Below are 72,089 nucleotides of genomic sequence, written 5' to 3' on the forward strand. Positions count from 1 at the left end.
TATCTTTAACCTTCGATGGACCCATATTCCGTTCACGCCATTGATACATGTTGTATTTATACAGTGTTTCCCAACTGATCCTTGTTACATTTAGAAGAAGTATCCTATGTAGTGACACTGACTTTCCATCTAGTCAAAGTGTTGAAATAACCATCGGCTTTCTATCTCTCATTATCTAGTCCAAGTGTTGAAATAACCATCGGCTTTCTATCTCTCATTATCTAGTACAAGTGTTGAAATAACCATCGACTTTCCATCTCTCATTATCTAGTCCAAGTGTTGAAATAACCATCGGCTTTCCATCTCTCATTATTATCCAGTCCAAGTGTTGAAATAACCATCGGCTTTCCATCTCTCATTATTATCCAGTCCAAGTGTTGAAATAACAGTCGGCTTTCCATCTCTCATTATTATCTAGTCCAAGTATTGAAATAACCATCGGCTTTCCATATCTCATTATCTAGTCCAAGTGTTGAAATAACCATCGGCTTTCTATCTCTCATTATCTAGTCCAAGTGTTGAAATAACCATCGACTTTCCATCTCTCATTATCTGGTCCAAGTGTTGAAATAACCATCGGCTTTCCATCTCTCATTATCTAGTACAAGTGTTGAAATAACCATCGGCTTTCTATCTCTCATTATCTAGTCCAAGTGTTGAAATAACAGTCAGCTTTCTATCTCTCATTATCTAGTCCAAGTGTTGAAATAATCATCGGCTTTCCATCTCATTATCTAGTCCAAGTGTAGAAATAACCATCGGCTTTCCATCTCATTATCTAGTTCAAGTGTGGAAATAACCATCGGCTTTTCATCTCTCATTATCTAGTCCAAGTGTGGAAATAACCATCGACTTTCCATCTCTCATTATCTAGTCCAAGTGTTGAAATAACCATCGGCTTTCCATCTCATTATCTAGTCCAAGTGTTGAAATAACCATCGGCTTTCCATCTCATTATCTAGTCCAAGTGCTGAAATAACCATCGGCTTTCCAAGTCATTATCTAGTCCAAGTGTTGAAATATCCATCGGCTTTCCATATATCATTATCTAGTCCAAGTGTTCAAATAACCATCGGCTTTCAATCTCTCATTATCTAGTCCAAGTGTTGAAATAACCATCGGCTTTCCATCTCCCATTATCTAGTCAAAATGTTGAAATAACCATCGCCATTCCATCTCTTATTATATATTCTGAGTGTTCAAATCACATATGTTACAAACCAAATAGCTGTTGTTTAAAATGTGCTGAGCTGTTGTTGGGTGAACATTCCTTGCCATTCCTATCCCTCAATATCTGTTTTTACTTTTGTTTTATTTTTGTACTATCTGTTAATGAGAACGTACCGGATGTATTCCAGTATAATGGTCGGCCACCTACCCCTATAATCGATTGAGCTGATAAAGCTCTTCCTGGTAAATTACTATGGAACAAGACTTTGATGTTAAATTAGTTCGCTGTGTTAAAAAATGCCCATTAAACGGTTAACGTAAAAGAAAAAAAATGTCCCAGTTACCATTAGAATATAATAAAATCGGCGTCGTGGTTAGCCATCGGTCTACAGGCTGGTAGGTACTGGGTTCGGATCCCAGTCGAGGCATGGGGTTTTTAATCCAGATACCGACTCCAAACCCTAAGTGAGTGCTCCGCAAGGCTCAATGGGTAGGTGTAAACCACTTGCACCGACCAGTGATCCATAACTGTTTCAACAAAGGCCATGGTTTGTGCTATCCTGTCTGTGGGAAGCGCAAATAAAAGATCCCTTGCTGCCTGTCGTAAAAGAGTAGCCTATGTGGCGACAGCGGGTTTCCTCTCAAAATCTGTGTGGTCCTTAACCATATGTCTGACGCCATATAACCGTAAATAAAATGTGTTGAGTGCGTCGTTAAATAAAACATTTCTTTCTTTCTTTCTAGAATATAATAATTGGACCAATTAAAGGTATAATTGTGTACTTAAATATATGATCCTGTCTCGTTGTGCAGCAGTTAGATTATAAGCATTAAGCCTGAGAGGCACAGGGTTAGAAGTTCGAAGCCCAGTACCGTCTATATCCTGGAGCAGGGTGGGTATAACGGGACAATGAGGTTATTACCTTTGAGGCTTGACAGCGCGATTGTGAAAATAAAATTAAAATATCATCAACACCACCACCACCACCACCACCACCTCCACCACCGTCATCATCATATTCATAATCATCATAACCATCACAACCACCATTATCATCACCACCATTATCATCATCATCATCATCATCATTACCATCACCGCCACCATTATCATCATCATCAAAATAATCATCATTACCATCACCACCACCATTATCATCATCATAATCATCATCATCATAATCATCATTACCATCACCACCACCATTATCATCATCATCATCATAATCATCATAATCATCATTACCATCACCGCCACCATTATCATCATCATCAAAATAATCATCATTACCATCACCACCACCATTATTATCATCATAATCATCATCATCATAATCATCATTACCATCACCACCACCATTATCATCATCATCATCATAATCATCGTTACCATCAACACCACCATTATCATCACCATCATCATAATCATCATTACCATCAACACCACCGTTATCATCACCACCATCATCATCATCATCATCATAATCATCGTTACCATCACCACCACCATTATCATCACCACCATCATCATCATCATCATCATCATTACCATCACCGCCACCATTATCATCATCATCATCATCATCATAATCATCATTACCATCACCACCACCATTATCATCATCATCATCATCATCATAATCATCATTACCATCACCACCACCATTATCATCATCATCATCATCATCATAATCATCATTACCATCACCACCACCATTATCATCATCATAATCATCATCACCACCACCATTATCATCATCATCATCATCACCACCATCATAATCATCATTACCATCACCACCACCATTATCATCATCATCATCATAATCATCGTTACCATCACCACCACCATGATCATCATCATCATCATAATCATCGTTACCATCACCACCACCATGATCATCATCATCATCATAATCATCATTACCATCACCACCACCATGATCATCACCACCATCATCATCATCATTATCATCATAATCATCATTACCATCACCACCACCATTATCATCATCATCATCATCATCATCATAATCATCATTACCATCACCACCACCATGATCATCACCACCACCATTATCATCATCATCATCATAATCACCATTACCATCACCACCACCATTATCATCATCATCATCATAATCACCATTACCATCATCATCATCACCATCACCATCATCATCATCATCATCATCATCACCATCATCCTCATCATCATAATCATTCAAATCATCAGCATCACCATTGCCACTATCACCTCAACCATTAGTATGATTGTCGTCACCACAGCTACAACCACGACTATCATCGTTATTCTCATCACATAAAAATAATAATAATAATAATAATAATAATAATAATAATTAATAATAATAAATAATAATAACATGATCATCATGAAGAACTAAAGAAAATTATTGTGTATGAAATATTTTGCAGTGTATAATTCGTTTAAGGTTTATTCGAACACGCTAATATTGACTTACTAATTTCTGCTTCCTACTAACTACCTCAGATAGGTGTAGGCAGAGACAAAATAAAAAGGTTATTTAAAAGTTAAAATTTTGTCTTGTTTAGCGAAACCACTAGGGCACATTGAGTTATTAATAACCAACTATTGGATGTTAAACAGTTGATAACAGGGATTTTAGAAAAACATATGTAATCCACTAGCCATGGGATCAGTGATTTAGAAAATTTACTAGCCACGATTAAAAATTCACTAGCCCTACTTTAATTTAAGTGAATACAATTTTACTAAATAATAGTAATAATCAGATATGTCACCTAAAGAGGGAGATACAGCTTAAAAACACTAACATTAGTGGTTGGGGCGGGATCAGAATTTTCATATTTACAAAACAGACGACTGCAACATTTGACCAAAACAATTTCACTAGCCGTCGGGCATGGCAATAATAGTTATTTACGAGCCCAACATTGAATATCACTAGCTATGGGAGTGGGACTACTATGATCTAGAAGCCCTAGTTGTAATCCCATCACACAGTTTTCAAACCCGCTACATTGTTTTTCATTTGCAGTAAGGGGTCTTTTATATGCAGTTTCAGACAAACAGGATATCACATACTAGTACCACGACATTTGATACACCACTCGTGGGAAACTGGTTTGAACGTGTAAAAACCAATCAGAGAATGTGTCTACCTAGATGGTTCGATCATATGATCTAAGCACCCCCAGGCGATCACTCTACCACCTGACCTAAATCAGCAAACCCGCCCCCCGCAGGGTTATTTAGATATCCATTTATTAATATGCTAGAACTACGTAACACGTGTGAGTCGTATTGGTAACATGTGTTATATCACACGTCAACACGTCCATTCTTCACCTGAATGCAAATATTCATTATTTTCCCAAGCGTCAACGTAAACATAATATAATGGATTTGTTGGTAGGGTTAACACTTGATACTATTAACTTAGCGCTGTTTTTATTTAATTTACTCAGTCTAGGGCCGTAACTTGCGGGTGGGGGTAGGGCAGTATGTTGACCTATTTCGGATATAATCACTCAGTGGAGGCGATTTACTTATTATATATAATTATTTTGTGTGTGTGTGTGTGAGAGTTAGCAAGAGAGAGAGAGAGAGAGAGAGAGAGAGAGAGAGAGAGAGAGAGAGAGAGAGAGAGAGAGAGAGAGAGAGAGAGAAAGAGAGAGTCGGGAGGGTGTATGTGTGAGTCGAGTGTGGGTGTGTGTGTGGGTGTGTGTGTGTTTGTGTGTGTGTGTGTGTGTGTGTGTGTGAGAGAGAGAGAGAGAGAGAGAGAGAGAGAGAGAGAGAGAGAGAGAGAGAGAGAGAGTAAGAGTCGGGTGTCTGTGTGAGTCGTGTGTGTGTGTGTGTGTGGTGTTTATGTTTGTGTGTGTGTGTGTATGCGCGCGCGCGTGCGTGTGTGTATGTGTTAGACAAGCTAGTACAAAATTATATCCATGTTCTCTTACGTGTACCATGCAACACTTTTATCGACTTAACACTACACACTACACATTTTTTTCCACGAACAGTGTAGATCGAACACCACGTGCAAGCCTTTAATAATTCAATCTGTTGTAGGGCTAGGGTTGAGTTGATAAACGAATGACATTAACGTCAATTTATGTCAGTGGTACACGGCGTAATGAGGTACTCAGCTGGTCAGCAGTGTTCAGTCTGTTAAGTAGGCTTGGATTTTGTTAAAGTAGTTACACTGTTTCTTATAAAATTGGCTTCAATCGCATTTACTCTACAGCAGTTTAGAGATACAGACAATTTCTCTTGGGCACTATATAGATCATTACGATGAATTGCCGTAAACCGAATTTTAGAGAGTGTAATCAGGACGTAGCCCAGTGGTAAAGCGTTCGCTTGATGCGCGGTCGGTCTAGGATGGATCTTCATCGTTGGGCCCATTGCACCACGGCTGGTATATCAAAGGCCGTGGTATGTGCTATCCTGTCTGTGGGATGGTGCATATATAAAAGAGCCCTTGTTGGAAAAATTTAGCGGGTTTCCTCTGATGACTACGAGTCAAAATTACCAAATGTTGGACATCCAATAGCCCATAATTAATAAATCGATGTCCTCTAGTGGTGTCTTTAAACAAAACAAAACGTTCTCTGCATTATATTAACGGGCTGCATCAGAATGGGAGACTGTGCAGGTAATCGGTGGGTAGATACAGTTGTTTTGCAATCCATACAGCAATTATAGTTTGTTTTTGTTTTTTTAATAATTAAAGGGACATTCCCGAGTTTGCACCATTGTAAGCTGTTTCCGACTAATACAATATTTCTACGATTAAACTTACATATTAAATATATTTTCTTGTTTAGAATATCAATGTCTGTATATTCAATGTGTTTCGGATCGTCTTAATATTTGTAAGAAGCCCAAACTGGATTTTGTCTTCAAATAATTTCGTACGTACGAAAACATATATAACCTAGTACAAATATTAGAACGATCGGAAACATGTTTAATATACAGCCACTAATATATTATGCAGAAAAATATATTTGATATGTAATTACAATCGTTAAAAAGTTTCTGTTAGTCGATAACATCTTAAATACTGCAGCAAACTCAGGAATGTCCCTTTAATTTGACTTTAATAGACAAAATATATATTTTCAGACAATACTTTCTTGGAACATTTAGTAGAGAGAAATGGTACGTAGATACAATATTTTACACTTCGTACAACCTACATAATAAACAGCTTTATAAATGTAATTTAAATTATATGGGCTAAATTTACGAAGTCTGTTTTAGACTTAACATCTGCGTTGAAGAAAAACAGACTTCGTAAATTTAGCCCATATAATTTGTAAATTCGACCTTATATTTTCGGTCTATATTTTATTGGAACATTTAGCAGAAAGAATGGATGGGCCGATGCAGTTAATTGTATACAACCTATAAACTATTTTATTAATTTGACTTAAATATTGAAGGTACGTATTTACATATTTTCAAGTTATATTTTGTTGGGTCACTTGGTAGATCAACTGTTGCACTTGCTACTGCTTTGTGTGTGTGTGTGTGTGTGTGTGTGTGTGTGTGTGTGTGTGTGTGTGTGTGTATTAAAGCTGTAATCTCGAGTATATTTCTATTATTTAATGTTTAATATTTATATAATACACATGCAGATATAAATATTTATTTAATTTTATTCATTGGATTTCTCGTCCCAGATATAAATATTTATTTAATTTTATTGATTGGATTTCTCGTCCCAGGCAGTGCACCATGACTGGTGTATCAAAGGCCGTGGTATTTATTATCCTATCTGTGAGATGGTGCATATACAAGAAGGAAGGAAATGGTTTATTTAACGACGCACTCAACACATTTTATTTACGGTTATATGGCGTCGTACATATGGTTAAGGACCACACAGATATTGAGACTACTTCATGGGCTACTGTTTTCGATTAGCAGCAAGGGATATTTTATATGTACCATCCCACAGACAGGATCGTACATACCACGGCCTTTGGTACACGATTTGTGGAGCACTGGCTGGAAAGAGAAATAGCCCAATGGGCCCACCGACTGGAATCGATCCTAGATCGATCGCACATCAGGTGAGCGCTGTACAAGTGAGCTATGCCACGCCTCCGCTACCAATGAAAAAAATGCGGGTTTCCTCACTAAGACTCTCTTTCAAAATTACCAAATGTTTGACATCCCATAGCTAATGGTTAATAAATCAATGTGCCCTAGTGGTGTCGTTTTTTTGTTTTGTTTTTTATTGGAAGCATACCATCACAGATTGTCCAAACGTCCTTAGTATTCTGTCTTCTGCAGTTACAACTTTAAATGCGCTAATGTTTGTGTCGTTCAGATCTGCTTTTGATGGATGTAGCTGGAAAACCATCTCGGTCTTGACAGGCTTGGCAAGAACGTAATTGCAATCCTAGAGACTCGTGTGACAACGGTGTTCATTCAACACGTGTTCGCTGTTTGTCGTTCCTCTTGTTAAACATTGATTTTAAAAACCATTAGCGAAGGGAACATTGATTGAGAGAGCGAGAGACTATGAAATCACAAAGAAATATTCGGTTTGTTTCTGAGATTGAGAATCTTTTTATAGAACATGTCCATCACATGACTGAATATAAACTGTTGAAATATCTTAATTGTCTCACTCTCGCCTTTTTTCGTCTCTACCTGTGCGTCTCTTTGCGCGTGCGTTTTGATCTCTCTCTCTCTCTCTCTCTCTCTCTCTCTCTCTCTCTCTCTCTCTCTCTCTCTCTCTCTCTCTCTCTCTCTCTCTCTCTCTCTCTCTCTCTCTCTCTCTCTCTCTCTCACACACACAAAATAATTATATATAATAAGTAAATCGCCTCCCCTGAGTGATTATAGGCCAACATACTTCATAGTAAAAATAGCAAGCTCAAACCAACTCTACTATTTCCTTGCCCCACCCTCTTCTCTTCTCCTAGGCCCTACCCACACACGTAAGTTACGGCCTTAGAGTAAATTAAATAAAAACAGCGTTAAGTTAATAGTATCAAGTGTTAACCCTACCAACAAATCCATTACATTATGTTTCCGTTGACGCTTGGGAAAATAATGAATATTTGCATTCAGGTGAAGAATGGACGTGTTGACATGTGATATAACACGTTACCAATACGACTCATGTGTGTTGAGGCCCATTTTGTAATAAACGACCCATTTTGTAATATGTACCCATTTTGTAATAAAAAACGACCCATTTTGTAATATGTACCCATTTTGTAATAAAAAACGACCCATTCTGTAATAAACGTAGGTACCCATTTTGTAATAAAATCGGACCCATTTTGTAATAATAAATAGGTGCCCATTTTGTAATAAAAAAATTCCCATTCTGTAATAAAGGCTTAAAACGTCAGATTACAACATAGGTATAGGCCTTTGTTTAATATATACAAAGTGAAATAATATTAAACTTTGTGTTTAGATTTATTTCGATGGTCGATGGTTCGCCTGGGATACGAAATTTCTAACGCTAACCCCCTAAATATACATTGTTTTCTTGTTCCAACCAGTGCTATTCGGTTGGGGTATGAAGAACCAAGTATGTTCTACAGCTGTGTATCAAAAATAGTAGCTTGTGTGGGTAGTCTGTATCATAATTATCGGAACAGCAACAGCTGATTAAAATACTTTGTGATGTTAAAGAAGCTTACATTAAAGATTTAATTAATATTGATAAGTATATTAGTTTGGCATAAAAATTATAAGTTAAGGCACTCTCTTGTCTAAAAGCATACTAGTTGTCACTTTTCTTTTATACTGTTTGTGAATGTAATACCTTTATGCATGTAGGTAACATTTAGTTTATATATTTCATTGTATTATTACCTAACATGAAAACCAAAAGCGTGTAATTGATGAATATAATAATTGAATTCTCTTGTGCGTTTATACATACTGTGTATATATGCTGTGCTGATAATAAAATAATTGAATTGAAACACATATACATTTAAAACAGGAGATGATTATTTTGTCGTGCATTGATTATACTCTCCGTATGGATGAAAATTTGGATCCTAGCTAAAATAATACAAAGGTGAATGAATACATATACACAATCCAATGAATGCATATGTAAGCTGCACATTTTTCTACCCCAGCCCTTGAATTCTCCTTAATTTGCATCAGTTTACTTTTAACTAAATGTTGTTTATTCGTACTATAGATTACACATCAATTTTCTTTTTTCAGATCCTTTGATAAAGTAGCCGCTAAAGCGGCAAGTTGAAAACATAATATTTTATTCAAAATTCTGTAATATTATTACACTGTATATATTTAAAATGTTCATATTTATGGGATTATTAGCAAATGTACATAGAAGTTTAGAAATATATATATATATATATATATATATATATATATATATATATATATATATATACAGGGCACAATATTTCACGCGAACCGCCGTTCTGTTCGCGTGTCGGTTACGCAAAATTAAATTTACGCGAACCGCAAATCGGTTACGTCGTGACCTGTAGACATTCAGAAATTAAAACTTGCAGACTTCACGATTACAGGTGTATTCGTGCAGACATACTACTAGTATTCTGACAAATGTTTTACACCGATTTTTAGATACTTGATGTGCGGAAAACTAGTAGACAACGGTATATTACCACGGTTGTGACTTGCGACGAAGGCTCAGAATAGAGACCAGCCAAACGTTTTAAAGACATGTGCACGGACCGCTAAGGCGCTTAAATTATCTGCTGCTATTCTATATCTAAAGGAATATATGTAGACATAATATTGGATTGCCTATAATTTTACATTACAAAGGTTAAAAACGGTTTTAACGTAAACAAAAATGCAAAAATGTCACAAAATCTGAAAAATACTAACATCGCATAATGAGCTTTAAATAACAAACATTTGGAACGTCACTGTAGTATAGAAGTACCATCCATAAAGTGAAAGTAGTATAGCCACCGCAAAATATCAATGTCAAATTGTGGTCTTTATTATAAGATTTATTTTTATTAATTTAATCATGCACCAATGAGTAGCCTGTTTTATAGGTCAGAGGAACTGGACATTTCTTGCTTGGGTTTTTGGTGGGGGTTTTTAAATCTGCTGTATACTAAATTTTACATATTATCAGTGACAAATGGTGGCCTTTATTTGTTATTTATATATAACAAATTATTAGTCTAATCATGCACCAGTGAGTGACTGAGCGTTTTGCATTATTCTTCAGAGGATCCAGGGAATGGGCATTTTCCCTCCAAATGTATCTATTTTGTTTCAGTACTGAGCTAATAGTGTTAACTTCAGCAAGCTGCACAGAGGTTCTAGAATACGGTGGCCCGATGCCCGAGGACAGTGTTTTTTAGATTCGGGCAACTAAAGATTACTTTTTGCGATCCCGATGGCAAGTAGTGAATAATAATAATAATAATAATAATAATAATAATAACAATAATAATAATAATCTACAACGCTACGATCGTACGAAAACAAAAGAAACATCTACAAGTCACTTCTTTCGATTTGCAAGCATTAAAGAAACTGTTTTATAAAACGTTTTCTTTTGTATTTTGTTTTAACTTAATGTTTGAGCTAAAAATTATGTATTTAAAATATAATTTCAACGTAACTTTGAGATAACCAAGCAGGTAATCCACAGGTTACGCAAATATACTTAACGTAACCGAACAATTGGTTACCTAGGTAAAAACCACGTGAACCGACTCCCGGTTACCTCAGATTTCGAAATATTGTCCCCTGTATATATGCATTCAAGACCGCATATGAGCACATAGTCAGGCGGCAAACTAAAGTACAGTGTAAGCGGTAAATCGGTTAATGGACAGTACCTGTACACAATAATTGTAGAATTAACTTCCACAACCATCGGCTGAATGATCACATGTGTTTTATGTGTATTGTTCACTTTCTCGTGGTGGGTGGGGGATGGGGTAGGGCGGCTGGGGGTGGGGGTGGGGAGGGAGTGTCAGTGGGAAATCACTTTTGACGGATACTAGTTTAAGTGTATTTCAGCTTAAGTAGTTGTCGATTAAACCCACTGTTTTTAATCAGCTGCTACGGCTTGTACAACACATTCATGTAGGTTACTTTCTCTTACACATATCTACACTTAGATTATAATGTAATAGTCGTGGCGTAATGGGGGGGGGGGGGGGGAGAAGGAACTGGTTGGAACGGCAAAAAGCCCAATTGATGTGTTCACCGAGGAGGTTCTATCCTGTTACCCAAGTCCCCCAGGCGAACGTTCAACCGATTAAGCTAGATCCCGCCCCGATCATGATAGATAATACCACACGATGGGTTACGAAAAACAGCAAGGATATTTTATATGCACTTTTCCATAGTCAGGTTAGTACATACCAGGGCTTTTAGTATACCAGTTTTACAAGCGAGCGGTCTGGAGTAATGGATGAACGGAAAAACTGAATAGGTTCACTTACAGAATCAACCTTAAGATATATTCGTACCCCTGATGAACTCCCAACCACTGAAAACAAATCTAAACACAAAGTTTAAAATTATGTCAATTTGTATATATTTAACATCTATGTCGTATTCTGACGTTTTAAGCCTTTATTACAGAATGGGCATTTTTTAAATTACAAAATGGGTACCTATTTTTTATTCCAAAATGGGTCCGATTTTATTACAAAATGGGTACCTACGTTTATTACAAAATGGGTCGTTTTTTATTACAAAATGGGTACTTATTACAAAATGGGTAGTTTTTTATTACAAAATGGGTACATATTACAAAATTGGTCGTTTATTACAAAATGGGCCTCAACACACGTGTTACGTAGTTCTAGCATATTAATAAATGGATATCTAAATAACCCTGCGGGGGGCGGGTTTGCTGATTTAGGTCAGGTGGTAGAGTGATCGCCTGGGGGTGCTTAGGTCATAAGATCGAACATCTAGGTAGACACATCTCTGATTGTTTTTTCCCCGTTCCAACCAGTATGTCTGTCTGTGTCCCTCCCTCCCTCCCTCCCTCTCCCCCCCACCTCTCTCTCTCTCTCTCTCTCTCTCTCTCTCTCTCTCTCTCTCTCTCTCTCTCTCTCTCTCTCTCTCTCTCTCTCTCTCTCTCTCTCTCCTCTCTCTCTCTCTCTCTCTCTCTCTCTGACACGATAATCACCCTTTTCCTATCCAACTGATAATTAATTTCCCTCCCTAGAAACATAAAACTCCGCCCTTGCATCCCACCCCCACCCTCCACCCTTGTCTGACACTCTAACCTTTTTTCTAAATGTCACAAACATAGCAGAATGACACCTAATACGTTTTGTCTTGGAAATGGTTTTCATGTTTAAATATTAATCGTCTTCCTCTTCAGTTTATCAGCGCTTTTCAGGAATTTTTTTATACATATGAACTTTATTTTTTTGTGTGTGTGTGGTATCACCATGGCATTCTGAGGCACTTAAAGGTCGAATATATCAAAGGTCATTTGAAAACGCTCTTGAATTAGTTAACATAGTTAACATAGACCCGGTGGAAGAAAAAACAGAAGAACATAATTCGGCATGCGTCGCTCAGGAATTATGGGTAAGATGTGTGTTTTGTCTATCTCAGGAAGTCATGGGTTTGTATAAAAATTCTTTGGACTCTGTCACAGAGATATGATTTTGCAAAATCAAAGTTATGGTTTGCCGTAAGGTTGGTAGTTGCAATTGTACGTGTGGATTTTTATATTGTTTTGTTTTGTTTGTCTTTGTGTTTTTGGTTTTGTTTTTGTCTTTGATTTGTTTTATTCTTGTTGCTGTTGTTGTTGTTTGTTGTTTTTTGTTTGTTTGTTTGTTTCGTTGTTTTGTTGTTTTATTTTATTTATGTCTTTATTTATGCAGAAAGTGTTATAAATGATACATATTTAATGAAAATGTTTTAATAAGAAACACTTGTATAAGCCATGCCTATACGAGAAAGAAATCAGAAGCTCAATATCTGCTTTATCTATATTTTTACCACTGCTCCGTTTTATGACTTAACTAAAATGAATACTCGTAAAACTATACATTCAGTAGGCAATAAAACAGAGAGAAAAAGTCGTGAGTACATTAAAGTAGAAAACCCATTGAAGGTGGCACTAGAAGGCCTTCGTCATTTTCAAAGACAGTAACAGTATGTGACATGCTTCCGTGTTACAAGTTTTACTTCGTCTAGCTGTAACGATGGGATGGGTTGACAGGCTGTAAATCATATTAAGACCTTTACAATTTTATCATTATTATTGATTCTATGTCAGAAACTATAAAATCTATTTCTAAAATAATTACATTTATGGTGCGGGGGTGGGCAAGTATAAAGATATATTTTGAATTTTTTCTTTTTTTTAATATCGTTTTATCATTAAATATACTATAGGAGATCCCTTGCTGCATTAAGGAAAATGTAGCGGGTTTCCTCTGATGATTCGTGTCAGAATTACCAAATGTTTGACATTTAAAATATAAAACTTTTTGAATGTGACAGAATATTGTGTACATAAAACTGGAATACACAATGATTTCTCTGACTATTCCAGTAGGATTGCAGGATAAAACAAATAACTGGTTACCGTCTTAAGATATTGGCTTTATCCTGCTCAGGTCGAATGGCGAAACGCTATTTTAACCTTCGCAGGATAAAGCCGATATATATATATATATATATATATATATATATATATATATAGAGAGAGAGAGAGAGAGAGAGAGAGAGAGAGAGAGAGAGAGAGAGAGAGAGAGACAGAGAGACAGAGAGAGAGAGAGACAGAGAGAGAGACAGAGAATATCGAAGAAGAAGAAATTTGATGGCAATCTTGTGTCACATCATTACTTCAGTTCTGATTTGCCGCCGGTTACTGTTTTTATAAATAGTACAATGTTCCTATTATCCTGTGATACGTTCTAACAGCCCTACTTATATTGAACCGTATACAATAATCCAACAGGCTGCTTAAAGAAAAACCGCAGTCGTAATGATCAATCTAAACATTTGTTTTCTGATGTTTTGTACGCTAATGAAGTCCTCAGACGTTGTTATATAGTCTAGTCTGTTGATAGTTTGCATTAACGAAGTCTTATTAATCAAGCTATTGTGTATTCAGTTCGTCATTTCGATTTGGTTCTCTCTTTTTTGCTTTCTTTTCAATGGGTTTTTCCTGCTTTTAATTCCTACGGTCAATGAGACAACGCTAAACTAGGGCAATGCATCATTAGAGGATTTTGCAGGAATATATAGATCTGCGAACTGTGCCATATGTGTCTTTTAAAACCGGCTGGTGGCACAATCAGAACTTTTCCTGAAATGATTGAACGTCATTTGTCACTGGCGTATGAAAGGGGGGGAGGTGGGCAAGGGGGGCATGACATTGTGCCCCCCCCCCCCCACACTTTTCAGATATTTTGCTTTATATTTGCTTTATAATAGTGTAAAAGTGCGTAAATATAAAAATGTGCACACACACACACACACACACACACACACAAACACACACGTTTTGGCACCTTCCTACGCCACTGTTGTTTTGTGATGAAATGTATTTGTTAGTCCATTAATTAATTCATTCTTTTTTGTCATTCCGTCCATCAGTTAATTAGTTCATTCAGTTATGCTTTCGTTCCTTCATTCATTTATTCATCCAGTCAGTTATAATTTATTCATTATCCATTAATGTATTCCTTCATATATTGGCATCTTGTCAGTAAGGGGGCAGGATTTGTCTCAGTCGGTTAAGTACTCGCTTGAGGTGTTTGCGTCGCAGGATCGAACCACCTTGGTAGATACATTCAACATTCCAACCAGTGCACCACAACTAGTCAAAGAAAGAAAAAAAGAAGTGTTTTATTTAACGACGCACTCAACACATTTTATTTACGGTTATATGGCGTCAGACATATGGTTAAGAACCACACAGATTTTGAGAGGAAACCCGCTGTCGCCATTACATGGGCTACTCTTCCGATTAGCAGCAAGGGATCTTTTATTTGCGCTTCCCACAGGCAGGATAGCACAAACCATGGCCTTTGTTGAACCAGTTATGGATCACTGGTCGGTGCAAGTGGTTTACACCTACCCAATGAGCCTTGCGGAGCACTCACTCAGGGTTTGGAGTCGGTATCTGGATTTAAAAATCCCATGCCTCGACTGAGATCCGAACCCAGTACCTACCAGCCTGTAGACCGATGGCCTAACCACGACGCCACCGAGGCCGGTGACTGTGATTAATGTCGTAAACCCTAGTTTCGACCCGTAAAAATAGACACTAAGTTTGGTTAATCTACAAACCTGTAACACATTTGGATAAAATTACAACAGAGTAAAACAAAAGCCTGTGACGTTGTAACAGGGAAATATCCTTTCAAATAGTCTACAACTCGACTCCATAACCGTTATTTCTCATTGTATCATTGTATATTTTATGCCTATGAGCCGCACGGTTCAAAGCAAATAAACTATAAACAATACTTCTCGGACGCACGTGGGTTTTTTTTTAATAAAAACGAAAAATGCATTTTGTGGTATTAGAAACGCCAGGATGACCAGAAAGATTTCGGTTGTATGTCCATAAACATATATATAAATTACTGTTTAATTTCAGTGATCGTTTAGTGAAAATATGCCTTAATAATTAAATGTCCGTTACATTCATTACAATATAATTAAATTTTCTCTGCGTCTATACACTTTACGGCAATCTGATTGGTCCAGAGGTGCTTACTTTTTTTCGTTGATATCTCGATGAACCGAAAAAATGTAAGCCACGCCTACTACCCCCCGCCCACTGACTCGCACTACTTTTGTGCAACAAGCCGGATTATTCAGGCAACCATATTTAGATATTTTGAAGAAAACACACGAGATAGTTACAAAAGCAATAAAATAGATGTATACGATAAATTAATGGGAAATGCTATAGCAGAGTAGACAGGTAGATCTATACGCACTGATTTTTTAAAAAACCCCACATCCTCTTCGCTCGGGTCGGTGGCTGAAACATGAAACTTCGGTCGGTGGCAAAGATTAGACCGGCCTCGGTGGCGTCGTGGCAGGCCATCGGAAACTTACACAGGCACTTGACACAGATTAGTCGAGATACCATGAACCCTGAAAATTCGCAGGCTCAAATTACTTGCACCGATATGATCCATAACTGGTTCAACAAAGGCCATGGTTTGTGCTATCCTGCCTGTGGGAAGCGCAAATAAAAGATCCCTTGCTGCCTGTCGTAAGAAGAGTAGCCTATGTGGCGACAGCGGGTTTCCTCTAAAAACAGTGTCAGAATGACCATATGTTTGACGTCCAATAGCCGATGATAAGATAAAAAATCAATGTGCTCTAGCGGCGTCGTTAAATAAAACAAACTTTTTTTGACACAGATTAGTATACATGAATAAAATTCAAAATTACTTATATATCGGTAAATTTTATATATTTCCGCAAAATCGTCATACATGACAAATTTATTGCCACTTAACGTGTATTTACATGTACCAAAAATGTTGATTCCTGCTATATAAAAGATTCACGCAGTTTGCGGATGATTTGTTTTTGTTCATATTCCGATGAACGTAAAAGAAATAACAGACAATCATTAAGTGTTTAAAAACTAGGATCTGTCACTTAAAATATTGCTGAGTTACAATAAATAATCGAACTAGACTTAACACAGTCAATTACATTTGTTTTCTTTGTTTGTTTATTTGCTTTATTGTTTTTTTGTTATTTTTGTTGTTGTTGTTGTTGTTGTTGTTGTTGTTTGTTATTGTTGTTTATTTTTGGGGTTGTTAGGGGGACCTTTTATTTGTTTTTGGGTAGGGTTTGTGGTTGTTGGGTGTTTGTTTTTTTTGTGGGGTTTTTTTAATATGATCCATATCAAAATTTATATCAGATTGGATTGTTACTATTTCACGTCGTATCACGTTATGTGGATATAACTACTTAGTATAAAAAAAAAAAAAGTAATTCAAACACACACTCGAAGTACGCGGCTTTATTATTTTTAGTAACACGAGATCACGCTCCCGCGAGATGACACGTTTTCCAGACAACTCTTGTATACCAATCCAACTGATCCATTAGCTAATCCACCCCAGAAATGGACATGTCACTCATGCCGAACTATAGTCCGTCCCACGGGGAACGTCTTTTTTCATGCTATGGAATTGACTACAAGTTATTTATTTCTGAACTGATTGATTTGTAAATCGCACGCAAATATAGTTTTTTTTTTTTTTTTTTTTTTTTTTTAGTTTTTTTTAGTTTTTTTTTTTTTTTGTGTTTTGTTTTGTGTTGTTTTGGGTTTTTTGTTAATTCCAAAACACTTTTAGTTTTCTTCTTAGGTCAAACCAAACTGAAATTATTTACAAAAGATCTATAGACGGACTATAGGATACAAGGCGTTTAGCCAAAGAACCACCGAAATTGTGCTCAGCTTTGCTAGTCGAAACATCTTTAAAATAATTTTCTTAAACACCTGTTGGTGAGAACACCATGCGTTGTTTTTGATGATGACCAGGTTACCACTGTCATACATCCAATGAAAAACCACACAATGGAAATCGAATACAGTGTGACGTATACTAGTAGTTAACCTGACAACCATGGGTCTGTGACGCGTAAGTCAGCTACAAGTGCAACGGCTGTAAATAACTTTTAGTCGAAAAAGATGTTAAAATTTGCTTAAAACCTGCTTTTTGAGGATATGTAAGAAATAGAATAATACATTCGTATCCCTTAGATACCATTTAACTGACAACTCGTTGTTTAAAAACGTATTAAACTCGCTTTCGCTCTTTAGATACAACTTGTTGTGAGATAAATCGTATCTAACGGCAACTCATGTATTATTCTCTATGTATCAAACTCAGGATAGTCTCTTTAACACATGCATCAGGCTGTTAACACGTTTCCAATGCAAACACCTGTTTACAGCTGAGGTCATTTTAAACTAAGCACAAAACTGGGAAGAAATATTTAAACAAAAACAAAACATTTCCTTTTTAACGAGGAGGGGGAGGGGAGTGTTAACTGTGGAAAAAGTGTGTTTTGTTTAACGACTAAACTAGAGCACATTTATTTATCAATCATCGGAAATTGGATATTAAACATTTGGTAATTTTGACATTAAACTTAGAGAGGAAACCCGCTACATTTTTCTATTAGTAGCAATGGATATTTTATATACACCATCCCACAGATAGGATAGCATATGCCACGGCCTTTGATATTCCAGTTGTGGTGCACTGGCTGGAACTAGAAATAGCCAAATGAGCGCACAGACGGGGATCGACCCGAGACCGACCGTGCATCAAGTTAGCGCTTTACCACTGGGCTACGTTCCGCTCCTGTTGGCTAAGGATGACCATTACCTGTCCAAGTTTTAAAACTTATGTATGCTGCTTTGTTTAAGACTCGTTACAGTGCATTTTCTTCTTTCTGCTTTTGATTTTGGTTCGACCTTTTCGTTTCAGAATCGATAAATTCATGTTCATAAAGGCATACTGTTACGGATTTAAGGACCTTATTTCTCTAAAAATGGATAATAAATAAAAATTGCATTAATTGTTGGAAACCAAATCTAGCTATCACATCACCTTAATTGAACCATGATGGAGTGAAATCCATGTCATCCCTCTCGGCAGTTTTAGTTTTTGGATTATGGGCCATTGCCATAATTCAATTATTTTTTACAAAATCTCATTAATAAATGGAGTATGGTGGTTATGAAGATGGTTGAATAAAGTACATTTAGGGACAAATCAATTTTTTTTTTCCAGGTAATACTTTGTTACACAGTGGTCTGTGACAATATGCCTATAATATACTCTCCTTTTTTTACCCAAGAAAAACATAACCAACCAAAAGATTCTAAAAGTGTAAGCATTTCCTTTGTTTGCGGTTTTAGAATAAATCGATCTGGGGTTTTATTTAATTCCGTGCATGTTTAGTGTTTTAGTAAAAATGGGCGTTAGTTTGCAAAATGCGTGGTAAAATGCTACTTTTTATAAACAAATGAAATACTATACAAATTAAATCTTGAGAAGTGTATGCTATTTTCTGGAGTAAAAAAAAGGTGAGATTCTCACGGGGGCAACTGAAGTGTCGACTACTGCCGCAATGGTCTCGGACATTTCTTCCTGTCCAGTCTTTCCACGTTGTTTTAATCGCATTTACACACAGCTTTCTTGTTACACCATTACCAAGAAATGTGTGAAGACTAAATCCTTCGGTGTTTGTATTGCAATGTGTGAAGACTAAATCTTTCGGTGTTTGTATTGCAATGTGTGAAGACTAAATCCTTCGGTGTTTGTATTGCAATGTGTGAAGACTAAATCCTTCGGTGTTTGTATTGCAATGTGTGAAGACTAAATCCTTCGGTGTTTGTATTGCAATGTGTGAAGACTAAATCCTTCGGTGTTTGTATTGCTATCGCTGCCAACAACACGCCGTTTAACCATAATAAAACCAAAAGAAGCAATAAACTGTAATGACAATATAGCACTGGCTATCGAAAGGAGTTCCCATCGTTACGTCACGGGTCAAATCTTACGGAAATTCCCCAAACGAATTCTATTCAGCTGGTCCTGTTTTTCAGAGAAATATTTTTAAATCGGAAATATACCGGTATATAATTGTTTTTAATTGTTGTTTTTTAGTTAATTTTCTAATCATATTAAACAATAATATTATGTTGATTGATATAGCTCAATATATCATATATTTGGAACAGCACTTTAACCGAAGAGACCGGCCTCGGTGGCGTCGTGGTTAGGCCATCGGTTTAGGTACTGGGTTCGGATCCCAGTCGAGACATGGGATTTTTAATCCAGATACCGACTCCAAACCCTGAGTGAGTGCTCCGCAAGGCTCAGTGGGTAGGTGTAAACCATTTGCACCGACCAGTGATCCATAACATGTTCAACAAAGGCCATGGTTTGTGCTAGCCTGCCTGTGGGAAGCGCAACTAAAAGATCCCTTGCTGCCTGTTGTAAAAGAGTAGCCTATGTGGCGACAGCGGGGTTCCTCTAAAAAACAGAATGACCATATGTTTGACGTCCAATAGCCGATGATAAGATAAAAAAAATCAATGTGCTCTAGTGGCGTCGTTAAATAAAACAAACTTTACTTTTTCTTTCTTTAACTGAAGAAAATGGTATCTTTCATGGATCGTGAACGTTTATTAACGTTTTCGGTATAACCAGATGTTTTTACAACACCCCTAGTTGTGCACAAAATTTGAGTACCTTTTACAGGTACCCCATACATGTTCAAGCACAAGGCTACTTGACACATTGGTATTATATGAAATAAAATTACAAACATTTGTTATCCAGATGAAACTAATTTTTTTTTTTATAACAACAAATTTAGGGGCGGGACGTAGCCCAGTGGTAAAGCGCTCGCTTGATACGCGGTCGGTTTGGCATCGATCCCCGTCGGTGGGCCCGTTGGGCTATTTCTTGTTCCAGCCAGTGCACCACAATTGGTATATCAAAGGCCGTGGTATGTACTATCCTGTCTGTGGGACTGTGTCAAAAATGACCATATGTTTAACATCCATTAACCGATGATTACTAATCAATGTGCTCTAGTGGTGTCGTTAAACAAAACAAACGTCTTCATTCACATGTATCACCAATGACAGGACTTGTGGTATGAACTGCTCTATCACCTCGAACTTTGACCCAGCCGGTTGTTACTTGGTTTAGTACTACCACTGAACGTTAACCTGCCGAAAAATGTTTATATTTTATTTTAAAAATATTTCAGGTGTCCACTCCACCTGTAAGCCTCTCACCGACGTTACCAACGCCGTCGTCGTCTTCCACAACCAAAGTACCACCATCTACAGCTGTGTTCGATACCACGTCCTCGTTTCCGGCAACATCATGCGCATGTGCGAAAACAACACGTGGACCGGAAATGTACCGGTCTGCGATCTAAATAGTGAGTATTTGGCGCCATCAGTATTCCATAAAAGTAATGATATGATGATAGTTCATTGTGGTATTCTTATGGCTATTGTTTTATTGGGGGGGGGGGGGGGGTCAAATCCAAAAATAAATTATTTTTATTCAAGTTTGCTTAACTTTTTGATGATGCCATTTATATCGACATATATATTTTTTAAAATCTGGTTAGAGCAATTTCTTCGGAAACGTTATTTTATTTTATTTATTTATTGTTTGTGTGTGTGGGGGGGGGGGGGGGTTGGTGCGTGCGTGGCGCGCAACACAGATGGGCCAGTACACAACCTGCCAAAGTAAACGGCATTTCAGTCATTAAATTGTGGTTAGAGGATGTTTTTGGAGGCCGCTTAGTCTAATAGGACATTTTTAATAAGCCATGGCACTTTGGGGCTTATTATTATATAGACGAAGACCTTCACTGATTGATTGATTCGTTCATTAGTTGGATGGTGGGTTGGTTCGTTTGTTCGGTCGGTCGGTCGATCGGTCGATCGGTGTGTGGGTCGGTCGGTGGGTCGGTCGTTCATTCGTTCGTTCATTCGTTCGTTGGCTCATGTATTAATTGTTTTTATGTGAAATACATATGAATTATACGAATTAGGATATCATCTAAGATACACATACGTAAATATTGTCAGTAGAGTACACGCATTTATTCTCGACTGGTAGGGGCGTACCACTTTCGCGGTTTAGGATAACCACCGATAATGAATTTCTGTGAATAAATAATGCATCTTTTAATTTATTTTTGTTTCAGGTATCATGCCCAAGCCGTTTCTGGTGCTGTTGATTGTGACTGTAACCGTGTTAGTTTTTGGCGTCTGGATCCCAGCAGACTTCTATCGGTTCAGGCAGAAGAAGAAAGAGTGTCGGGAAAAACAGCAGCGCATACAGATGATAAAGAGAATCGGTCCCATGCACGTGAAGCTGCTTGCAGAACCTTCTATGGAAGTGGTGGAAGAGACGCCAAGATCGTCTGTGAAATTCGGAATCAGTTCCATCATAGCGTTCTTCAAATTCGCCAAAAAGGGAAAACGCAAGCGGCACTCCGTGTCACAGGGAGAAAACATAGGAACAGCAGAAGCGGGGGCCGCGTCTGACATTGCTAATTCGCCGTCCGAACCTTCGACGTCTGCCACGCCTCTGTCTATAATTCAGGAGAAAAATTACGAGAGCACAAACGAGACTTCGGCTCTCAGTCTCATTACGAGCGTGAATCCAAAACCCAACGTCAACGACGACGACGTCGACGTCGACGATCACCACACCAATGACGTTGACGTTCACAACGCCGTCGAGACTGTTAACACAATTCTCGTGACGCCTAAAAGTCCGAATTTACCCAAGGAGAACGGCACGAAAGATATGAAATCGTTATCGTCGACAGCCATTGGCGGTCGGAGCAATTTCCCCTCCTCCTACCCTGCTGATGTTGGGGGGATGAGCAAGTCTTTGTCGGAAAATAACTGGAAAAGGGGGAAGTTAAACACAGATTTGACTTCAGAAACCAGAAACATCGCGGACTCGTCTGTGCGGACTGCTACATATTCAGGATCAACCAATAGAATAGAGCCGTGTGGCGAGGGCGTGGCTCTGTCGCAGTCCCAGTGTAGTTTTAAAAATAGTCCGGCGCCATTTGGGGACTACAAGACTCCACGTTTACCACGGGCAACGCTTCCACCTCTTTCAGGAAAATCAAACCAAGAGTAACTTTAAAAAAAAAAAAAAGAGAGAGAAAAAAGAAAGAAAGAAATGTTTTATTTAACGACGCACTCAACACATTTTATTTACAGTTATATGGAAAGAAAGAAAGAAAGAAATGTTTTATTTAACGACGCACTCAACACATTTTATTTACGGTTATATGGCGTCAGCCATATGGTTAAGGACCACACAGATTATGAGAGGAAACCCGTTGTCTCCACATAGGCTACTCTTTTACGACAGGCAGCAAGGGATCTTTTATTTGCGCTTCCCACAGGCAGGATAGCACAAACCATGGCCTTTGTTGAACCAGTTATGGATCACTGGTCGGTGCAAGTGGTTTACACCTACCCATTGAGCCTTGCGGAGCACTCACTCAGGGTTTGGAGTCGGTATCTGGATTAAAAACCCCATGCCTCGACTGGCATCCGAACCCAGTACCTACCAGCCTGTAGACCGATGGCTAACCACGGCGCCACCGAGGCCGGTAAAAAAAGAGAGAAAATGCTTGACTTCATGGCTCAGGGTTCAGACATAGAGTTTGTTGTCACTGTAAAATGTCTTCGACTAAGGTCATAGGCTACAATATTAAATACTAGATTTTTTATTTCAAAATGGAGCGGAGAGGGGTGGGGGACCAATAGAATTGCTTTACGGTCCATACTATATTAAATACTATATTTTTTCATTTCAAAATGGAGCGGAGAGGGGCTGGGGTGGGGGACCAAGAGAATTGCTTTACGGGCAATACTATATTAAATACTAGTACTAGATTTTTTCATTTCAAAATGGAGCGGAGAGGGGTTGGGGTGGGAGACCAATAGAATTGCTTTACGGTCCATACTATATTAAATACTAGATTTTTTCATTTCAAAATGGAGCGGAGAGGGGTTGGGGTGGGGGACCAATAGAATTGCTTTACGGGCCATACTATATTAAATGCTAGATTTGTTCATTTCAAAATGGAGCGGTGAGGGGTTGGGGTTGGGTACCAATTGAACTGCTTTACGGGCCATACTATATTAAATACTAGATTGTTCATTTCAAAATGGAGCGGAGAAGGGTTGGCGTGGGGGACCAACTGAATTGCTTTACGGGCCATACTATATTAAATACTAGATTTTTCATTTCAAAATGGAGCGGAGATGGGTAGGGAACCAACTGAATTGGTTTACAGGTATTTTATATTTTCAATACAATTTTAAAGATTTTTTTCCATTGTCAGATGTTTCCGCGTCCTGCCATATTATATTACAAACTAGATTTTCACCTAATTGTTGGGGGGTTTTCTTTTCAAAATGGGAGCTGGGAAGAGGTGGGTTGACAATATATGTTTTATTTTATATTATCAGGACATTGAAACATCGCACCTTAATCACAGGGAGAAAAAACAAACATGTTTGGCCAATCAAATAAATAAATAAAAACAAAAACAACTAACGGCGTGGGCTTTTATTTTAGGGGCGGGCAGGGATAAAAAATCTAGGGTTTGTTTTAGTATGGCTTAACAGAGCTTTTTAACAACTGAAATTACATAATGAAGACAGTTTCTTATTTAGAGCTAGTATCAGTATCTGCATATACTAGATGTTTTCGTTGCAGAAGTTCAAACTTCATTTTACCTCCTAAATAGTACGAAATTACTGGGAGGAAAAACAAAAAAATCAGTTTGGGCTACTACAAACATTTCATTTTTTCATTTCAACTTATTTTCGTGCTTATAATCCAATTAAGGTTCAAGCACGCTGTCCTGGGCACACACCTCAACTATCTCGGCTGTCTGACCAGGACAGTGGGTTAGTTGTTAGTTACTTAGTGAGAGAGAAGAGGGTGTTGTGGTCTTTGAAACTCGTCCTGGGTGGAACCGTTACCGGGCTGCGAACCCAGTACCTACCAGCCTTATGACCGATGGCTTAACCACTGCGCCACCGAGGCCGGTCACTACAAACAACAAACCACCGCCGTTTAAGGGGAGACTATTTCAAGGAGAGTAATTTTATCTCCCCTAAATCATAATATAAGTTAGGTGAACAATAAAAAAAAACAAATCCACCGGCCTCGGTGGCGCAATGGTTAACACATCGGACTACAGGCTAGTAGGTATAGTGTTCGCAGCCCGGTACCGGCATCAACCCAGAGTGAGTTCTTAAGGGCTCAGGGGGTAGGTGTAAGGCCACTACGCCCTCTTCTGTCTCACTAACCAACTAACAACTAACCCACTGCCATGGACAGACAGCCCAGATAGCTTAGGTGTGTGCCCAGGACAGCGTGCTTGAACTTTAATTGGATATAAGCACGAAAATAAGTTGAAATGAAATGAAATAAAAAATTTCACGGCAAGACATAATTATGGTACATGGAGTTACTGATATTCTAAACGAGAATATATATTGTTGTTCACCAGAAGGACTATTATTAAGGCGACGTAACACGATACGAGTGGCTCGTACAAGATCTAGAATAGCCACTAGAATATATCCGATTGATGAGACGAAGATTACGATTTCATCAGTAGCTATGTAATCGACTATTGTGGCTATTCTTGGAAGAGGCACTCGATATCAGTGGCTCGTATAAGATCTAGAATAGCCACTAGAATATACATGTATCTGACTGATGAGACAAACATTACGATTTCATCAGTAGCCATGCAATCGACTACTCTCGTAGCTATTCTCGGAAAAGGCACTCGTATAGTGTAGCGTCGGCTTAAGAAACAAGTCATGTTACAATACATTTCGAGTTTCCAGTGGTTCCGTTATCTTTATACTGTATACTGGGGCAGGTATAGAGTGCGCTTAGCGTTACAAACAGTCAAATTCGAAATTCCAGACGATTAAAAGTTCGTTGAGTACTATGTGTCACATATATTGTATTGCAACACTTGGTGTGTTAGGGAAGAAACCCGCTAAAGGCGCATAGGCTACTCAATATTTTTAGTGGTAAGGGATTTACATAATTATGCATCAGGGCCCCGTTCCACGAAGCGATCTTAGCCCTAAGATCACCGTAACTGCACAGCTAACATATGCACTTAAGGTGATCTTAGCGCTAAGATCGCTTTGTGGAACGAGGCCCAGGTCTTTTCTAGAAAGCTGTGTAACCGTCCAAAGTGCACTAACATCCATTACGTCATCATGATAATTTCTCGCAGAAACACCCAGCCGATCAAGATATTATTTCCCTCCCCAGTGAAGAGAATAAAGTGACAGTACGGGGAAGGGTTGCGCGATCAAACACCCCCCTCTGACCTGCAACTCAACACTATACAGACAAGAGAGCACATACTACATACAGCCTTTGAAGTAAAGTAAAGTTGGTTTTGTTTAACGACACCACTAGAGCACAATAATTCATTAATAATTGACTATCAGTCATGTAGTCTTCAGAGGGACACTGAAACGTTCTTTTTTCCATTGGCAGCAAAGGCATCTTTATATGCACATTCCACAAACAGGACAGCACACACCAACGTCTTTGAGATAACAGTCATGGGCCTCTGTCTGAGAATGTGAAAACTCCAGAGAATGGGTCTACCGGGAGGATTCAATCCTTCGATCCAGGTACGTCAGGCGAGCCCTGACCGATCCACTCCCACCCACTGTTCGATGTTAGATAGACATATGGACGGTTGTACTCGCTCGTAACCGACCAAGTGTCCCGACTAGCTTTCTGACGGCAGAGCACTTGAGCTACTTTGAACAGGAAATGATTCATCGGTCATCGGGGTATTGGGTAGAGTTCGATCCCACAAACCACTGCATAGCAGGCAAGCATTATATCACTGATCAATATAGTCCAACTTCATTCACAGATCTATGGAGACGAATGCAAAATTGATGTAAGAATTTAAAGTAGCATTGTCAATGTTGAACTGTGCGTTTTGCAACTACATGTATACCCTGTCATATCGATTACATGTTTTATATATTACTAGTAGAACTGTGATAATGTTATTTTAACATCGATGTTTTTCAAGTACACCGTATTCATTGTTGTTATATATACCTGTTGTTTTTCCATACTGAAAACCCATAATAAATGTTGTCATTGAAATGTTTGAATATGGCTTTGTTTCATTTTCTGTCGAGAAGTGTGTTATATATATATATATATATATATATATAATCTATATATATATATATATATATATATATCTATATATATATATATATATATCTATCAGTTCAAAGAATATACTGGTGGGTTACAAAGGGTTGTCACGGGATTCTTGTGACATCCCACCCCCCCCCCCCCCCTCCCCTCCTCGCTCGTTTAAAAAGTAAATGTGCACTGATTCGGCGGCAAAACTGTAAACAAAAGATTAGATACATGTATGACAATGTTTAATCAGCTTCTATTCAACATAAGCTAATTGCTGATACACACACACACACACCACACACACAGAGAGAGAGAGAGAGAGAGAGAGAGAGAGAGAGGAGAGAGAGAGAGAGAGAGAGAGACAGACAGACAGACAGACAGACAGACAGAGACAGACAGAGACAGACAGACGGAGAGAGAGATAGACAGAGAGAGAATACAACACGCACGCACGCACGCACGCAATTATTATATCTCGGGTACCATTAAAAAAAACCTAATACAAATACATGTAATGTTACCTCACGCTTATCAGAGTTTTCTGTAAAATATACTAGTATTTACCCAAAAGTGCATTATATTCTGAGTGTAAATCAACAGAAAAAGAAATCAGCATTTAGCATTAGCAGACCGGCTTCGGTGGCGTCGAGGTTAGGCCATCAGTCTACAGGCTGGTAGGTACTGGGTTTGGATCCCAGTCGAGGCATGGGATTTTTAATCCAGATACCGACTCCAAACCCTGAGAGAGTGCTCCGCAAGGCTCAATGGGTAGGTGTAAACCACTTGCACCGACCAGTGATGCATAACTGGTTCAACAAAGGCCATGGTTTGTGCTATCCTGCCTGTGGGAAGCGCAAATAAAAGATCCCTTGCTGCCTGTCGTAAAAGAGTATCCTATGTGGCGACAGCGGGTTTCCTCTAAAAAAAATACAGTGTGAGAATGACCATATCTTTGACGTCCAATAGCCGATGATAAGATAAAAAAAAAATCAATGTGCTCTAGTGGCGTCGTTAAATAAAACAAACTTTACTTTAGCATTAGCATGATAAAATGTCTGTATTCTTAACACATCGTATTTGTTTCAAGATTCCGTGTTTATTGGCAGTAAAAGTAGTTCCCGGCAGCTGCCACTTATTTCGCCATCACCATGTCTCATGTATTGTAAAAGACGATGTTTTGCAGAGTAATATTGAATGGATGTTCAGTTAAGCTGCTAATAGATAAAACATGCTTTAACGTCTCAAAACACTTAAAAGAAACATCAATTCATTACACTGTTTCCTTTCGTGCATTTTTATTTTCTGTTTTCAGCTTATAGCCTTGCACGCATCATGTACGTTTAACACCTTTAAGTGGTGTGAGATATTTAAATGTCAACAGTTTAAATCGAAATAGAAAGGAAAGGAATGTTAATGTTTAACGAAAATAGAATGAGGGACGTACAACGCGGTGACAGGATGGGGACTAAAAGGGAAGTCTTCCGCATTTAGAAAAACTGTATCAGTATGTAGGTGAAAAGAGTACACATATAAAAATGTATGTGGTCCAATATCCTTGAGTGGTGAAACGTGAAATATACATTTTGGGGTGTTTTTTTTGGTTCTTTTAGGCTTGGGAATACGAAAAGTGTAATTTTTAGCTTAAACTTTCCAGTTTTGTCCATATTACTGTGCACTGATTCCCTGATTCTTTTGTCATATTTTGTTTTACTGCCACCACATTCGACAATTTATTTTAGGCAACATATGACCTTAAAGGGACATTCCTGAGTTTGCTGCAATGTTTTAAGATGTTATCGACTAATAAAATATTTCTACGATTAAACTTATATATTAAATATATTTTCTTGTTTAGAATATTAGTGGCTGTGATTAGGAGGGAGGGAGAGAGAGGGGGAGAGAGAGGGGGAGAGAGAGAGAGAGAGAGAGAGAGAGAGAGAGAGAGAGAGAGAGAGAGAGAGAGAGAGAGAGAGAGGATGGAGGGATGGAGGGATGGATGGAAAGAGAGGGGGTTAGGAGGGAGGGAGGGAGAGAGAGAGAGGGTAGGAGGGAGGGAGAGAGAGCGATAGAGAGAGGGAGGGTAGGAGAGAGAGAGAGAGAGAGAGAGAGGAGAGACAGAGACAGAGACAGAGAGAGAGACAGAGACAGAGATGTAGAGACAAAGATAGAGAAAGACAGACCGAGAGACAGAGAGAGAGAGAGAGAGAGAGAGAGAGAGAGAGAGAGAGAGAGAGAGAGAGAGAGAGAGAGAGAGAGAGAGAGAGAGAGAGAGAGAGAGAGAGACAGACAGAGAGAGAGAGAGAGAGAGAGAGAGAGAGAGAGAGAGAGAGAGAGAGAGAGAGAGAGAGAGAGAGAGAGAGAGAGAGAGAGACTTACTGAGATAAACATAATACGACGGTTTGTAGTCCTGAGAAAAAGCTTTATCAGACTGACCCCTGTTAGTTAAGCGTTTTTCGCCGCAAGAAAACACAAACATCCGGTGTCATAAGTTACCGTGACTTGAGTTGACAACACATAACTAGCATGTCAACAGAACTGCACGTTCGTGCTGCCGGGTTTGTACTCTATCGCAGGGTACACGGCCACGTGGAGTACCTGTTACTACAGGCGCAGAGCAGAAAGCGACACTGGACACTGCCGAAAGGTTCGCAAACATTTATTGCTTCTGTTGTATCTTTAAGGCCATGAGAATGAAAGTTATAGATTTGCGTCCACCACCCGCATGCCGTGAAAGATACCGCTGAAAATTTTCATTATTTACAAAAAAAATCATTATTTGCACAAAAAAGGCACTTAATAATCGTGTAGGATCGTGGAGGATCATGACTGCCTCGACCACATAGAGAAGCTGTACTGTGCTTGTGGAAATGAGCTCAATTAAAATGAAATTATTATTTTTTTAATAGTTTATATTCCACCTTCAAACATGTCAAAGACCTCATTTGGACTTGAATCTGCTATGGAAATAATCGATCAATAAAAATAATGAATAATGAATAATGAAAAAAAGCCTCATGTGTTTTTTAAATTGTTCGGACACAAATCTATAACTTTCATTCTCTTGGCCTAATAATTAATTTTCGTTTTCGTAAACAATTCCAGTTACTTAAACTACAATTATTATTACTATTATTATCACTACCACCACTTATTTATTACCAGATTGATGTAGATTCGTAACACAGTCCAACTCACTCCGTAATGTTGTGACTCGATTTCAAGATTAGATATTTAGATACCTCTATTTGAAGCTAAGCGCTCCGTAGCCTACTAAAAATAGAAAACTAGTTATAAAACGCGTCATTGCAGGGGATTCCCCAAATAATCGGCTTAACAACATGCCGTTGCACAAACTTCGCTAAAATTTACATTAACACAAGACAGGGACAGTCACAGTAGTTGTATTTTATAATTGAGAATATCAGTCAAGCAGCTGTGTTTTAGCGTCTGAAATAGATCTCCAATTATAGTATTTGTGTTTGTACACTGTAACACACTGGTGTCGGGAGGAATGGGGGTGGGGGGGCGCAACTCTGAAGATTAAGCACCCCACCGGGCACCCCCAGTTGAAATGTGGTTAATATGTAATCGGCAATTACTCTCCTAGCAAATGCTCCCCTATTAATAAACAAGTGAATAAATAAATAAATAAATAAATAACAACATTCAAAAGAAGAACTGCAAATTGTGCATGATAATTATATGCCTAATCTTGCATAAAATAAATTATTACCCATATGGTTAAAAATATCTTGGTAAATATCAAAGCGGTATGTCCCATTAGAACGCAAAGTGGGACGTGATACTTCGAAATCACCGATTGGCGCACTACAACCTTACAGGAACGTCAACCAAACGAGTTGAGTGATATACAAATTAAGATCGATTAGGGGTAATAAATAAGATATTAAACTCGCTACCATTTTGTATCATGTTTATGTCCCAAGTGAAATAAGTTGCATTGTCACTCGCTAAAACTCGTGACAACTGAAATTTATTTCACTCGGGACATAAACATAATACAAAATATCCTGTAAATATGACAAAAACAACTGCATAAAGAAATAACGATGTTCTGAGAAAAATAGAGAATAACTAGTTGCTGTTTTAAGATATCGGCTTTATGCTGCGAAGGTTAGAATGGCGATAGCGACGAGGCTCTGCCGAGCATCATTCGCTGTTCGACCTAAGCAGGATAAACCGATATCTTGAAACAATAACCAGTTATTTTATTTTCCATGCAATCCACATAAATCAAAAGAATTAATGAAATGAAATGTTTTAATTCACAACTTTACCGGTGTTTTTTTTTCTTCAGAATAGTATGTCCACACGTGTTGAAGGCCTTGTTGCCTATATGAGTATGTGTGTGTGTCTGTGTGTGTGTGTGTGTGTGTGTGTGTGTGGTGTGTGTGTGTGTGTGTGTGTGTGTATACATATAATAGTTCTTAGATAACAACGGCGTGTTCGAAACCCTAGTGGTATATGAGCACGTTAACCTAGTTATTTATCTATCTAAATAACAATTTATTTCTTATTTTAAAAATAAAAACTGTCTTCCAAACGGGTTTTTTTTTAATCAAAACAATCAACTGGAAAGCAAAATATAAGTAACTTTCAACAATATAACATTCTTTTGCTGATCATAACTAGTGTAAGAGTAGTTCCGCCCCAAAAAGCTATATGTTTGCTCAGTGATTGAAAATATAGAAATTGATCTAGCCAATATAGCTTGGCTATACATATAGTGATTGCAGGATAAAATAATGACAAACCAGTAACCCACCCACTTACGTAAATATCAGTTTATATACTACATGTCAGTCATGTTCCTTGTTGTTTGTTGTTTGTTGTTGTTGTGTTGTTGTTGTTTTTTGGGGGGGTTTGGGGGTGGGTATATTTGGCCTTTGTGTGTGTGTGCGTGTATGCGTGCGTGAGTGTGTTTGTGTATGTATGTTTGTGTAGTATTTTTGGAGGGGTTGTGGTTGCATGGTGGAGGGGGGTTGGGGATAGTGTTGTTATTTTTGTTGGGTGTTTTATTGAGTTTTTATTTTGTTGTTATTGTTTGTTTTTGTTGCTTTTGTTTTTTCTTTTTTTGTGGGGTTTTTATGTGTTTTTCTTCTTTTTTTCTTTTCTTTTTTTTAGTGGGTGGGGTTGTGGGGCGGAATTGGTAATGGGATGGAGGGGTTGTCTTTGTTTTTATTTGTTTGTTTGCTGGAATCAGTTGTTTTCACTCCCTGCTGTTGTGTTCAGGTCGCGTTGACCCAGGCGAGGAGGAGCTGGAGACGGCGTTCAGAGAAACTCGCGAGGAGTCTGGCATAACTTCACACCAGGTGGACTTGATCGAGGACTTCAGGCGGGAAATCCACTACACCGTGCACGGTAACAGGAACAAGAGAGTCATATACTGGCTGGCTGAGCTGAAGGACCCGGAAACGGCCGTGACCCTTTCAGACGAACACATTGCATTTAGATGGTGTACTATTGACGACGTCATGGACCTCATACATATCTACCCTGTTTTGCAGAAACTGATGAAGGAGGCTGATGAATTTATACACTCTTCAAAGTGATATTCTGAAAGCAGGATGTAACACACACACACACACACACACACACACACACACACACACACACACACACACACACACACAGATATATATATATATATATATATAATATATATATATATATATATATATATATATATATATATATATATATAGGATATATATATACACACACACACACACACACACACACACAGTAGAATCTCATTGGCATCAAAGTCTCTTCGACCCATCGGGTAGTTCGAACCATGCATTCGGCCGTTGTCGGGTGTATACTGAGAGGACATAAATAACGCAATAGGTATTTCACTGAATATTTTCTTATAGAATTGTTGAATCATATATATTGAGTATGCGGACAAATGACATATTGGTAACAACTGTAAGTGAAAGAGGATTTTGTTCAAATCAGAAAACAATTGAATAAAATGAGTTTTCAGTACAAAGCATAACTTGGGTGTTTATTGTAACAGCACAGCATTTTTGCACGTGCATTGCCTGTCCTCGTCTTCCTGTAAAAGCAACAATGTTTTGTGTTTTCTGTCTTGTTTTTAATATTGCACGGCAAGTAATGTTAAAAAATTGCTGGTTTTTTTGCCAAAAAAACAAGCTGTGTCTTTTGTTTAAAACCACATTTTATTTTTTTAAATTCCCAATTTGAACAATATCTTCCTTCTGTTTCAGTTGTTACCAATATGTTATTTGTTTGCAACCTTAATATAGATGAAATAAAGTTTCTATAAGAAAATATCAGCGAAATACCTATTGCGTTATTTATGCCTCTCAGTATATATATATGGAAAGAAATAAGGGAACACTGTGTAATGTAAACCACATTTTAATTAATTACTCGTGTAGTAATAGGACCTCGCTGTCCTGAAAAAACCAGTTGAGGGTTTCTGGGTTGTGCCCCTCCCCCCCCCCCCTCCCCCCCCCCCCCCCCCCCCCCCCCCCCCCCCCTCAGAACAGCATTCTTGAACCTTAATTAGATATAGCCTAGTACATCAAATACTTACTCGTATATGTCAGTAAGTAAGGCATCGCAATACAGTAATAAGTAATACAAAGATGTAATGAGGGACTTTAATGTCTGTACTGTGGGAATGACTGCCAGTAACATGGTTCAATGTCCTGGCGTTATGGACGAGGGTTATTGGTTGTTGTCACTATTTGCAAACAGTATTTATTTGATCCTTTATTTGTTTTTCATGAGTATATTTAAAGGGACATTCCTGATTTTGCTGCAATTATTAAGATGTTATCGACTAACAGAGACTTTCCAACGATTGTAATTCATATCAAATAAAAAAAAGTCTGAATAAAATATTAGTGGATGTACATTAAACATGTTTCTGATCGTTCTAATATTTGTACTAGGTTAAATTTCATTTTATTTCCTAAAATATATTTTTTTCGTACGTACGAAATTATTTGAAGACAAAATCTAGTTTGGGCTTCTTGCACATTTTAAGATGACTAGAAATACATTGAATATACAGATACTGATATTCTAAACAAGAAAATATATTTAATATGTAAGTTTAATCGTAGACATATTTTATTAGTCGTAAACATCTTACAATGCAGCAAACTCAGGAATGTCCCTTTAAAACTTCAGTTATTCTAGCTTCTCTATCCTATAATATATATTACTTGTCATACTACAAACAGAACTACAGTTTTGATAAACACGTGTGTTTTCGTGATGATAGTATGGCTGTGGCTATTGGGTATCATCTAGATGTAGCCAATCATATATATTTAAATAGAAAAAACACACATATATGTGCTATTTCCGTGTGATAACGCACGATATTTTCACCATCGGGTGTGTAAGAAAATGTGTTAAAAATGGCAAATATACTTACTTGTTAAGTTTCATCTGACGACTGTTAAAGATGCTGTTACTAAAACCACATGGCATTGTTAAAGGCACTCCCTAGTTAGTAGGTAGTGTAAAATATCTTCGGTCATTACATTTTTTAACTTTTTAAAATATAAATTACACATTTCTTACAATCTCTTACTTAAAGAGACTGTCCCGGGTTTGCTGTCATTGTTAGATGTAGACGAGCAGAATATTTTTAACTTCAGGGGCGGGACGTAGCCCAGTGGTAAAGCGTTCGCCTGATGCGCGGTCGGTCTGGGATCTATCCCCATCTGTGGGCCTATTTGGCTATTTCTCATTCCAGCCAGTGCACCACGACTGGTATCTATCCTTTCTAAGGAATGGCGCATATGAAAGATCCCTTGCTATTAATGGAAAAATGTAGCGGGTTTTCTTTCTAAGACTATATATTAAAACTATATATTAAAATTACCAAATGTTTGACATCCAGTAATGGCTGATTAAAACGTGGTAATGTTTTAAACAAAACAAACTTTAACTTTTTATTTCGTGGTTACAATTTTGCCACCGAATCAGCTAGTGCTCCAGTGGTGTCGTTAAACAAAACAAATGTTTACCTTATTTTAACATTAATTACAGTTTCTTGTTTAGAAATTATCAGTGTCTGTATATCGGATGTGTTTCTGATTGTCATAATGTTTGTGTATTGTTTGTGTATATAGCTCAATCTTCATTTTGTTATCGAATATATATTTTTTTCGAATGTGTGAAATTATGTGTGGGTAAAACTAAGTATGGACAACTACAATTATTAAGATCAAAAGAAACATTGAATCATTCAAAGTGTGCATTTGGAAATAGCGGAGATAGGTGCGGTTAAATTTAGTAGGGTGCGGGTAAATAAAGAGGGGAGCAGAACAAATAAAGGAGGGCGAGAATACGAGAAAGGAGGGCGGCAAAATGCAATAGTGGGCGGGCCGCCCTGCTTAAATAGTGCAGCGAGAACATTGGTTCAATGCACAGAGATATTCTAAACAAAAAAATATGGTTAATATTAATTTAGTTGTTAAAAAGACTCTGTTAGCTGGAATATGCTGCTTTTAAACTCAAAGCTGTCCCTTTAAATTATTTATTGTGTCAAATCTAATGTGTTTTTTGTTGTTCTGATGTTTCTAGTTGCTCAAAATACAATTTATGCAGAAAACGAAAATGAGAGTATGCCGGGAACTTGAGACAGTAACGTAAAACGTGTAGTTGTGTTTGTGATTTTGGTTTTTTTTTATCTCATTAATCAAATGTGCTTAATGAAAGAAATAATGGATCACACCAACACTAATGTCATAGAGGAAGAAAGGAAGGGTTTATTCAACGACGCACTCATCACATTTTATTTACGGTTATATGGCGTCAGACATATGGTTAAGGACCACACAGGTATTGAGAGAGGAAACACTCTGTCGCCACTTCATGGGCTACTATTTTTAAATTAGCAGCAAGGGATTTTTTGTATGCACCATAGACAGGATAGTACATAACACGGCCTTTGTTATACCAGTTGTGGAGCACTGAAATGTGTTGAGTGCATCGTTAAATAAAACATTTCCTTCCTTCCTTAGACAGACACTAGATGTAACCCGTTCTTAGCAGGGCGCACGTTTATATGAGTTGGTGTGGCCTTACACTTGGCTTCCCCTCTCACCCACCCCCAAAAAATTAGTCTGTCTGTCTTCCTGCCTGTTTTTCTTTCTGCTTGCCTGTCTGTCTGTCTGACTGTATGTCTCTTTGTGTCTGTATGTCTGTCTCTTTGTCTGTATCTTTGTCTGTCTGTCTCTTTGTCTGTCTTTCTGTCTCTTGTCTCTCTGTATGTCTGTCTGTCTGTCTCTTTGTCTGTCTGTATGTATGTATGTCTGTCTGTCTCTCTCTTTGTCTGTCTGTCTGTCTCTTTGCCTGTCTGTCTGTCTCTTTGTGTCTGTCTGTCTCTGCCTGGAGCCTGTACGTTTGCCTACAGTCTGTCTGTCTACCTGTCTATTTGTCATTCTGCCTGCCTGCCTGCCTGCCTGCCTGCCTGCCTACCTGTCTGCCCGCCCGCCTGCCTGCATCCTATCTGTCTGAATTGGGTATACCATAGTAGTTAAGAGCATTGGTTTGAGGTACAATACATTGTTTATCTATAGCCTTCGATAGACCCATATTCCGTTCCAACCATTCATACATGTTGTAATTATACTGTGTTTCTCAACTGATCCTTGTTTCATTTGGAAGAAAGGAAGAAAATGGTTTATTTAACGACGCACTCAAAACCCGCTGTCGCCACTTCATGGGCTACTCTTTTCGATTAGCAGCGAGGGATCTTTTATATGCACCATCCCATAGACAGGATAGCACATACCACGGTCTTTGATATGCCAATCGTGGGGCACTGGCTGGAGCAAGAAATAGCCCAATGGGCCCACTGACTGGGATCGATCCCAAACCGACCGCGCTACCACTAGGCTACGTCTAGCCTCAGAGGGGTGAGAGACGGACACAGAAACAGAGCGATAGAAACAGAGAGACAGGCAGCCAGACACAGAGAGACGGAGACAGAGAGAGAGAGAGAGAGAGAGAGAGAGAGAGAGAGAGAGAGAGAGAGAGAGAGAGAGAGAGAGAGAGAGAGAGAGAGAGAGAGAGAGAGAGAGAGACTTATTGAGATAAACATGATATGACTGTTGCTAATATTATATTTATAGTCTTGAGAAAAAGCTTTATCAGACTGACCCCTGTTAGTTATGAGTTCTTCGCCCTAAGGAAACACAAATATCCGGTGTCATAAGTGACCGTGACTTGAGTTGACAACAAATACCTAGCATGTCAACTGAACTGCACGTTCGTGCTGCCGGGTTTGTACTCTATCGCAGGGTACACGGCCATGTGGAGTACCTGTTACTACAGGCGCGGAGCAGGAAACGACACTGGACACCACCGAAAGGTTCGTAAACATTTGTTTTTTCAGTTGTATCTTTAGGCCTAATTTTCGTTTTCGTAATCGTAAACAGTTCCAGTTACTTAAACTACAATTATTATTACAATTATTATCACTACCACCACTTATTTATTACCAGATTGATATAGATTCGTAACATAGTCCAACTCACTCCGTAATGTTGAGAATCGATTTCAGGATTAGATATTTAGATACCTCTATCTAAAGCTATGTGCTCCGTTCTAAAAATAGAAACATTATTTATAAAACTCGTCATTTCAAAGGGATTCCCCAAATAATCGGCTTAACAACATGGGACAGTCACAGTATTTTTATTTTATGATTGAGAATATAAGCGAAGCAGCTGTAGTTTTAGCGTCTGAAATAGATCTCCAATTATGGTATTTGTGTTTGTACACACTACACATTGGGGTCCGGGGGGGGGGGGGGGGGGGGGGGGCGCAACTCTTAAGATTAAGCGCGACTTGCGAGATATGATTGCAAAACTAGGCCTACACTCGATGAGATATAAATCATATTTGACAAAAAACATGAAATATCCTCTATGTATCTAATCATCATATCTTGGCAATACATATAGTGATTGCAGAATAAAATAATGACAAACCAGTAACCTGCCCACTCGTGTAAATATCAGTTTCTATACTACATGTCAACTATGTTCATTGTTGTTTGTTGTGGTTGTTTGTTGTTGTTTTGGGGGAAGGGGGGGGGGGGGGGGGGATTGGTTTTTAATAGTTTGCCTTTGTGTGTGTGTATGTGCGTATATGTGAAGTATATTTGGAGGGGTTGGGGTTGCATGGTGGAGGGGGTTGGGGGTAGTGTTAATTTGTTGGGGGTTATTGAGTTTTTATTTTGTTGTTTGTTTTATGTTTGTTTTTGTTGCTCTTGGGGTTTTTTCTCTTCTTTTCTTTTTTTTTATGTGTTTTTCTTCTTTTTGGGGGGGGTGGGTGGTAGGTGGGGGTGCAGAATTGGTAATGGGATGGAGGGGTTGGCTTTGTTTTTTGTTTGTTTGTTGGAATCAGTTGTTTTCACTCCCTGCTGTTGTGTTCAGGTCGCGTTGATCCAGGCGAGGAGGAGCTGGAGACGGCGTTCAGAGAAACTCGCGAGGAGTCTGGCATAACTTCACACCAGGTGGACTTGATCGAGGACTTCAGGCGGGAAATCCACTACACCGTGCACGGTAACAGGAACAAGAGAGTCATATACTGGCTGGCTAAGCTGAAGGACCCAGAAACGGCCGTAACCCTTTCAGACGAACACATCGCATATAGATGGTGTACTATTGACGACGCCGTGGACTTCTTACATAACTACCCCGGTATGCAGAAACTGATGCAGGAGGCTGATGAATTTATTCACTCTTCAAAGTGATATTTTGAAAGCAGAATGTAATTCTGTTTAGTGGAGTTATATTTAAAATGTTAATCTCGAGTATAATTTTTTAATATATATATATACGTACACGTATAATACATATACATATACATCAGAGATGGGGTAATCGTAATCAGTAATCGTAATCGTAATCGATTGTAATCGATTACATGTTTTCATGTACATATACATATACATATAATACATATACATCAGAGATGGGGTAATCGTAATCAGTAATCGTAATCGATTACATGTTTTCATGTAATCGCAATCGTAATCAATTACATTGTTTGAGAATGTCATGTAATCGCAATCGTAATCGATTACATTGCTAATGTAATCGTAATCAGCGATTAACCACAAAATGCTTTCTTCTTTTTTTTAGTGACGCACGTGCGTCTGAGAAGTAATGATTATGGAGTCGCGTTTTAGTCTATTTTTAAGGGCATTTCAACGTCACAGACCTTTGATTCACTCTGTTGTATCCCAATGTGTTACAGTTTGTAAATAAACCAAACTTAGTATCCATTTTTACGGGTTGAAACTAGGGTCTAGGTGAAAAATATGCCTTAGTGTTTAAAAACTAGGGTCTGTTCCTTTAACTGCAATATGTTGCAAAAGCAGCAAACTCATATGCCTGTCTGTCTACCTGTCTATTTGTCATTCTGCCTGCCTACCTGTCTGCCCGCCCGCCCGCCCGCCCGCCTGCCTGCATCCTATCAGTCTGAATTGGGTATACCATAGTAGTTAAGAGCATTGGTTTGAGGTACAATACATTGTTTATCTATAGCCCTCGATATACCCATATTCCGTTCCAACCATTCATACATGTTGTAATTATACTGTGTTTCTCAACTGATACTTGTTTCATTTGGAAGAAAGAAAGAAAATGGTTGATTTAACGATGCACTCAAAACCCGCTGTCGCCACTTCATGGGCTACTCTTTTCGATTAGCAGCGAGGGATCTTTTATATGCACCATCCCATAAACAGGATAGCACATACCACGGTCTTTAATATGCCAATCGTGGGGCACTGGCTGGAGCAAGAAATGGCCCAATGGGCTCACTGACTGGGATCGATCCCAAACCGACCGCGCTAACATTAGGCTACGTCTAGCCTCAGAGGGGTGAGAGACGGACACAGAGACAGAGCGATAGAAACAGAGAGACAGGCAGCCAGACACAGAGAGACAGAGAGAGAGAGAGAGAGAGAGAGAGAGAGAGAGAGAGAGAGAGAGAGAGAGAGAGAGAGAGAGAGAGAGACTGACTGACTGACTGACTGACTGACTGACTGACTCAGACTTGTTGAGATAAACATGATACGACTGTTGGAGAAGGGAGGGAGAGAGGGAGCGGGGAAGAGAGGGAATAGGATGGAGAGAGGAGGAGACTGTTGCTAATATTATATTTATAGTCCTGAGAAAAAGCTTTATCAGACTGACCCCTGTTAGTTAAGCATTCTTCGCCCCAAGCAAACACAAATATCCGGTGTCATAAGTGACCGTGACTTAGTTGACAACGCATACCTAGCATGTCAACAGAGTCAGCTTCTGAGAAGTAATAATTATTGAGTCGCGTTTCAGTCTATTTTTAAGGGCATTTCAACGTCACAGACTTTTTATTCACTCTGTTGTATCCCAATGTGTTACAGTTTGTAAATAAACCAAACTTAGTATCCATTTTTGCGGGTTGAAACTGGAGTCTAGGTGAAAAATATGCCTTAGTGTTTAAAAACTAGTGTCTGTTCCTTTAACTGCAATATGTTGCAAAAGCAGCAAACTCAGGGCTGTCCCTTTAAATTATCTATTTTTTTTATTTTTTTTATTATTATTATTTTTCCCCGATGTTTCCAGTGGCTCGGAATGACGGGAATTTAAGACAATAACTTAAAAACTGTAGTTGTGTTTGTAATTTTGTTTTTCTGTGATCTCATTACTCAAATGTACTGATGGAAAGAAATATGGGATCACACCAGGGATTTTTTATATGCACCATAGACAGGATAGTGCATACTATGGCCTTTGTTACACCAGTTGTGGAGCACTGAAATGTGTTGAGTGCGTCGTTAAATGAAACATTTTCTTCCTTCCTTAGACAGACACTAGATGTAACCCGTTCTTAGCAGGGCGCACGTTTATATGAGTTGGTGTGGCCTTACACATGGCTTCCCCTCCCCCCTCCAAAAATAAATAAATAAATAAATAATAAAAAGTATGACATCCGTGTTGATAGCTAGCTTATAGACACGTATGTTATGTGACAAAGATTGCGGCTTCCATTGCTGTTGAATTTATGGAAGTCATCTATGTACGCAATACTTAGAACAATATGTGTACGGAAGTCAACTGGACCTGAGCGCAGAAACAATCCTTGCGAAATGCGGCATCGGGTAAGTACAAATAAGGCTGTCGGCAGTACAAATCAAAAGATGAGAAGTGGTCAGAATGATTGGAAACCGTTAAAACAGTCTTGCGTATTATATTGTAGATTACACGTCTAATAGTGACTGAAGTACCAAGTGTTACCTTGTTTCCTTCTCTCTGTATATTTTTAATGTAGGGTCGGCGAGATTGAAGCTTTAAAGGGACCTTCCTGAGTTTGCTGCAATTTTGAAGATGTTATCAACGAAGAGAGACTTTTTAACGATGGTAATAACATATCAAATACATGTTTCTGCATAAAACATTAGTGGCTGTATATTAAACGTGTTTCTGATCGTTCTAATATTTGTACTAGGTTAAATGTCATTTTATTTCCAAAAATACTTCTTTTTTTTCGTACGTACGAAATTATTTGAAGACAAAATCCAGTTTGGGCTTCTTACAAATATTAAGACGTTGCATTGAATATACAGACACTGCTATTCTAAAAAAGAAAATATATTTAAGAAGTAAGTTTAATTGTAGAAATATTTTATTAGTCGGAAACATCCTACAATGCAGCAAACTCGGAAATGTCCCTTTAATAAGCATATAATATTGGTTAAATATAACCAGAGCGTTTTAATCCCCGGATAGTTGTTTAGGGGATCTGTGTATTTAGGGAAAGGGACAGAAGAGACAGAACGCACGTAACGACATAATTTAATACGACATGAACCATTATTCTCATCACTGATCAACAATACGAACATAATGGCATGTATACTTAATGGATCTTATGTTTACTATGTAAACTATGTTTAATCAAGTTTTTTTTTTTTTTTTTTAATTTTGTATACAGTATAGAGGTATCGCTGTCATCGACTTGTTATAAAATCACTAATAAAACAATGCTCAGGTAGTTTGTTTTTTGCTTTCATTGCACTTGCTAGGCGTGTGTGTTGAGGAGGGGCGGGGGGTTGGGGTCGAAAACCCCTGCTAAAGCAAAGTTTGTTTTGGGGGTTTTTTCCATACATTTTCGAAAGGAGCATGTCTCGATCCCCTTCTTATAAACTTCGCTCGACACAGTCTAGACCCCCCCCCCCCCCCAAACTTCCTGGACACGCGCCTGCTCTGCTTGTTGTGTTCAGAAAGGTGAGGGGGGAGGTATATAGCGGTGTGGAGCACAAAACTCGTTGAAAGAAAGGGAACCCTGACTCCAGAATTTCAAGTTATTGCGCTGCCACGCCTCCTCTACCTCACCCATGTGGTTGCGCTAATATTTCAGCAAGCATGGCCATAACTGTACTGGTGTAGAGAGATCTAGCGTGGAAAGTGGAGACTCCACACACGGTGTAAGGATTGTTGGGTCAGTTATTTTCAGCAGATCAATTTTTATTTATTTTTAAATTACTTTTTTCTTTTTTTCTTTTTTTTTTTTTTTTTTGTTTTTTTTTTTTTTTTTTTTTTTTTTTTTTTTTTGTTTTTTTTTGTTTTTTTCTTTTTTTTTTCTTTTTTTTTTTATGGGGGGGGGGGGGAGTGGGGGCATTTTAAGCAAAAAGATTAACCTTACAGGGCTGCATCAAGTCACATTGCTGAGATGTTACTGTGCATACATTCCTTGTTTTTTCAAGGGATTTGAGTCGAAGCTGAGAAATTAAGTTAACCTGAATATATACTGAACAAAAAAAGAAACTTCCGATTTGTACATATAGTATTTTTTGTGTTAAAGAATTCATTGTGTAATAAAATTATATAGGTAGTATTAGCCTTGAGCTGTATTATCAGGATTCATGAATTTTATCGATTATTTTTGCACTGTTAATCGTCGACAACCTGAAATTTAATTTGCACGTGCATGCATGGTTCGACATGTCCCGTGTAGTATTCGGTCAAGTTGTTTTACTTGTCTTACTGGCATTGTTGTCAAGTGAACGAAAACGCTTCAAAATTTGTAAAAAAAAAAGAAAAAAAAAATGTTTACATTGTAGCATTTTTAGTATGCCAAGAATACCCAATAATTTACGCGAACGGGCGATTGGCATGCTTGATGCTGGCATGTCGACAGAAGACGCTGCAAGGCATGTTGGGAGTTCTAGACGAGCGATACGAAATCTTCGCGTAAGATTTCGAACGACAGGAAGCACCAACGACTTGCCACGTCGAGGAAGTCCGCGTGTTACAACGCGTGGTCAAGACCGCTATATCATGAACACGCATTTGCGCAATCGATTCCAAACTGCCACTGCTACTGCTGCTAACACACCTGGGCTTCATAATAACCGAATCAGTGGGCAAACTGTTCGTAATTGTCTGCGGGAGAACGGTTTACATGCACGACGTCCTTACGTCGGATGCGTTTTAACGCAACGTCATCGTCTAAATCGTCTTAATTGGGCACGTGTACACACTCGTTGGATACGGCGACGCTGGAATACTGTTCTTTTTTCGGATGAATCCAGATTTTCTTTACAACGTGGTGATGGCAGGGTGCGCGTCTACCGTAGAGAAATGAACGCTATGCTGACTGTTGTGTTCTTGAACGAGATCGTTTCGGGGTGGGGGTTCTGTCATGGTCTGGGCAGCCATTGCCCATGGTTATCGTTCACCACTAGTCGTCATTGATGGCAATTTAAATGCTCAACGTTACCGCGATGACATTCTCGCTCATCACGGTCATTCCTCTATTCCATACCAACGCCAACATCTCGATTTTTCAGCATGATAATGCCACCTCTCATACAGTTAGAGACACTGTAAATTTTCTTAGGACAAATAACATTGATTTCATTGATGACTGGCCCGCTAAAAGTCCTGATCTCATCTCCATCGAGCATGTCTGAGATAGTCTGGACAGACGATTGAGGCGTCGTCCCAACCCACCCGCTAACGTCAGCGAACTTCGTCAAGCGCTCATTCAGAAATGGAACAGTATTCCACAGGCAGAAATCAACACTTTAGTCAATTCTATGCGCCTGCGATGCACTGCAGTGGTCAATTCAAGAGGTGGCCATACCCGTTATTAAGTGGGTGGGTTTTTTTTTAACCCCTACCACACTTGGTCAAAATTTCTCCCAGTTTCTGTTAACCTATGGCCATGATTTTTGCACCAAACGATGCATCATGGAACACTTTTTAAACGCATATATAACAATTATTCCCCCGGTTTGTTTTCATCAAGTTATGTTCAAGCAAAGTTAGCGGAAGTTTCTTATTTTGTTCAGTATATAATGTGAGTAGGCCCTATTTAAAAAAAAATATTATTTTGTTTATTGTTTGTGAAGGGTTTTTGTATTATTTTTCGACAGGCGCTTTTCGATAAAACTCACATTGTTGCAGCAATTTGATTTTTTTAGATGTATGTGGGGGGAGGGAGTGGTGGTGGTGCGTGTTCGACGCCTGTGAAACGTTCGAGTACTAGTCAATAAACAAAAACTTTATCAAGGGATGTAACTCTGGAAATCTTATTGCATTACGTTTCCAGAGTTGTCGGACAAGACACATTATTTAAATTGTCCAATTTCTAGTATTCATTTGGTGACGCAAAACCATTTTGTTGTTGTTGTTTTTTGTTGAAAAACAATGTCTAGGTTTTTCTTAGTTCAGACTAGGAACAGTATTCTCAAAAAGGTATAGCTTTAGGTGCAGGTTTGTTATACGTTTGGCAGCTAACAAGGAAAAACCCAAAGGAAAGCAATATTAATTTTGTTTAACGCCATCTCCGCACATTACCACTCTCAGTGCTGTGATGGTTATGGCTGGTAGGTCAGTGGCGGATCCAGAAAATCCTTTGGGGGGGGGGGGGAGAGAGCAATGGCATGAGGCGGAATGTCAATGGAACTTTGAGGGAGGTTTGGAGGAAATCGTAATTTTTTTTTTTTAAATATATGCATGAAGACCGATCGCGCCTCAAGCGAGCGCTTTACCACTGGACTACATCCCGCCCCTGAATAAAACAAAAGTTATACTGTTCGGTTTGCATAGGAATATACATATCAATCAACAGGGTTATATTATTATTATTGTATAAAACAGTCGGACGATGACTTCAACTCTGGAGGTGGAGGGAGGCAGTTATATACACCTTAAAATTAATTGAGTACCACCTCGTTTTGATCATATGGCTTACACTTCGCAAAGGAAGGGACGTAGCCCAGTGGTAAAGCGCTCGCTTTATGCGCGGTCGGTCTAGGATCGATCCCCGTCAGTGGGCCTATTAGGCTATTTCTCGCTCTAGCCAGTGCATCACGACTGGTATATCAAAGGCTGTGCTATCCTGTCTGTGAGATGGTGCATATAAGAGATTCCCTTGCTGCTAATGGAAAAATGTAACGGGTTTCCTCTTTAAGACTATATGTCAAAATTACCAAATGTTTAACATCCAATACCCGATGATCAATATATCAATGTGCTCTAGTGGTGTCGTTAAACAAAACAAGTAATTTTGAGCATTAGATGGATGCAAAACACTCAAATTATTAATGTTATGTGTATTCAGGTGATACTGACAAAGATTGCCAGCAGGTAACACTGTCGTTACACAGGCATCAAATGGTTAAAATTCTAGGAGAAAACACAGAATCCTTTGGTAACTTCGATATGTTCATGAAAATGTGCATTGAGCCCGTACCACTCCGGGGGGAGGGAGGCCCTCGGCGGTCCGAACCCAGTACCCCCCTGAGAATCTCACGCCGCCACTTTTTTCGTTTTTTTTTTTTTTTACACTTAATGAATCAGCATACACATTTCAGGGTTTAATTTGTATAGTGTTTCATTTGTTTATAAAAAGTAGTGCCTTCCACCTCCCCCGCCCCACCAGGACCCCCCCACCCCCCCCCCCACCCCCCCCACACCCCCCACTAGGACTTTTTGATAGTTGTTTCAGGGTACGGCCCTGATGTATGGACCATGTTAATTAACTATGGAGCTGGAAGCCCACCGGTGTGCTTCTCCTAATTAATTTATTCACGCCATCTCTGTAAATACCCAGAAGATACAGAATGTATAAAACTCTCAATACCAGGTTTAAACCTCGGCGGCATGGGCAGCTACTGTTAGGCGCATTTTCAATCTAAGTAAAATTAGCTCCACTGGTTAATTACTATTACCTACTGGTAGACCAGTAGAGCTAATTTTAATCAGATTGGCGCGTTTTTTGGGTGAAATACAATTCAGGTGGTGTTTAATTAATTTCCAGGTGTATCTATTATAATATTAATTAGATTTTCAACTGTGTGTGTAATCGATACCGCTTCCGACGCCTATGCATAGAAATAAGACTGCAAAATACATTGCAGTGGCGGTATACATAGACATGTACTAGTATATAAATGAAAAGAGACATTTACTTGGAACACATTATTTACAATCAACTAAGAACGATGGCATCCGTTTCTTTTGGATTTTTTTTTTCTAGACAGAGAGAGACAGACAGAGACAGAGACAGAGAGACAGACAGATAGACAGAAAAGACAGACAGACATATACAGAAACCGAGAGAGAGAGAGAGAGAGAGAGAGAGAGAGAGAGAGAGAGAGAGAGAGAGAGAGAGAGAGAGAGAGAGAGAGAGAGAGAGAGAGAGGCCAGAGAGAGAGAGAGACAGGCACGACAGAGAGACAGGAGCGACAGAAAGAGACAGACAAAGGGAGAGAGAGACAGGAGCGATAGAAAGAGAGAGAGAGAGAGAGAGAGAGAGAGAGAGAGAGAGAGAGAGAGAGAGAGAGAGAGAGAGAGAGAGAGAGAGAGAGAGAGAGAGAGAGAGATATTCGGAGATTGATTATAAAATAGTTTTGCCATCTCCCTAAGTAGACGAAGTGCACCAATGTTTCTAGTAATTCGATCAGCTTGTGATGTCATCTCTGTGACCCTCGGGTCAGACACTAACGCCCTCTATCCATCTAGATGTATCTTAGGATTTCTTCTCCATCAAGTTCTCGTGTGGGTGTTTTCTTCCTAGCAACCGAGAGACGCGTTTGGCAATACATACTGTGGGAGTGATGCACCAGTCATCACTCCGGTGAGGCGAAAAGATTAGAAACCTCCACTGCGGGGAAGTTACGCGCAAAGATTAAATATCTTACGCCTCAACGGGTAGATGGAATCGTCTTTGTAAGGACGCGGAAATCGTAACACATAATCGCGTTCCCACGTGCCACAATTTTTGTTTTCTTTCTTTCTTCTGTTCGTCTTCTGTTTATCACGTGACTAACAGAGCTGGGGGTCGGTTGCTGTTATATAGTGAAAGTGCCAGCAGCCTGCGTAACCTTTGTGGCACAGGGTGGGAATCAGTGGAGGAGAGGAGAGCAGAGGTAGGAGAGGTAGGAGAGAAGAGGAGAGTAGAGGTAGGAGAGGGTTGCACTCGGAACATGAGCCCCTGCGCACTGTTTTCGTTTAAAACCTTCCGTAATCGTTCTGTAGACTGAGTCTCGGGTGTTTTGTCTGTGTTTCTGTATTTAAGGAAGAGTTAATTTCTGAGCAGACGAACGGTTCATTTAACTCTTTTTGAGCACAGAAATAGGTCGTTGGTGAATGGGTCGATGGTATGACGAATGTCACTGGTTAATCATCGATACCGCGTGGACAATCTCGTTTCTGGATGGTGAAAACCCCCACGGGAGGCAGCTTCGCGCGTTAAGAAGGCTGAGGAGAAATGGTACTGATGCAGTAGCAGACGACAGTTACAGTTTCGTTTTTGACCGGGAAGTACATTAGCTTTTGTAATCTGCATTGGAGTAATAATGAATGAGAGTGGCAAAGTGGCGTTTAGGAGTTACCATGACTGGATTTTACCGAAGAAAATACTCCTAGGGATATTAATATTTTCTTGTGTCTTCCTTTTCATCGGTGTTATTCTACTGGCTGTGGGTGGAGGAAGGTGAGTGTTTAAATAACTGATTGCTATATAATTCATATCTTGCACAAGGTCAAAGAAGACTGTCACTGGTTAATTTAAACGTCCGTTGTGATGCTAGCGACGGCTCCACACCACAGTAAAATGTCCTGATTTCGGATATATACAGGAGCTATATGTTTAAACTTTTTATATTATGTTTTCAAAGAATCGGGACGTAGCTCAGTGGTAAAGCACGTCTGATGTGCGGTCGGTCTAGGATCGATCCCCGTTTGTGGACTCATTGGGCTATTTCTCGTTTCAGCCAGTGTACCATATATATTAAAGGTCATTGTATGTGTTATCCTGTCTGTGGTATGGTGCATATAAAAGACCCTTTACTACTAATGCAACAATTTTGCGGGTTTCCTCTTTTAAGACTACACGTCAAAATTACCAAATGTTTCACATGCAATAGCCGATGATTAATAAATAAATGTGCTCTAGTGGTGTTGTTAAACAAAACATACTTGATAATGTTTTGACTTCGTTGCATATTACATATTTGGGAAGGCGTTTAATGCAATCACCTATACTTTCGATAAGCACCCTTCCACTTTTACAGTGGACAACCTGTATGGGTACACTGACCACTGTACACTTTCATTTCCGGTTGCAGTCTACATTAAACAGTTTGGGAGACTCCAGGAGATTGTAATACAGGGTATCTTTGGTCACAGCGGAATTTATAATACAATTTCGCTTCTGAATCTACCATCACATAATGCAAGTACATGTAATATGTTTAGAGCTGTTCCATAAATTAATGCGTGGGACGAAGACGGCGGATGAATTGAAACAAAAAAGTGTGAAGGAATTTTTGTAAATGTTATGGTGGCCTGGGAGGGGTTTTTTGCAGGAAGGAAGGAAATGTTTTATTTAACGACACATTTTATTTACGGTTATATGGCGTCGGACATATGGTTAAGGAAAACACAGATACTGAGAGAGGAAACCCGCTGTCGCCACTTCATGGGCTACTCTTTTCGATTAGAAACAAGGGATCTTTTTATATGCACCATCACACAGACAGGATAGCACATACCACGGCCTTTGATATACGAGTCGTGGTGCACTGGCTGGAACGAGAAATAGCCCAATGGGCTCACCGACGGGGATCGATCCTAGACCGACCGCGCATCAAGCGAACGCTTTACCACTGGGCTACGTCCCTCCCTCGATTTTTTGCAGGGGGGGGGGGGGGGGCGTAGGGAATTGTGTTTTAATCGGCCGAACAGGCCTCATGAGTGAATGCAAGATTTTGTCCAGCTTGGAGAGGGACGCCTACAGCGTACCTTACTAGTAACATGCAACAGGTATAGATGGGGCGGGATTTAGCTCTATCGGTTGAGTGCTTGTTTGAGGTGCATGCGTCGCAGGATCGAACCACCTCGGTGGATACATTCAGCTGATTAGGTTTTTTCTCGTTCCAACCAATGCACAACAGCTGGACAAAGGATGTGGTATGTGCTTTTCTGTCTGTGGGAAAGTGCATATAAAAGATCGCATGCTGCATTGCAAAAAAAATATAGCGTGTTTCCTCTGATGAGTACGAGTCAGAATTACCAAATGTTTGACATCCAAATAACCGATGATTAATTAATCTATATGCTCTAGTGGTGTCGTTAAACAAACAAAAAATTGTATGTTAAACACTGGATTTTAGTGGTGGGACTTCAAAAATCGGGGAGTTGCGCAACCCAACCTGTCTTGTGCCCACGACAGGCGTGCGCTACAACAGCTTGTTCTGAATGTGCACGTAAAACCCCATGACATGACATGACATGGGCAACCCAGCACTCATTGGGTCTGCGCCTGTGAACATAGCACTGATTAACTGCTAACTTGTATTAAGCGACGACCTGTGGTAAGCAATCACATTTTGATGATGTCCAGTCAACATGTTTTGATTATACGTATTAATCAATTTACTTCTTACCTAGCTCGCTTGTTGACGTACACGTACACGTATATAGCTCATGGCCAGTTAATATCTTCTGAATCTGTGCCGTCAATTTGTATGCATGCATATTGCTAGTTAATGCTTCGGGGATTTCTTTGAATATATTCGCGAGTGCAAACGGCTCTGACAGATATTGAAAAGCTTTAATAGGGTTGAGGTCGCTGAACTGTACGCTATGGTAGCCCACCTGCACCATCTTCTATTTAGTTTTATACATCCTTTAAGTTTGTTGTTGCATTCATGCTAGCATTCGTTCCAGCCAGCGCTCCACAACTGGTGTAACAGAGACCGTGGTATGTACTGTCTTGTCTGTAGCATGGTGCATATAAAAGATCCCTTGCTGTTAATCAAAAAGAGTAGCCCATGAAGTGGCGACAGCGTGTTTCCCCTCTCAATATCTGTGTGGTCCTCAGCTATAAGTCCGACGCCATATAACAGTAAATAAAAGGTGTTGAGTGTGTCGTTAAGTAAAACATTTCCTTCCTTCATGCAAGCATTAGAATGGCGTTATTTCGCTCTTGAACTAGCTTGTCTTTGCAATTATTATTTCCAGGGTACGAAATGTCACGCGAACGATCGTTCAGATCGCGTGCAAGTCACGTACATTTCCGATTCACGCAAACGACAAATCTGTTTACCAAGTGCTCTATCAGAATTGACAGATTTCGCAATTGTAATTCGATTGGTGTGTGTGTGTGTGTGTGTGTGTGTGTGTGTGTGTGTGTGTGTGTGTGTGTGTGTGTGTGTGTGTTAGCCTTACGCCAGATTTACAAGTTTCGAGCCCAGCTGTTTAGTATAAGAAGAGAATGCAGCCCAAAATGTTTGTCGGAGGTGCACAGGGTAGTAGGATCGATACTGTCAGTGGATACACTGGGTTATTTCCCGTTCCAACCACTGCCCCATGACTGGTATGTCAATGCCGCGGAATATGCTATCCTGTCTGTGTAAATGTTAACGCAAACGATTTCTTTCTGTCCTTCCAGAAAAAACCAGTTAATGTGACGAGTTTCTTCTCTACACTGCTGCAGTTGCTAAGTTTCGATACCCATCGGTGGGCTAATTGGGCTATTTCTCTTTCGACTTTGTTTATCAAAGGCCGTGGTGTGTGCTATCCTGTCAGTGGGAAGGTGCATATAAAAGATTCCTTGCTACTAATGGAAAAATGTAGCGGGTTTGCCAATAGCCGATGATTAATGAATCAATGTGTTCTAGTTAAACAAAACAAACTTTAACTGTTTTTCCATGTCTAATGTCTAATATTTGTTACTAGAATTTATGCTGAAATGCATCCGAAGAACGGAACGTAATACTAGTTTAACAACACTGTAGCACATAACAGGATCTGTAACACTTATTTAAAGTTAAAATGTGTTGGAGTACATTGATTAATTAATAATCGGTTATTTGTAAATCTGACGTGGGCTATAGTCTTATTACATTTTCCCATTAGCAGTAAGTGATTTTTAAGTGCACGTTTCCACGGACAAGAGAGCACATACCAAGGTCTTGGATATGTCAATCGTGGGGCACTGGCTGGGACGCGGGAAACCCTAAATTTAATGGGTATGTTCAGTGAGAAAAATAGCTATGGGGTTTTTCGAAAGGCAGGAAGGACGGAAGAAAATGTTTTTATTTAACAACGGTTATATGGCGTCCGACATATGGTTAAGGACCACACAGATATTTAGAGAGGAAACCCGCTGTCGCCACTTCAGGATAGTAGATACCACGGCCTTTGATACACCAGTTATAGAGTACTGGCTGGAACGAGAAATAGCCCAATGGGCTCACAGACGGAAATCGATCCAAGATCGATCGCGCATCAGGCGAGCGCTGTATAGAGTGTTTTCGGATTCAGAGAGATGTTGGTACAAATTTTCAGATCTGCTTCTAAAATACGAATCACTTGACCGAACGATCGAAACAGACATGATCAAATGAAAATGAAAATGAAATGAAAATCTGCGTGACCCATTTATTGGTTACGCAGAAATAAATCCATTTCCTGTTTGCTTATCCCGTTATATTCAAGTAAATGGTGCTCCAAATTTCGCGCGAACAAAAAATAGGTTGAGCAACATTAGATTCGCCGCGAGCAACGCGCGAACGAAACGATCGTTCTCGCAAGTTTCAGAGGCCTGCAGTGGTAAAATCGAATGCACTCAAATCATAGCGAAAAAAAAATGGTAACAAGCCAAATATACAGACAGATAAACAGACATAAAGTGTAGATGGGGGGGGGGGGGGGGGATGGTGTGTATGGTGGACAGTGGAGGGGGGGGGGATTTCTAGTAAATCGGTCACCTTATGATGTCAGTTCTAAGACCCACAGGTTAGACACTAATGTCCTATAAGCTTCCAGCTTTATTGCAGGATCTACGGCTGATTTATCATATACCGTGGTATGTGCTATCCTGTCTTTGGTGATGATTGCATTATCTCTAGTAGGGGCGGGATTTAGCTCAGTCGGTTGAGTGCTCGCCTGGTGTGCTTGCGGCGCAAGATCGAACCACCTCGGTGGATCCATTCAACTGATTGTTGTTGTTTTTTACCGTTCCAAGCAGTACACCACAACTGGTTAAAGGCCGTGGTGCATATAAAAGATCCCTTGCTACAAATGGAAAAATGTAGCGGTATGTGTTATCCTGTCTGTGGGATGGTGCATATAAAAAGCCCTTGCTACTAATGAAAATCAAATGTAGCGGGTTTCCTCTGTAAGACTGTCAAAGTGGCCAAATGTTTGACATCCAATAGCCGATGATTAATTAATCAATGTGCTCTAGTGGTGTCGTTAAACAAACTTTAAACGTTCCTTCCAGTCATATATCAGGGTCTACGGCTGATATAACATAGATCATTGTATGTGCTGTCTTGTCTTTGATGATAATTGCACTACCCGTGGTAGTTAATCGCCAAGTATAATTTTAGTGCACAGCAGCATGTTTCCTCCGTTTCGGTTTGTTGCAGCTAATTTGTATCCTCAGGGAAGGCGTGTTTGAACCTATTTTGAATAAAAACACGAAAGTAAATGATATGATCGCTATTAATTCTCAAAATAATTAAACCACGGGTTCGCTTCGTTTATAACTGTTTGGGTTCAGGTTAAAAATCACGATTATCGCAGCGCCGGTAACAGAATCCTAATTGAATTATGTACACCAGTGCCTCCCTTAATGTGTGAAGTAAATTAATTACTCGTAGTCTGCCAGAGGTAGAGATACACATCCTTTTGATCAGACAGGTATTAAGTGATACGGTAACCGCCTCTCATTCTCCTACAGACATTATATTAAGTATGCAGTTGGAAGGAAGGAAATGTTTTATTTAACGAAGCACTCAACACATTTTATTTACGGTTATATGGCGTCGGACATATGGCTAAGGACCACACAGATATTGAGAGAGGGGACCTGCTGTTGCCACTTCATGGGCTACTCTTTTCGATTAGCAGCAAGGGATCTTTTATATGCACCATCCCATAGACAGAATAGCACATACCACGGCCTTTGGTGTACCAGTTGTGGTGCACTAGCTGAAACGAGGTATGCAGTTGAATGCATTCCTTTGTCGTCTTTTTTTTTTTTTTTTTTTTTTTTTTTAAACGGTTGCATCGTAACCAGTCTTGTATTGATTATTTATATCTCATCACTGCATGCATAGCGCATAGCAGCGAAAAGGCAGTGATAGCGGCACAGTGGGCGGCTAGATTACGATTCAAAGAACTCGCCTTGTTTCTGGTAATGATTGAAATACCATTTTGCGTTGCCAGCCAGCGAGGCGCCTCTCGTCCTTATAGACCGTTACCTCGAAAACTCGTTACAAGGTGTTACTTGGGAATTACACGTAGCGGCAACACGGCGGGGTCGACTTGTTTGTTTTCCCCGACACGGGATCCCTGCACCAGAACAGAGTACAACGTGCGGTTTTCACACCAGCAGCCGCGGTCCCAGTGATGTGGTTATCCACTTTCAGTCACACAATAATTTGAAAGGTGGTAGCTTTTTTCCCGTTACTCAAGGTTGATAGAAAAAAATATGTAGGGAAAGGTCATGAAGAATGGGCCACTGACCTACTGTGACATTGTGGAGAATATAATGAAATAATTTAAAATACTAGTATTAACCATGACTGCTTAGGCGTATGAGCTCCCATTTTTGTGTGTGTGGGGGGGGGGGGGGGGGGGGGGGGGGGGGGCGAAGGGCATGCTGATTTTTGGTCGAATTAATTGAAATTATCGAATCTGGTTAACAACCTTTATTCATATTTTGCATAACTGCCAAACAGCTATATCGGGGTCCAAAAACGCATTTTTACATGATTACAACTAATATTGTGAATAGAATGATGGAAATTCATGGTAAAAAGCTTTCAGCGTCAATGCTAATTTTATGGCTCATCCAGACGATCCCTTATTCGACCAATCAAAACAGCGCTGGAATAAACTTGACAGCGCTAAATAAAGCGTTAATTGTTCGTAACAAAAGGTTGTCTGGCCCCATACTTATAAAACGTTTTAAAAGTCTTGAAAGGCTGCATACAAGTGTCCATATTTTGTGGAAGCCTAGGTTTTAAAACATTAATAAGCACAGTGGCTGGATATGAAATGGGACGAGCGCTCGCCCAAAGTACGATCGTAGAATCGATCACTGTCAATTGATTGGGATTTTATTTTTTTAAATATTTCGTCCCAAGTAGTGCCCCACGACTGGTATACCAAAAGTCGTAATATGATGTGTTATCTATGGAAAAGTGAATGTAACAGATCTCTCTCTCTCTCTCTCTCTCTCTCTCTCTCTCTCTCTCTCTCTCTCTCTCTCTCTCTCTCTCTCTCTCTCTCTCTCTCTCTCTCTCTCCGTAGTATAATAACTTGCATGTCACACTGTCGTTGGCTGCAAGAATTCCCGTGGATTCACTTAACTTAACCATGTGGTGTCCATCACAGACTATCGGTGGGTACCAGAAGCCTACCATCATCTCCAGATAAGCCTTTAATGATCATGTGAGACGTTTAATGACCATGCGATACCTGTAAACCATTCAGTGTTATCGGAACATCCAAACAAATCATAGTAATGATGGTCATTATCAGAATTGCTTATTCCAGTTGGCGCAGCGTTTTGTGGCTTGTGGTCAAATCTGCACGTAACAGCCACCCATGAGACGTATAATAACCACTCCGCCGCCAACTCGGTGGTGTCGTTGTTAAGCCTTGGGGCATAAGGCTGGTAGGTACAGGGTTCGCAACCCGGTACCGGCTTCCACCCAGAGCGAGTTTTAACGACTCGTGGGTAGGGGTAGGACCAGTACACTCTCTCGTCTCTCACTAATCACTAACAACTAACCCACTATCCTAGACAGACAGCCCAGGTATCTGGGTGTGTGTGTGCCCAGGACAGCGTGAGTTGATATAAGCACGAAAATAAGTTGAAATGAAAATTAAATCAAAGTAAGTGCGCTGTCCGATCTAAACAATTAAAGTTTGTTTTGTTTAACAGCACCACTAGAGCACATTGATTTATTAAAGGGACAGACCCTAGTTTCAACCCGTGAAAATTAACACTAAGTTTAGTTAGCTTGGATAAAGTTACAATTGAGAGAAACATGAGTCTGTGACCTTGAAATGGTGAAATACCCTCTAAAAATAGACTAAAACTCGACCCCATAGCTGTTACTTCTCAGACGCACGTGTGTTTTTAAAAATATGAGAAATGCATTTTGTGATATTAGACACCAGGATGACCAAAAGCACTTCGAATGTATGGAAATTGATAATCTAAACCAAAAAATCTAAGTAAAGTATGATTTTAGTTATCATAAACGGCTATAATAGTCAAAAATATGCGCTAGTGTTTAAAAACTATGGTATGCCCCTTTAATCATCTGCTATTGGATGTCAAACATATGGTCATTTTTTCATAGAAAGAAAACCCGCTACATTTGTTCTTAGTAGTAGCAAGGGATCATTTATATCCCACACCATTTCACAGACAGGACAGACCTAATACAGTAGATGGAAATTATAAAATGATAATGGTAATGATTTTATTCTCACAAACTTGTGGATTACAGTGTAGAGAAGAATCAAATACATACCTAAATATATACATGTACATTTATATACAAATAAAAACTGCACGCAACCAATGCAGTTCCAAAATGGTTCACCGACCTTTGTGTGGTAGTATTTAAGCTATATATATATAAAAATAAAATAAAAATATCCACCGATGACTATTTCCTTTGCGATCTCATAGCACGTCAGGCGAGTACTCTAACACTTAACGACCCCCCCCCCCCCCCCCCCCCCCCTTTCCTGTTCACTAACAGCATAGAATTCAGTGATAATATGTAAAATTAAAGTGACAGACAATAGTTTTTAAACACCACGACATACTTTTCCCTATTAGAGCTGGGGTTTTTTGGTAAAAAATAAAAAATTATTTTTAATTTTTTTTTTTTTTTTCGGGGGGGGGGAGGTGTTGGTGGTGGTATCATTGAGATCAGACTTTAACTAGATTATATTGTTTAGATTATTCCTTCCTGCACATCAGAAGTATTTCTGGTCAACGTGGTGTTTCTCATACCACAAAATGCTTTTTCATTATAAAAAAACAACGCTTGTACATTTGCGAAGTAACGGTTATGGAGGCGAGCTTTAGTCTGTTTATAAGAGTAATTTCCCTTTTCAACGTCACAGACTCTAAAACTTGTTTCACTCTATTAAAACTACATTCCCTGGAATAGTTTTATTATTTAAGCATATAGAACAGAAAATCCAATTACGTTTGGTGCATATATGACGCCGCACTGGTTTCATTACGCTGGCTTATCCAGGTCAAAAACAAAGCAGGTATTTTGAAAGTGGGACACTTTTGACGGGCTCGTACCGATCTCGGTTTTCATTGGTTTATCACAAGTATAGAATTCCCCCCAAAAAGATCACGTGAGATTTCCCAATTTTTGAACAAATTTAACTGTCTTGATTGAGGGGTCGTCTCATATCTTCAAAACATATTTATATCCATAGAGGTATGGTACAACGCCTTTCCAGGGGTCGGTGAGTGGGGGGTTTGCCTTGAAATTTTGACAATGGACAGCTGTTGGCATACGCGTTACATGTAAGGGGGTGTTACTAATTACGTAACGCTCTAGGGGTAGAAGAAGAGGGTACTGTGTTCGATTTACGTAACATTTTTCAAGACTATATGTTATTTTTATTCATTACTTAGACCTAAAAAGGTGTTTTTTGGAAATGCGCGGTCAGTCTAGGATCGATCCCCATCGGCGGGTATACAAAAAGACCATGGTATATGATATCCTGTCTGTGGGATGGTTCATATAAACGATCCCTTGCTAAAACAAAATATAGCGGGTTTCCAAGGCGCGTGTGCAGGGATTTCAGCGGGGTTGGGGTTATAGATTGTGTTAAGCGAAGTTTATATGGGGCCATGCTCCCTAAAAAAATACATTTCAATTTTTTTTAAGCTTCGTCAAGTAAGGGTTTCGACCTCCAATACCCTCCCGCTGCACATGCACCCGATTCCTCTCTAAGATTATATGTCAAAATTACCAAATGTTAGACATCCAACAGCAGATGGAAGGAAGTATAGGATATGTTTTATTTAACGACGCACTCAACACATTTTATTTACGATTGTAAGGGGTCGGATGATTATTAAATCAATATGCTTTATCTTTGATGTCGTTAAACAACCCCCCCCCCCCAAACGAAATAATATTTATTTGAATTTGTCGATTTTAACACATAAAATTAAGAAGTGAAAACGTTCATTGTCTACTTTAGTATATTTTATTTTAAAAATATATACATGATTAATGTGTTACTAGTATACAAATTAAACTTTGAAAGTTCTACTAACACTTTATAAAATATCAATTCTGAAATAGGAAGGTACGACTGTCAATAATACGTTGTCAAGATCTAACCGGTTTTAACTAAAGACACTAGTATCGTATCCTCAACCGAACGTTCTTCGTACAGCGCAAGATTTCTCTTTTAATTTTTTGAGACGAACCCTACAATTTGAAATCGGCAAACGCACGTGTTAACTGAAACTGACAACAGGCTGTCGTTTGTGCTTTGCCGAGCTATGGCGACACAGGCGACGAATCAAGCGTATACATTTGACGATATCGGTTCATAGCGAACACGCTCGACTTTTTTAAAAGTGCATTTGAGCTTGTATTTCACATTTGTACATGATGTTATAATATGGTAACCAGAGAATGTAACTTTAAACTTTATCCCACTGTATTACAGGTTTGTAGATTAACTCGAAGTAGTGTCCGTTTTCACGGGCTGAAACTGTGATCTGCGACCTTTAATTAGGTTAATCGGGACTCGACTTGCGCCCAATAACCAATATAATTATATTTCATGCTGGGGTGTCGCTAAACAATCATCCATGTTAGGGGATGAGATGGCGCTTATATTCGTGACGTGTTAGATACCATTTGTGTTTGTGCTTGTTTATGCCCCAGTTTCGTAGTTTGTAAAATTAAATTTACGTCTGCCTTCTTCTTTTTTTCTTCTTTTTTTCTTTGCTTTGTTTCTTTTTTTTTTTTTTTTTTTTTTTTTGCTTTTTTTTTTTCTTCTTCTTTTCTTTTCTTTTCTTTTTTCATGTCGCTCTCTTTCCTTTTTCTGTCCCAAGCCCAAACACTGGCCCTGCCAGAGATTTGGCTTAGGATGGACGTGCCTGAACCATGATCGAATATAGGCACGTAAATAGAGTTTACGTCAATTCTCTTTATTTTATTAGGACTTCCGACTAGCGGCATCAAAAACTGAACGCGACTCGAAGGATCTGGTATCAATATACCATAGTACGTTGTTTTTTCGTTACACCGGTTCAACACCACCATAGTAATTTACAACTGGGCGTAAAATTTACTTTCGTCGTCATGTTTTGTCACGCTAATAGGTCAGGGGGTTTCGCTAAGAAGTTTATCTTGATAGAACTGAATAACTGAGGACCAGCTCAGGTCGGGTCTGTTTGGACACTGTAGTCCTTTGATGTATTCAAGTGCACGCGGAATAAGTTGAAAACAGGTACTTGTATTCATGTGGTAAATATTAAAGCGAGAAGAAAAAGTAGGGCAGTTCTGGAGTAACTCGGTGCGGGTTCTGTGTTGGGGGGACATTAAATTGGATGAACACAATAGCGTAATTCTAATGATTTACCAGTCTCCGTGGCGTAAAGGTTTTAAAAGTCATAACACCTACTTAGTAAATGGAAATCAGGAGCAGATCCAGATTTTTTTTTTCTTTGAGGGAAAAAAGTCCCTCAAGAGAAGGGAGTCCTAAAGAGAAAAAGGACATATGGACCAACTCGTGAAAAGGGAAACTCAATGAATTTGTGGGGTATTTTTAAAGCCAGAAAAAAAGAATATATTTAGGAGGGGTGACTAATGCTCATAGTGATTTTTGTCAAGGCCTACATCCCTAGAGATGGAAAACGAATGATAGCATTACAGGGCCCAGATAGCTAAGTGTGTGTGTGTGTGTGTGTGTGTGTGTGTGTGTGTGTGTGTGTGTGTGTCCTGGGACAGCGTGCTTGAACCTTAGTTGAATATAAGCACAAACAATCAATTAGAATGAATCCTGATGTTTTGGGGTTGTTTTTGTTTTTTTGTTCTCTCTTGCTTGTATTTAAGTGAGGTTCAAACACGATTTCCTGGGCTTTTAGCGCCTCTATCTTGAATCTCAACTCTGCTGCTTGAATTGTGTATGCATTTCATTTTTTACTATTTATTTTCTTCTGTTTATTTATTACTTGGATTGGGCCATCACCTGTACAGGAATAGCACTACATTGCATCGTGCTGTCACGATGTTGTACGCAATAATATTGACAGCGGGTAAAGTCAATAAACAGAATTAGGTCGACTTTGGTGCGACTGCTCTGGATGTGTACCGAAAACCGTATGCTTGTCGGTGTTAACCCCATCCATTTCTAATCGCTCTGTTACATTTTAAAATTGTTTTCTAACTAAGCGAGTATGGGAGGGAGTAAACACAATTGATGTCAATCACGTCTTGATATTGATATGATGAAGTGAACACATAAACGTCAAATTGAAATGTGAACTTCCAAAAACGCATGGATGAGAAAAACCAAGTCAGTACTTAAGTACGGTATGTCACTTTCGTTGCCTTCTTGAAATGTCATGTCATGTGTCACGGGGATCCTATAATACCCGTAACTGAATAAAACACGATTATCCAAATATCTCTCCTAACTGTATATCTATTAGATCTCTCTGTATCGGGCAGTCCAATACCCGAGTGGCTCGGCTCTAGGTATGATCAGAGATACGATCTTACATAAATATTTATATATATATATATAGCACGTTTAGTTCACTAGAAAACACAACAAAACACAATACACTTTGGAATCTGTATTAACACTACGCTGACAAATGTACTGCCGCAGTAGTTAATTAACAACAACAAATAATAACAACCCAGAACTGATCACTTAATTAGTTAATCTCTAGGTGTCTAGTTTATACAATATTCTAATCACTTCACGGTAATACAACACGCACACGTGTGATAATTGAGAAACACTGCCAGGGGAACTTAATTAATAAAGGAATTACAACTCTATTCCTAACATGTTAACTTTTAATTAACCCTTAACTACTCATTCAGTAACCTTGTAATACAGAATTAATACTGGTACCTATCACAATAAAGACAATAACCTACAGTTTACCTAGGTCCTCTAGGATGACTGGTTAAGCTTTAATAATTTTAGACAGTGAAGCCTACAATTTACTTCGTCAATTTACCGGAAACACTGTCTAAATAATATTGGTATAATACAGTATTAAAATATTTAAAGTCACATCAATCACATGAGTAGAAAAAAATATATTTACCAAGTCCGAACGGACTAACGTTCCCTGGGAGCCTTCCTTTTGTTTCTCCCCGATATCTCTAAATCCTATCTATTTATTACAAACCCGAATATCGCCTGGGGGTACAAGGCGGTACCGAATACCTACAAGTGATATTTCCACAGCGAACAAGACGGCATAGTTTTCTTAGATGGTCAGACTAGCTGTCGCCAATCGCTAAAAATCCCAGGTCGTAAAACCGAACTCGCGGAGGTATTACGTAACTACTGGCCACATGGCCTCCGCATCTGGTCTGGGTGTGTATTGGGAACAGCTCGACCACCGTCGCGCGGAGGTATTACGTAACAAGGTGCCCACATAGTCTAAGTGCATATTGGGACTGCACACGGCCCTCTAAAACAATTAATATCGCCACAGGCGAAAAGAAATTAAGAGCATGTTCCGTCACATCATGTCATAGGGTTTTACGTGCACATTCAGAACAAGCTGTTGTGGCGCACGCCTGTCGTGGGCACAAGAGCCGCCTTGGCCGGCTCTTCCGTCCATGACAGGAAAGGTGGGGGGAGGGGACTTCTTGAAATTCAGATACACTGCTTTTATTAAGGCACCACACTACCATTTGTGGAGGTACTGGGTTCGGATCCCAGTCGAGGCATTGGATACCGACTCCAAACCCTGAGTGAGTGTTCCGCAAGGTTCAATGGGTAGGTGTAAACCACTTGCACCGACCAGTGATCCATAACTGGTTCAACAAAGGCCATGGTTTGTGCTATCCTGTCTGTGGGAAGCGCAAATAAAAGATCCCTTGCTGCCTGTCGTAAAAATAGTAGCCTGTGTGGCGACAGCGGGTTTCCTTTAAAAAACAGTGTCAGAATGACCATATGTTTGACGTCTAATAGCCGATGATAAGATAACAAAATCAATGTGCTCTAGTGGCGTCATTAAATAAAACAAACTTTTACGTTTACCATTTGTGGTGACGTTATTTGTTGTAGCAACATAATATTGTTCGGTTTAGGAAATAGTAATAAAAAATTCTGATATGCCTTTTAACATATTTCATTGATGATTACAAGTAGGTTGACCTCTGTAGTATTTAAATAACTCATTGGTTTGAAGTTACTTGTTATATTTAGTACTAACTGACAACCACTGTGTAAGTGGTATAGTGCCACGTGTACAACAGCAACATGAGTCGGTGCTCTGACATCAAGGTGGCGAACTGAACAAAATTGTTGTGGTCGACATAACAATTTTTTTTTTTTTTTTTTTTTTTGCAAGGTAGGTGTCAAGAGAGAGTACTCCCTAAATCTTATAGTCACGTGACCCTGTCGATGTTTTATTTTTACAGAATGTATTCTGACTCAGACATTGCATTGAGTTACATGGAGTAATTAATGAAGGTGTGCAGCCGTAAACATCTAGTAACAGAAAATTGAATTTTATCTATTGTAGGGGCGGGACGTAGCCCAGTGGTAAAGCGTTCGCTTGATGCGCGGTCGGTCTGAGATCGATCCCCGTCGGTGGGCCCATTGGGCTATTTCTCGCCCCAGCCAGTGCACCACGACTGATATATCAAAGTTCGTAAATAAAATGTGTTGAGTGCGTCGTTAAATAAAACATTTCCTTCGTTCCTTTATCTATTGTAGTTGATTCACACGTTGCACAAGTGTATGTTTTACAAGTGACAAGTCAATCGTCATGTTCCGCCCGACCCCTAGCATCCGAAAAACTGAAGAAAACAAATGCTTGTTTAATTTTCACAAATAATTTATACTACTTCAAGCCATGGACTTTCCAGCAAATAGGACATAACATGTCACGGCCTTTGATATAGCAGATGATGAGGACTTTTGGAAACGCGATCTACTTCAGTTGGTGCTGCTAGAGCAATTTATTAGATTTTGTGATACGTCGAACGATCTATCATTCAGTAACATTAATCATCTTATTATGTTTCGAATATGTAAACAAAACCAATTACGAGGATGCGATATTAAGGCTTCTAGCTACAGAAGAAAAAAAATCTTACTTCTAAAAACAATCTAGGTCTTGCTTCATAAAAACCTTAGGAAAAAAAAAGACTTTTGGAACATCATCAAGCGCTTCAACTGAACACCACATCTAAGCAAAACGTTTACTTAACATTACTGACACTCCGAAGAGAAACAAACACACTTACAAAACTTCGTATTAAGAGTACATAGCAAGGGCAGGTCGAATGACGAAGAGCTTCTTTCTTTTCTTTTTTTTCTTGTTTTTTAAAAAAATGTCTACTGGAAAATTGGCTCTGGTTTCCAAATACCAAACAAAGATGATGGTAAAAAGAGAGTCATGTTCGTTTAACTCGAACTAATAACACATTTTATAATTCAACGGTGTAGGTTAACTCTCTCTTTCTCTCTCAGCATGGGGGCGGGACGTAGCCCAGTGGTAAAGCGCTCGCTTGATGCGCGGTTAGTCTGGGATCGACCCCCCGTGTGGGCCCATTGGGCTATTTCTCGTTCCAGCCAGTGCACCACGACTGGTATATCTAAGGCCGTGGTATGTGCTATCCTGTCTGTGGGATGGCGCATATAAAAAATCCCTTGCTAGATTACCTCTCTTTAACGTATGGGGGCTGGATTTAGCGCAGCCAGTTGAGTGCTCGCCTGAGGTGCTTGCGTCGCAGGATCGAACCACCTCGGTGGATTCATTCAACTGATTGGTTTTTTTTATTGTTCCATCCAGTACACCACACTACAATTGGTCAAAGGCTGTGGTATGTGCTTTCCAGCCTGTCTTTAGCCCCCTCCTCTCTCCTGAAAAATAAGAAATGGTATTTCTCTCTTTTTTTTTCTTTTTTAAATGTCTACTGGAAAATTGGCTCTGGTTTCCAAATACCAAACAAAGATGATGGTAAAAAGAGAGTCATGTTCGTTTAACTCGAACTAATAACAGTTGATAATTTAACGGTGTAGGTTAAGTCTCTCTCTCTCTCTCAGCATGGGGGCGGGACGTAGCCCAGTGGTAAAGCGCTCGCTTGATGCGCGGTCGGTCTGGGATCGACCCCCCGTGTGGGCCCATTGGGCTATTTCTCGTTCCAGCCAGTGCACCACGGCTGGTATATTAAAGGCCGTGGTATCTGCTATCCTGTCTGTGGGATGGCGCATATAAAAGATCCCTTGCTATTAATGGAAAAATGTAGCGGGTTTCCTCTCCAAGACTATATGTCAAAATTACCATATGTTTGACATTCAATAGTCGATGTTTAATAATCAATGTGCTCTAGTGGTGTCGTTAAACAAAACAAACTTCTCCCTCAGCATATTAAAGCTGATGTTAGGCCGTGTCTAGGTGACATTTCGTTTGGCTAAAGCTGTATCCTAACTGGCCGCGAGCGACGCGAGTAATGCGAGCGATTATTTTAGAAATCATATTAGGATACGGCGATTGAAGTCAATGTTTTCTAAAATAATCGTTCGCATCGTTTGCGTCGCTCGAATCTCGTTATGATAAAGCTTAAGTATCGCTCAGTAGATTAAAAGCTACATGTAATGTTAGGCCGTATTATGTGGCGTTCGGGTCCTGGTTGGAGTATCTACGTGATTAATTACTACCATTCGATGGACCACTCAAGCCCGATACGTTGTATTGTCTACATCACGAACATAGAAAATTTGCATTACAGTTAAAAGTTACAGTCTGTTTTGTTTAACGATTGGATGTCAAACATTTGGTAATTTGGACATATAGTCTTAGAGAGGAAACCCGCTACATTCTTCCATTAGTAGCAAGGGATCTTTTATACGCACCATCCCACATACAGGATAACACATACCACGGCCTTTGCTATACCAGTCGTGGTCTTTCTCTCTCTCTCCCTCCCCCCCCCCCCCTCTCTCTCTCCTTCTAACACACACACACACACATCTCAGTTATATATTTAAAATATTTTTAAAAATTCTTATTATACTGTTTAGAAGAAAACAAATAATATGGTAATTAAGCTGAATATTAAATGTTTTCGTTTTGTACTATGTTTTCTTCATCATCATCATCATCATCATCTTCATCATCATCATCTTCATCATCATCATCATCTTCTTCTTCTTCTTCTTTTCCTTCTTCTTGTAATTCTTCTTATTCTTCTTAAAAGGTGAATAGTGCATAGATCAAGTGGAATCTGCGGGACAGATCGTTTTATACGCACGTGTCTGCTGAGTCGGGGCAATATCCATCACTGGTCTCACTGATCATTTCGTTATTTCCGTGTCAGAGAAGTAATCGCTTTTGGCGCTTATCTCTACAATGGACATCATCGCATACGTTTATCAATGCTAAGGCGAATTTTCACGGTCCGACTTGATGATGGTTTTAAAGCTTATTTTCATTCAAAGGGAAGACGAGACAGTGCACGATTAGATTTGAACTGATCGAAGAGTTCACGAGGCGGTGAATGGTACGAGTACTCGGAGACTAGAGTAAAACCCGTTAACGTCCCTACTGTATGTAAAATTCGTTACTACAACTTGCACTGTAGCAATACACCTTTAGTAGAGTAAAACCCGTTAACGTCCCTACTGTATGTAAAATTAGTTACTAAAACTTGCACTGTGGCAATGCACCTTTAGTAGAGTAAAACCCGTTAACGTCCTAGTGTATGTAAAATTCGTTACTAAAACTTGCACTGTGGCAATACACCTTCAGTATAACACACGGGTGGTCTGAGAAGACCAGTTACTATGGCTTAATACTAAAACCCAACACAGTATGTAATCTTTCACTAAAGTGCGCTATCAACGCTCTTTAACGTATAGGGGCTGGATTTAGCGCAGCGAGTTGAGTGCTCGCCTGAGGTGCTTGCGTCGCAGGATCGAACCACCTCGGTGGATTCATTCAACCGATTGGGTGTTTTTTTTTTCTTGTTCCATCCAGTGCACCACACTACAATTGGTCAAAGGCTGTGGTATGTGCTGTCCTGCCTGTCTTTAGCACCCTCCTCCCGAAAAATAAGAAATGCTATTTTAGTTTAGAAGTGTCTCCAGAGTCTTAGAAACAAAGTCTCGGAGACGTTTGACGATACATTACGAAAACAAAGGCTCGGAAACAAGGTGTCCGACACAAAGTCTCAGAGACTTCGTAGATCACTGATGTGTCGTGGGCTTTAGTATATCTGCAAAAGATCCTTGTTTTTTGTTTATTGTAACACTCCACCCCCAACCCCCACCCGCAGTTATTCTAGGCTAGAAAGGACCCTGAAATAAATAGGAATGAGCTTTGTAGCCCTTGACATATCAGCTGTCGCAGTCGGATTGTGTATCTAAGGGTCTGAACATTATTTTTTAATATTAGAGATATTACATACTAAAAATAATTGTCTCTTTTTTTATGAATATCTTCTGGTATATTCAAATGGAACGTATGTTGTGTCTTCAAATATAGCCGACGAATACGGTTACGATAACGGTTATCCGCTCGTACTCAGTTGACTATATCTGGTGATAATGATAGCACATACGTTTATTAAGAAGCTGCCTGTTAGTTTGCATTGGTAAGTGATATTGTAAAATAGGGAGGCGAGATCACAACTTTGAAACAAATCTTTGTAAACTCCGCTAACTGTTCAAACATTTATTCTCTAAGATACACACTCCTCTGCATAGTCTGGAAATATTGACGGAGTGCCTTCCTCCTCCTCCCCCCCCCCCCCCCCCCCCCCCACAGGGATGTATCTAGCGTAAAATAACTAAAGGGACAGTGGAAAAAATCAATGCACAATGACACATTTAACCTAAAAATTACACTTTAGGGAGGGGTTAACTGCCTCTTTTGATCCACGCGACCCCGCTAGTTACAATGTTTTTGTCACTACCCCACCCCACCTACCACCTCCACCTCCACCTCCTCCATCTCAAACTGTGGATCTGCCTGGGTGATACCTGAGCCAAAATGTGGATGTAATTTGAGCGCACATTGCAATATGTGTTTATTCCAGGTCTGTAGTGTTGATTACCGGCGCGAGACTGGCGTGGTTCCATACCACTAATACATCACGGCGAACCGAGTGGTACGCGCGTGGCCCGGTGATTGCCGATAACCTGTTTATTGCTGCTGGTTACCTGCGTTGTCTGTTTTAGTTCATCCCAACCTCAGGAGGAATTCAGCGTCGTAATACTGATCAAAATCATCAAAGAGTTCTTTCAATGGGCGCGTTTTTTTGTTGTTTTTTGTTTTTGTTTTTGTTGTTGTTTGTTTGTTTTTGGTTTTTTTTTGGCGCGGAGCATTTTTGGCGCGTTGCAGGCGTGGAACACGGAAGATAGCAAAATAAAATCGATTACATGTATTTGGTTATCAACAGCAATGTGGGTTTTTTATGAATTACCAATAGCATCCAATAGTCGACAATTAATAATGAATGATTGAATGAATGTTTAACGACACCCCAGCACGAAAAATACATCGGCTATTGGGTGTCAAACTATGGTAATGCAAACAAATAAAGTGATGATAAACATCAATATAAGAATTCAAGATTTAAATAAAAACAGTGTAAAGAACTTTGCAAAAATACAAATATCACAGATAGATACTGACTTTTACTCAAAATTTCTATTTTGTGCTGTATTGGCCATTCTCAAAGAGAATGTTACACCCCTGCACCACGGTGAGGTTACAGCACGCGCAGGGGCCGACTGTTAATAAATCAGTGTGTTCTAGTGGTGTCGTTAAACAAAACACTCTTTAACTTTTTGTTTCAATATGAGCAGCGCGGATAACAATTTGAGAACCGCGCTCGCATTCATTTTTAGAAGGTCGAAATTTTAGAAACAGGTTGGTCATCTTGATAAAATAAGACAGGTGGTCAGTTTTATTAGTCCCCTACTGGTCCAACGGGAGGGGATTATAATTTACGTCTTCATCCTTCTTTCCGTCTTTCTGTCTGTCCGTCTATATGTCTGTCTGTCCATCTGTCTGCCCATTTGTCCCACATATATTTTTCCGGACTTTGCAATTCCTCAAGATATTGAAATGTTGTCTATAGCTTTATTGTACTTAACTTATAGTAGAGTTATAGACCAAGTTTCCGGACTTTGCAATTCCTCAAGATATTGAAATGTTGTCTATAGCTTTATTGTACTTAACTTATAGTTGAGTTATAGATCAAGTTTCCGGACTTTGCAATTCCTCAAGATATTGAAATGTTGTCTATAGCTTTATTGTACTTAACTTATAGTAGAGTTATAGACCAAGTTTGACTTTTATGGTGACTGTTCCAGCCAGTGCACCACGACTGGTATATCAAAGGCCGTGGTATGTACTACCCTGTCTGTGGGATGGTGCATATAAAAGATCCCTTGCTGCTAATGGAAAAGAGTAGCTCATGAAGTGGCGACAGCAGGAATCCTCTCTCAATATGTGTGGTCCTTAGCCATATGTCCGACGCCATATAACCGTAAATAAAATGTGCTTAGTGCGTCGTTAACTAAAACATTTCTTTCTTTTTTATGGGGATTTACCTATTTTTCACAGAGTTATGGCGAGATCAAGACTCAAGTTTGACTTTCATTGGAATTCATTCAACAGCCATAGTTTTGTCAAACAACTAGGTGGCTAAAACATATACCGAACCTGGTTTTTTGAATTATAGGTTCCACCTGTTAAATCAAGAGAATAAAATGTTTGCATTTTTTTTTAAAGTGAATAAACAAACCATCAAGGTTGATCTTATATAACGGTTAGCCGTAGCTTGGAGGAGGAAACCCCACACCAAACAACTAACAACCAACAGCGTTTTGGAGATATTTTGGTATTCGGGCATTCTTTAAGCCAAATTCGCTAACGAAAAACCATGCTACAAAATGAACGACAGCCCACGTTTTTCTCCAACCGGAAACCACACAACTTTTGTTTTTCTACATTTTTTGGAATTATAAATGAAATATGGAAAACGAAAAACCGAAACCTAAACCGAAAACTAGAAACGAAATAATAAATGGTCGGAAAGTCTTCAATCTAAATAGCTAGTGTTTTTCTTCTTTCTTTTTTTCTTCTTCTTTTCCAACCTGGTTCAGTTTTTAGGATGATAGTGAAGACAAGGCACAGCGAATACGGTTATCACAAATCGTTTTGTTTATCTCGTTGTTTTCGCATCACTGCCTGCATGTTACAAACTGCTGACAGCTACAAACAACGCAAAGCAGTCGACCAGAGATCCCAAGTACTCGGCAATTCGGCGAAGAGAAGAGATAAAAAACAAAAACATGTTCTATTCCTTGCCATAATTTGTGATGAGTTTGCGGATTTTCCAATTAGATATTAGGTGTGTTTTGTGCCAAGAAAGTGTTATTCAGTTCACTGTTGTTTTAGGCAAACACAATTTTGGGAAACCGTTTTTCTGTTTATTCAGCGCTTCTAAAAATATGTGATAAATCGGGTGTCTTTAAGTCTTGGTTCACCCTATTATGCGTGTGGGTTATTCCGGGACCGACTCCCACCCAGAATGAATTTTAACGACTCAGTGGGTAGGTGTAAGACCACTACACCCTCTTTTTTCTCACTAACAACTAACCCACTGTCCTGTACAGACAGCCCAGATAGCTGACATGTGTGCCCAGGACAGCGTGCTTGAACCTTAATTGGATTATAAGCACGAAAATAAGTTGAAATGATTTTTTTTTTAAATATTCTGCGATTTAAAGGTGCAGACCCTAGTTTCAACCCGTGAAAATGGACAGTAAGTTAGGTTAATCTACAAACCTGTAATACCTTTTTTTTAAAAGTTATGCCAGAGTGAAACAATACCCCAAAATGGTGTCTAGATCTCTTCTCCATAACGGTTACTTCTCAGAGGTACGTGTGGGTTTTCTTTTTAAATAACAAAAAAGAAAACCATTTCGTAGTATCAGAAACACTAGGACTGCGTTCAGCCAGACCCAGCGGAAGAATGTTCGCCAGAATGGTTTGTGTGCTTCACGATAAACCAAAAGGCCACGTTGGGAAGCAATCAAACAATTCGCGAACGTTAGCGAAACATTTGCTGGCTGAACTTGGGGCCAGGATAACCAGAAACACTTCGGATGTATCCTCGAGTAATAGTGAACCGGTCTGTTAACGGGTAATGTTTTTTGTGCACGCGCATTGTCATGCGCGGTTGATTTGATTAATTAATGTTTTACCTTGTTCAATTTACTTTCGAAATCAATCAACACATGTTTAAAATGACGTTAGTTTACCTCGTGAAGAGATTAAAGGTATGCCATAGTCTAATGTTGACATTCCTTGGATCCTCCCGTAAACCGAGTGTCACGTGACTTCACCAAAACTTGCGATGAATTTTATGACCAAATGCTCATAATGAACGTGTTTAAATCTGGAACCAGGGATTCTAGATTATGGTAGTCCCACTCCCATGGCTAGTGATATTCAATGTTGGGCTAGTAAATAACTACCATTGCCATACTCGATGGCTAGTGAATTGTTTGGGGTCAAATGCTGAATTTAAGTCTATTTTGGAAATGTGAATATTCTGCCCTTTCCTCCCCTCAAATCTGAGGGGTTTTAAGCTCTATCTCCTTCTTTAGATGACATATCCAATTATTACTATTAGTAAAATTGTATTTACTTAAAGTAGGGCTAGTGAATTTTTAATCATGGCTAGTACATTTTTTAAATCACTGATGCCATGGCTAGTGGATTTGTATAACAATTCTAGAACCCTTGCTGGAACCCTCTTGATGTTCAAACTTTTTAACCTACACATTAGACCATTGATTTTTACCTCTGCCCGCCCACACATCCACCCCTGCCCGCCCACGCATCCACCCTGCCCGCCCACACATCCACCCCTGCCCGCCCACACCCTCTGCCCCACACACATCCACCCCTGCCCGCCCACCCCGATAATCTTGCACATCCACCGAGTGGATTTGTATAACAAATTCTAGAACCCTTGCTGAAACCCCGCCCACACATTCCACCTCTGCCCGCCACACATCCACCCCTGCCGCCACATCCACCCCTGCCCGCCCACACATCAGGCCCCTTGCCCGCCCACACATCCACCTCTGCCCGCCCACACATCCACCCCTGCCCGCCCACACATCCACCCCTGCCCGCCCACACATCCACCCCTGCCCGCCCACACATCCACCCCTGCCCGCCCACACATCCACCTGCCCGCCCACACATCCACCTCTGCCCGCCCACACATCCACCCCTGCCCGCCCACACATCCACCCCGATTAATCTTGCAATAGTGTTAATCAGTGGCGTATTCAGGTAGCCGAGCGCTCGCATATACTTGACTGACAGCATCGTCTTCCGTTACATCAAATGCATCTAACGTTCTTGGCGTATAAACCAGTCTAGCGAGCGACGGCTATCTCTCGCTCTCCTGAACGTGCACCTCTCTAGGGATGTTAAAACATGTACTAGTGGATGTATGGGGTGGGACGTAGCCCAGTAGTAAAGCGCTCGCCTGATGCGCGGTTGGTCTGGGATCGATTCCCGTCGGTGGACCAATTGGGCTATTTCTTGTTCCATCCAGTGCACCACGACTGGCACACCAAAGACCGTGGCATGTGCTGTCATATTTGTTTCAAGATCCCTTGTTATTAATGGGGAAAAACTGTAGTGGGTTTCCTCTCTGAGATTATATCAAAATTACCGGGTGTTTGACACCCAATAGCCGACAATTAATGGATCAATATGCTCTAGTGGTGTCCTTAAACAAAACAAATTTTAGTAGATGTATAGACAATAATTTCACCACCACTTAAATCAAGGACACAGACTCGTGGAGGTCACTGGCTACATATGCTTGGTATCAGACATTCCTGGTTTCCACTCTGTATCAGTGACATAAAAATAGTTCTGTACTTCCCCCGAGGCTCGTACATCTGTTGTAGTGTTGTCATCACTCGGTGTGGTAAACAGTTTAATAAAACAGCGTTTCCCACTCCACGATCGACTGACGTATTGGTTCCAGAGACGTAATACTTCTCCCCAGAGATACGATAACTCGCATATAGGTGAATCATTGTGGAATTTATATGAAAGAAAAGAAAAGAAAAGAACGAGGAAATGAATAAAATAAACCAGCAATTTTTTTGTAATTTTGACATATAGCGGTAGTGTTAGAGAGGAAATGGGCTACATGTTTTCCATTAGTAGCAAGGGATCTTTTACATGCACCATTCGACAGACAGAATAGGACATACTACGGTCTTTGATATACTAGTCGTGATGCACTGGCTGGAATGAGAAATAGC

At 39.5% G+C, this 72,089-nt stretch overlaps 3 protein-coding genes across 4 annotated transcripts in view; all 3 read left to right on the plus strand.

Moving 5' to 3' along the window:
* The first annotated feature begins 29,478 nt into the window (after positions 1–29,478).
* On the plus strand, positions 29,479–32,528 carry LOC121368762 (bis(5'-nucleosyl)-tetraphosphatase [asymmetrical]-like). The gene is made up of 2 exons (XM_041493508.1): positions 29,479–29,599; positions 32,209–32,528. Exons 1-2 carry the CDS (start codon positions 29,479–29,481, stop codon positions 32,526–32,528), a joined length of 441 nt encoding a protein of 146 aa, XP_041349442.1.
* A 4,645-nt stretch (positions 32,529–37,173) lies between these two features.
* Positions 37,174–41,448, plus strand: LOC121391491 (bis(5'-nucleosyl)-tetraphosphatase [asymmetrical]-like). 2 transcript variants are annotated; one of them, XM_041523111.1, is made up of 3 exons: positions 37,174–37,342; positions 38,412–38,678; positions 41,299–41,448. In XM_041523111.1, the coding sequence occupies exons 1-3, from the start codon at positions 37,222–37,224 to the stop codon at positions 41,319–41,321; spliced, it is 411 nt and encodes a 136-aa protein (XP_041379045.1). In that variant the 5' UTR covers positions 37,174–37,221; the 3' UTR covers positions 41,322–41,448. The 2 variants fall into 2 exon arrangements, with proteins under 2 accessions (XP_041379045.1, XP_041379044.1); XM_041523110.1 differs by lacking the exon at positions 41,299–41,448 and having other exon boundaries at positions 38,412–38,891.
* A 28,179-nt stretch (positions 41,449–69,627) lies between these two features.
* The window catches only part of LOC121368763, a 14,920-nt gene continuing 12,458 nt past the window's right edge, over positions 69,628–72,089 (plus strand). The window contains exon 1 of the mRNA XM_041493510.1: positions 69,628–69,669. Coding sequence (XP_041349444.1) covers positions 69,628–69,669 — 42 coding nt within the window. The remainder of the gene's footprint in view (positions 69,670–72,089) is intronic.

The sequence above is a fragment of the Gigantopelta aegis genome, chromosome 3 (genome assembly GCF_016097555.1).
Source record: "Gigantopelta aegis isolate Gae_Host chromosome 3, Gae_host_genome, whole genome shotgun sequence".
Lineage (NCBI taxonomy): Eukaryota > Metazoa > Mollusca > Gastropoda > Neomphalida > Peltospiridae > Gigantopelta > Gigantopelta aegis.

Coding starts and splice junctions, on each gene's coding strand:
- LOC121391491 (XM_041523110.1), top strand. CDS start 37,222: ATGTCAACTGAACTGCACGTTCGTGCTGCCGGGTTTGTACTCTATCGC. Junction 37,343..38,411: donor ACACTGGACACCACCGAAAG/GTTCGTAAACAT, acceptor TGTTGTGTTCAG/GTCGCGTTGATCCAGGCGAG.
- LOC121368762 (XM_041493508.1), top strand. CDS start 29,479: ATGTCAACAGAACTGCACGTTCGTGCTGCCGGGTTTGTACTCTATCGC. Junction 29,600..32,208: donor ACACTGGACACTGCCGAAAG/GTTCGCAAACAT, acceptor TGTTGTGTTCAG/GTCGCGTTGACCCAGGCGAG.